The 55,720-nt window shown below is 37.7% G+C and overlaps 1 protein-coding gene across 1 annotated transcript; it reads left to right on the forward strand.

Moving 5' to 3' along the window:
* The first annotated feature begins 12,625 nt into the window (after positions 1-12,625).
* Positions 12,626-52,111, forward strand: DARS1 (aspartyl-tRNA synthetase 1). Its single transcript, XM_084288627.1, has 16 exons — positions 12,626-12,753; positions 13,820-13,877; positions 19,192-19,284; positions 24,266-24,368; positions 32,541-32,643; positions 33,798-33,878; positions 34,315-34,374; positions 42,099-42,210; positions 44,000-44,134; positions 45,300-45,447; positions 46,445-46,591; positions 47,594-47,636; positions 48,284-48,364; positions 49,024-49,135; positions 50,014-50,085; positions 51,496-52,111. The coding sequence occupies exons 1-16, from the start codon at positions 12,676-12,678 to the stop codon at positions 51,585-51,587; spliced, it is 1,518 nt and encodes a 505-aa protein (XP_084144753.1). The 5' UTR covers positions 12,626-12,675; the 3' UTR covers positions 51,588-52,111.
* Positions 52,112-55,720: the final 3,609 nt, after the last annotated feature.

Consider the following 55,720-nt stretch of genomic DNA (forward strand, 5'->3'; position numbering starts at 1 on the left):
ATGTCTGTGGACACATTACAATTAAGAAAGACTCTGTGAGGACACAGAGATCCAAGAGCTCTCTGTAGAAGAGCAGTCCCAGCCCAAATGTTCCAATTCTTCCCTTCACGACTATGACACAGTAATTACACGACTGCAGCCACTTCTATTCCAGTGTACTTTATGTGTATATTGCTCTGAATGTGATTCTGCTTATTTTTTCCTTACCTTTTGCTTATGTCCTACACAAAGGATCAGAACTGTTGAGCTGCATGGTAGCCACTGTTCTGGAACTCTAAAATCAAATGCAGTGGCAAAAGTGAAGTCTTGTCCTTTGGAGCAAAAAGAGAATTGCAGTCCCTGATAGTTTCACGTGCTATGAAATCATTGTATTATTTACAACATGGTTCGAGACTTTCTGGAGAGAAAAGTCCTATACACATGCAGAACAATAGTACTTGCATGAGTCACACGTATACTGCAGTATAAAGTTCTTCAAATATCCTTCCTTCCCAAACACACAAGATGAAACACAACTTAATAGCACTAAAGAAACAACAAAATGTCTTAGCACTACATTAAAAATTCACACTCCCATTTGAAGTCTAAAGGGGAAAACCTAAAGGGAATCTAAAAAGGAAAATAAGGCCCCAAAATTGCTTGTGGCTACGACAAAGCTAAAGAAAAAAGGAGGTGATCCCCTGTAAAAGAGGTAAAGAACTGAAGAATAGCAGCACAAGTTGGTTTGTCATACAGGTATCAGTTTCTGACTCGCTGTTCAGAAGCAGCCTGTGTTACCCTACATGTTTTCAGCCCCTGCATCAATTCAAGATGATACTGGAGTTTGGCGCCCAGCCAGAAAGTGGCAAGTGAAATAACGTTCCAGTGCTCGCACTGTGAACACACAGCTGGCTTCAAAGGGAAATGGACTAATCCTACTTCATTTCCCTTCTTCAGTAGGTGTTTAAAGAGCTTTGGTGCGCTGAAGGAAATCGACCAGAATTCATTAGTTTCCTTCTGATTCAGCTCATTGCTGTTGGAAAGGGAAACAGGTAGGGATTGCAGGATCCTACTCAATTTCCTTTTGAAGTAGACTTTGAGCCAATTCTGCTCTCACTTGTGTACACATGGATCTTCACTAACGATGCCTGTAGTTAAATGCAACAGCTCTCCAATCTGACTAAAACATATAAAGTCAATAAAGGGGAAAGAAAATATTATATTAAAAGAAAAAATATAGCCTTCATTGAGAACTTTTGCCAATTGCTAGAAATGAAGCATTACTGAGAAACAAACCCAGAAAATGAAGAGAGGAATTTCTAGAAAGAGACAAAAGAGAAGAGAGAAGGGGAAAAAACAATAGATAATAGGAAAAAAGCACAATGAAGGAAAAAAAAAAAAAAAAAAAAGAAGAAGAAGAGAATCATTTTATAAATTTATCATATACATTTTTTGCTATTCAGTGGAAAGCTACAGCTAACTAAACCACTAATTCTAATAGCTGAACTAAACCCTAAGCATCATTCTGATCTCCTTTGGAGGTGGTTTAGGAAATAGAGACATGAATTTTAAATCAGTTACTCTAGACAGAAAGTTTCTCTTCCCGTTCATAAACAGATCTTTCCATTTCTGTCTTCAGAGGTCATGTCATGTTTATAGGAGCCATCCCTATGTTACTGGAAGCAGTTGGATTCTAAGCAATTCCAGGCTGCACTCTGTTCAGTTTAATGCCACTGCTTTCTAGACACAAAGCCAGAGCACGAGCCCTTCCAAAGCAAACCTAAAATTAACCACCTAAGCAGAAAATGGCTCGTGGCAAACAAAGCAGAAAGGAAGAAAGCTACAGAATTCATGATAAGAGCATGGCTTGAGATAAATCAAATGGGAACAACATGTATAAATCTTTTAAATCTTTTTTTTTTTTTGTAATTGCAGTGAAGACTAAGAAGTACTGTTGCTGTACTGAGACCTCTTCTAAGTTTGCACTGTGATACTTTAAATGTTGAACTGCCTTATGAAGTTGCTTTTCACTAATGATTATGAATCATAATAAGTTTGAAGCAGCATATTGCAAAGAAAACCTGTCCTGAACATGGAACCAACCAAAAAGCTTTTGAGATAGCAATGCTGTGTCTGAGAAGACACGGGTAATGCTCTCTCTGAGCAAGTCATTTGAAATGTAATTCAGCCTACTCCAGAAGAAGTTATATGACATTTATGAGTTGCAAAGATTGAGAGCTTGGTATAGAAATACTGGGACAACTACAACAATAATAGAGATAACTTGTTCTCTTTGCATGCACAACTTAGTCTCTTCTTCCAAAGACAAAGGTTGAATGTCCCATCCCTCTCTTTAGTTGCAGTGAATGGATATTGTACAGGAAGAAATCAGTCACCATTTGTAGATAACATCACAAACAAATAAATAAACAAAAGCATTTCACAGCTCAAACATCCAAAGTCAAAACTAGCTTGTTAGGCATTTTTCTTTTTTCTTGTTTAGTGTACTACAAATTGGTTTCAAATTACAAGAGAGTCTATGACATAAAAAGACAATTCCAGATCGATCAGCTCACTGAGTACAACTAACTACATTTTCTTAATCCTGTCTTATTTGCTGCATTTATTTCTCTGTTTTGCTACATGGATTACACAAAATGGTTTGCTTGCTTGTTTCATATTCCTTTTGCAAAAACTGCATTCTCCTCCTTCCTGTCTCCTCAGTTTTGCTATCCCTCACACAGAGCCATTTCCTTTTGTTCCTGCTGTGCATGCATAATATATTTCATCTCATATGGTGTCTCTTTAGAATTCAAATTTCCCTCCAATTTGAGATAAATTATTGTGGATAAAACCATTTCCTAAATGTAGCCAAACCTTTAACAGAGATGAGAATTTCTTTTTTAATGTCAGAATCATTTCAGCTTGCAAAATGTTCCAGTAAAACCTCCCCTTCATTCCTAACGTAAAGAGTCATAGATTGCTTTTCTGAAAATAAAAATGAAGTCTAAAATGAGAAGTGTAGTTCAATAACTTAACCAACCACAGAGGCAGAGTTACTATTTACAAATGGGAGTTAGTCTATGCAAGGAGAATTGGGCTCTTGAAGATGTAACAAGAAAAGAAAATGTCTTTTGATTTATATCAGAGTTGCCTCTAAGATTTCAAATAGGAGGCAGTGAAAATCTGAGGAAGAGAGGTTAAATACTGTCGCACGAGGTAGGACATAGCGACAGAGGGACACCTGCCCCCAGTGCCATTCTTTGACAGGTACCAAACGGCCAAATCTGCCTGCAAGCAAGACTTAATGCATCATGGAGAGCGATGCAGGCTGCACGGTGGAGGAACAAAAGGGAAAGCAAAGCAGTTAGGGCCAGGAAACATCCAGTCCTCCCACTGAGCACTGCACACAGTGCATGGGCTTGCCCAGACCACCCTAGACAACAAAGGCATTGCATGGTGTTTCCACTCATGCACCATTAAGCAAAGAACAGGGATCAAGGACACTACGTAACGTTACAGTGACCGTGGTAATAGGTACTCTGGAAGTGCATGATGGTCACTTCAAATTACAGACACCTGCATTCATCAACCATACCACCTAGATCCAACACCTTTCTTACACATCACAAACCAGGAAGAGTTAGGTTTGGTACCTACAAACTTGCTTTCACTCATAGTTTTAACCTATGACTTGTCAATATTACCCCATCTCCTTGAATCTTCAGATATAAAATATGACACGCTACTAACAATTCAACATTCTTAACAGTACAGCCTCCTAAGCAAGAGGTTCAGAATTTTGACATTACATAAATAAGATGTATTTCCCAGTTCCTGGACAAATGTGCTTGCTGTGGTTATTGTGTCCAAAATGAGAAAAAATGAGAGAAAGCCAAGTCACTAAACTGCAAGGGAAAAACGGATGTACTAAAATCTTTTCCTGTTCAATGTTAGATTAAGCAGCTGTCTATTTACCAGGCCTATGTGAAGACTGCAAGCAGAATCCAGCCTATTATCATGCATTAAAAACGGAGTTTTATGCATGAGAATGCCCCCACTTGCTTCATTGTACCAGTTCAAAAAATGTAATCTGAAATTACTGAGGAGAGTGGAGAAATCACTCCACATTAAAAGCTTCCATTATTAGGGCCTAGTGCACCCTCTTAGAACTTACCTGTGAAAACTGCTTTAAATTGCAAATCCCAGCTTTACCTTAAATGACTAGAACAGAAAGTCAAACAATGTTTCAGCAACACCCCATTAAAAAAAAAAACAACACTAGATTTACCTTCATTTATTTGTTTCATATCTATATTTCTGGTTCTTGTTAAGAAGGGCTTGCTGCAACACTTACAAACTACTGACAACACCAGGTGAAGATTCAAGCAGGGAAGCTGTGCCTGTATTACTGACATCCATTGCTTGTTTAAAAAATGTAGTAATGTCCCCAAAGACAACGCTGTGGGCTCTGCACTATCTCAAAATAAAAGAAAGAAAAAGGCTTTCCAGGCTGCAACTGCATGTTGCCAGGCCACGTTGGGTTTCTCATCAACCAAAAGCCCTGGGTCCTTCTCCTCAGGGCTGCTCTCAATCCACCCAGCCTGTGTCTGTGCTTGGGATTGCCCCAGCCCAGATGCAGGGCCTTGCATTTGGCTTTGTTGAACCTCATGAGGTTTGCACAGGCCCAGCTCTCAGCCTGCCGAGGTCCCTCTGGATGCTATCCCTTCCCTCCAGCATGTTGACCACACCTCTTCTCTGAGACTGTGTGTCACTATACAACTATTAGAGGTTGTGTTTAACACTAACCGTTCCAGTTGGCTTCTTTTCCTTCCCAACAGTCTTCATAGCTTCCTTGAGTTGTTTTCTAAGGTCTTCTTTCAGCTAGCCATGTTTATAGCACTGGAAGAGGAAGAAACAAAGCAATTGTAAAGCTTGCTAAGAAATAGTTCACATGCTATTAAAGGTGAGCTTCCTACTTGCAGTTCTATTTGTCCTTTGTGGGTCAAATCTTTCCATTTAAAATCTGAGCACTTGTCAGCACTAAGGTCTCTGAGACAAGCATTTAAAGCTACGTCCTGATCTGTCCTGAGCTTCTGAAAAGCTTACAGCCACGTTCTAACAACCTGCCAAAGGATCCCCCCATAGCAGTTTGGAGTCTGCAGATACAACACAGCTCTCAAGCTGGCTGAGGCACTGCTAGTCACGGCAGTGCAGACAGCAGAGTGGTAGTCTCCAAATACAAAAAACAAACCCTGAGTTTCACATCTTCTCAGAATGATTCACACTGTAGACAAGCCTGCCTTTGCAAACAGCCGTACTGTACGAGCTACTGCCCACTGGCTCTTTCTCTGTTGTTCATCGTGCCACACTTAGTGGAAATCACTAATCCTTATCTATGCTGCCTGCTCTTCAGAGGGTTTTCTGCTCTGTTTCAAGTAAGGTCAGCCAGGCTAGCTTAAACTGAAGAACTTTGCTCAGCTGGATGACCCCATCTGAAATGGACAGGGGCGCATCTACACCAGTAGCTCAGTCTGAGGCATGGTTTCACATTGAATTTTGGTGTAAAGGCAAGCAAGTTACCACAAGAGCAATGTGGTAGCCTGCTTTCTTTAAGAGAAAGTACTCTAAGAGAAAGTGCTTTTTCTGTAAGAGCACTCCACACAGACAGCCTCTACTGGTTGTACTGGTAGAAAAGGCTGCAGGCCCTGCTTGCCATTAAATATTCATTACGGAAAATCTGCAGATTCCCAGATTCTTCATCCACATGATCTCTGGATTTTTTTTTCTTTCTGTATATCAGTCCTCCAAATGATAAAACCCTGCACTCAGTTCTTGAACCTAATGCTCAGCTTTGCTAACTGTTCTTCCTCCAGGAAGGCAGCTGAGGTGTTGCCTTTGTGCTAGCATCTGTGCTATGACCCAAAGAAAAGGGCATCTCAGTCTTTATTAATGAGTCTTATTTTCCAGTCAGATGGCTTCAAGTCCATAGATCATGGAATCTGAAATGTAACTATAAAAATATGAAAAAATAACAGGCAAACCTTGATGATCACAGAGTTAAATCATAGGTAGCAGCCAAGCACAAATTAACAGGAATGTTCTCAACTATCCCAAAAAGATGAGTCTATCAAGGTCTGGAAAACAGTATCTTTAGAACAAAAAAAACCAACACATTTTGAAAACAGGTGAAGTTTTGAGTCATTCTGAATGAAGGAAGTTAAAACAAAACCAATTATCATACAAGATTTATATATTCATTTGTAAAAAGGAGATGAGATGTGACAGGTTAATCGCCCTGTTTATCTGTTTCTCTGCTATTGGCTGTGAATATCCTCCATATCCTCATCAGTGAATCACCTATAAAACCAGCTAAATGTAAAGGGGAAACACCTACGGTAGAATAAAGAACTAACCTAGGAGTTCTGTGTGCACTCCCCACAATCCTCAACACCATGAAGCCTATGAGTGTCTGCAAGTTCTCCTCACCAGACAAGGGGAAGAGGAAGGATAGCAGTGAACAGGAGCTGCAGTTTGCAGAGCATACAGCCCATAGTGGTGCCCCAGAACTGTACTATATGGGTATGAGTTTCAGTTAATCACACAGGTTGCTCAGACCGGCTAATTGGTATCATTTTCTTCCTTCTCCCCCTGGAAGAAACTAACAAAACATTTCCAGAAGTTGGGATTGCCTTACGTGAAAACATAACGGTTTAGGCTTGCAACATGAGGTGCTCAAAATGAAGGCCCAGATCTTACAGAGATGTGATAAACTTGGCACTGTATGCTTGTAGGCTTGAATTCTAGGTATTCAGATCGTTCTGAAAACCTTAATTCAATTCCATAGAAAGTAATTAACTTCAACCTAAAACACTACATTTGTGAACCTGCTCTGATCAAATTTAAGATCTCTACTGTTTCTTCCCGACACGTGTGAACCATCCATAAAGGACCTCCTGTAAGTAACAACCATGAAATTTAAACAATAAAAGCACATTCTCCTTTTTCCCCAACACAAAAATGACTATCCCTCTTTTCTCCAAAACTCAGAAAAAAATTACCTATAACCTGAGAACAAAGATAAGCAAACAGAAAAACCTCCCCGGCAAAATGTTTGCAATTAGAAGAAATTTCGAACAAAGTACATCCTTTAAAACCAAATTTGATGAATATCTTTGTCTAAATCCCCCATCAAAAGTGATTTTTCTTGTGAGGGTGAAAGAAAAGGCTGAAGTCATACCTAATTCAAATCACACCACCCCAGTGAGATGGAATTATCTCAGTTTACAGAAGGAGAGGTTTGATCCTAATGGTGTTTGCCTGAAGCTCTCTGGTAGAGAAAAGCTTGAGCTATAATGACAGAGTGTGCACAATGACACACGTTACCTTTTGGCTAAGTACTATTTTAGCAAGCTTTAGAAGTTTATCATCACTATATGGTAATTATGACTTTTCTCAGACACAAAGAATTATGGTTTTTATCAATGGTTCATGCCAAATCTAAGTCCTTAAAAGAAATCAGCCCAAAGCAGGTGCACAGAGCTGTCAGACCTTGAAATTTGTTTTGAAACCAACCACCTGTTAGTGTAATTGTGTAGCTGTTTTTCCTGGCTTATGGGATTTTAGTTCAGCTGTTGTTCTCATGCTAACACTTATTTCCTCTAAGAATCAGTCTGTCCATGTACTCTAACTTACGAATTTCCATGTGACTGTCTTCACAGTCTGTTTCAATGTATACAGCCAGAATGTCTGTTGCAGCACCCTTAACCAATAACACACTTTGTTTAAAAAATAGCTCATGATTGCTATAGGAAAATGTCTGAGAAACAGTATTTAGCGTCCCCTGTGTCGCATTTAATCACTTCGATGACTTGTCACTGCTTCTTGTTTGTTTTAGACGGCAACAAAGAACATTTACTCTTAATGGATGATCTCAAAGACAGATTTTGTGTTGCTGCCTGACTCACTTTTTGCTGATAACGGAGCATTGTTCCTGACGGTGAAAGTCCCAAGTCAGGATTCCCATTAAAACCTTCTTTTTCTAAAGATTTACAGCTTCACCAGAAGCTGATTCTGGGTTAGAAGTTAGCAAGTGCACTAGAACACTTACTCAAAAATTCTGATAGAAGAAATCTGCCTGTGTGTGAGATAAAAGTGTAAAAAATATTATCAGAAGGACAATGGCTTAATATGCTTTTTGTAAATGAGAAATGGCATTTGAGAAATAACAATGAGCTTGCACTTCAGGGGCCACTTAGAATTGCTGTTCCTTTATTCTCCAGTTTACTGTTTTCAGCACCCTTTGGACGTAAGCCACCCCCGAAAAAGAATTGGACACTTGGGTCAGAACAATAGATGAGCTGTTCATGAAATGTCTCCTGGCACGCTCATTCCCAGTCATCCTGCAGCTCCACACTGCCCTCCAGGGAGGGCTGTCCACAAACTCACAGCATATCCCTCAGTTTCCCTCTGTCAGGAGACTACTCCTTGGGAATATACACAAAGCGAGGAGGAAAAATAGAGCTGACATAAACATAAAAATATTCATAAGATATTTCATGACATAAACCCAGCAAAAGATAAATTATAAAGATTAAATATTCCATGTGTTCTTATTCATGCACAGATAACGGCTATCCAAATGCCTTTTTCAAGCATCACATAAAGGAAACAATAAACAATTTATGGGTAATAGTTCATAAATATATGCAGTGCTGTATATCCAATGGGCATAGATGCTTCATTGTGTAAGACACGATTACTGGGTTTATGCATGATATGAAATGTGAGTTGTTTGCAGCTATTTAAAATCATTTTGGGACACAATAAACCGTTGACAAGATTTATCCTATTTAAATATATTGCCCATCCCCGACTGCAGAGCATGTTGTCTTGTGTTTATCAGAAGGAACACTTTCAAAATGCATTGAGAAACTCAATTGTTTATCATTGTCCCAACTTAAAAGGACTACACCTTTGTATAGAGTTCTGTTAAAAGAAATCCTGCTGCTTATCATAATCACGTACTTCCCCAAAGTTCCTGTTTTTTTAGAAGTCTTATTAATTGCAAATGTTGTTTACTAGAGGAAAACCGTGATTGAACCTCTAAAACAAAGGGAATAGTTGTAACTTTAATCCTTTCAATAAGCCTTTGTTTCCCATTGACTAAAAACTTCCTAAAGGAAGTAGAGCTGCGAAAATCCAGGAAGGAATTAGATTTGCCAAATTCTGTTCCTACTTGGATTTAGATGCAAAGCCTTTGTTATTCATTGTACAAATGTTGGAGTATAAACAGAATGATCAATTAAAAAAAAAATTATGCATTTTTGCCAAGGAATTATAAATAGGAGAGCTTTCTCTATCACAGTGAACTATGAACTTACTTAACTTAGAAAATAAATAACATGTTTATTTTTTAGCTGTTGATTTTTTTTTCGGTATTTTTCCCTTTTTGTTATCTAAGAGGAACTTGGCTAATGGACTGATGAGGTTTACACAAGAACCTAAATATATAAATTAATATGGAAAGGAAAAAATCAAATGTGACCTCTTATTTAAATTAAGTATGCTTTGCAGCATCCAGAAGAAGAGAAATCTTCAAAATCCCTTTCCATGACAACGAGTAATTGCATACTAGAAAGTGTACTATTGTGGCAGTAAAGCTGAATTCCCTGAAGACCTTTCAGAGACTCTACCAATTTGGTTTGTATTTTTTTCCATATGCTCCTTTTAACTCTCCGGGTTTTATCTAGCCAAATATGTAGTCTAGGTAAATATAATCTCACTTATTCCATAAACCAGAAGCCCTTTTAATTTCATACGCTAAAATAACTTAAATGAAATTCCTATCTCCTTCCCATCAACACAGTGTATATATAACCATCCATTTCTTGATCAACAGTAAACTGGAAGATTAAAGAATATTTGAGCAACCATTTTTGTGAAGTGCTACATAAGCATAGACAGTGGAAGGTGCTGTCTACCTCCAACTCTTCATGGCTTCAGTTTAGCGTGATGCGGTACCCAGCCCTTAAGAGAAAGCAGCACTATATTTTAACAGAAATATGTCAAAGGTTAGGCCCTGCTTAGCTGGATCATTGAGCTGGAAAGACTACACTACAAGTGCCAGCAGCCACCAGAAGGCAAAGAAATGCTGTGGTTAACATCACATCCAGCCTCTGTTCACTGCTAGCTCAAACTATCCAGTACAGAGGGTGATCTTCAGCCTACACAGAGACAAATGCCGCTGGATTCCTAGAGAGAGGCATTAGTGACTCTGCTATGGAAACACCTATGTAATGTTTTTAAGTTTTTAAGATGGATATACATGTACATATGACCAGTAGCTTCAGTTTAGGATACTGCAGGTGCTAATGCCTAAGTTTCAAGGATATATCAAATATCGGTATTTATAGTGATGGAGAAGAGAGAAGGAGGAGGAGGAGGAGGAGGAGGAGGAGGAGGAGGAGGAGGAGGAGGAGGAGGAGGAGGAGGATTTCTGCATCTCACCATTGATCCCAACACTTGACAAGCTTCTCTCTCCCTTTAAGACGGAAAAGGCAGCTTTAATTTAAACTACAAACTGTTGACCAGGCCTCAGCTTGGCTGTGCAATTCGCTGTATGCCTGAGGGATAAATTATTTAGCATTAGCACATGGTATGTCATGTCTTGTTACCTAAGTGGACTGTGGCTCCCATCCAGCTGCACCCCCGGGGCCGCAGGATTGGCTGTGGCTGATGTCACCTCCATTTGGAAATCCTCGCCGAGGCCCCCGGGATGCTGCTGGCGGCCGACGGGCTCCCAGCTCCCAGCCCTCCGCCTCCCCCTGGGCCCAGCAGTGGCTTTTTCCTCTCACTTTCCACTCCTCGGCTGGCCGCAGGTACTGCCCCAATTAAGCAGTTGGTGGTAGCGCTGCAGCGAGACAGGAGGTGCAGCAGATGAGCTGCAGCATCCTCACGCAGCGTTTTGTGCTCTTCACAGGAGAGTCGTAACAAGTCCGGTGAGATGGATGTGGCAAAACGCATTTCTGCCGCAGACCCAGATTACTTCAGAATTTTGCGGGATTTAACCAAATATGAAGTAACTGTTGTCAGTGAAACTTTTCTTCAATTGTTTTATTTGTCTGTTTTCAGTCTCTTGTAGAGTTTTGTTCTAAAAACCTGTTTCTGCCACTGCAAGGCAAAGGTATTCCAGACAAATAGCCTGAGAGGATGAATTCTGGAAAATGTTCCTGGTAATTTGGCAATGGAGTAATTAACTAGAGTGCCCCCTGAGCGGCCATATTTCATCTTCAGTTAACACCCCCATTATGTTAAAAGGGGATTTTCCTTCAGAACCGCCTTCAGGTTAGTTGCCCACAGAGGAAATAGTCATTATGCTCTTCTCTACTGGAAGGCTCCCAGCATAAAAACAAGGCTTACAGGGTTGGTTTGTTTTTATTGAATTTTGCAGCAAAGCCAATGAAATGCTGAGAATCACAGAGCGCTCGGTCATGCAGATGGTACTGCCTGCTCAGCGGTGAGGCACCAGATTTGCATCTGCCTGTTAGTTAAGATTCAGCAGCGGCTCTCTTCAGCCTTGTGATCTAGGCGACAGGTAACAGAAAAGACACAACTGGCGTGCTGCAAGAAATCCACGTGGTTTATTACCGTTACATTACTGTTAAATAGAGTACTCAATACCCTACCACCAGAACTTTGTGTCTGGTGGTAAGAAGGTATAAAAACCGTGATTTGTCCTTTCTGTTACTGGATCTTAATAGCTTGAAACAGGATTTCACATGCGAAGAAAGGATTTTGTGAAAGCTGTGTGGTCTTTTGGTGGTGAAGTGCGTAATTCTGTGAGACAGAGGCAGAAGGGGAACTTTGCAAGGGGATTCCCACCAGAAAAGACGAACTAATGCAGAACAAAACGCTGTAAAATAAACAACTGTAGGACAGGAAATGAAGAACTCTAATCGATACCGCAAGAGGGATTAGTTAGTCAAATGTGAGAACTCAAAACTGCAATTTAAATCAGGACAGCTAACTCCCTCTTCTTGTCCTGCATAAAATAAACAAACTGTGGCCACAGGACTCAACAGCTGCTCGCAACTTTGATTTTGGGTATTTGAAAGTTGCCACCTGCAGCAAGGCCCGGCCTCAATACTACCGCATTGATTTAGGCACCCAGCTGGAGGGAAACACCTGGATTTTCTCTAATGCTCATTCTCCCCAAATTACCAGGGCTACTTTTGGGTTTTAGCTAGCTAATAATAAACTGCAGGATTCAGAGGAAGAGAGGAAACTCGGGGCAGGCACTGGTGACTCAATTTTATTTATGAGACACCAAAATCATGCATTGGTTGGCACCAGCCTGCTGGCACCAGGCTGCATGCCACAGCATCTCAGCGCCACGTGTCACCCCCAAGTGACAACGGGCTGGGTCGATGAGGCAGGACAAGCCCTGTGGGGCCAGCAGCAGCCGAAATGGGGCGTTTTGCAGAAAAACGGGGCGTTCTGCAGAAAAATGGGGCGCCCCCACAGGGGCGCTGAGGCGTCGCCCACCCCCTGCCCCTGCTGCCCGCGGGCAGCTCTGAGGCGAGCGGTCCCGCCCTCCGAGCCGCCAAGCTCAAGTCTCGCGAGAGTTTCGCCGGTAGCACGGGCTGGCGGAGATCTCGCGAGAGTTGGCCGTGAGGCACCGTGAGGGGCCGCAGGATGCCGAGCGCCGCCGGCCGCGGGCAGGGCCCGGAGCGCGATCGCCGTCCGGAGAACGGGGAGCAGCCGGCGGCCGATGTGGGTCTCCGCCGGGAGGGAGCGAGGAGGGGACGGGAGGCGCTGTGGCTGCTTTGCCGGAGCTGCTGGGCCCCGAAAGGGGGAAGGGAGAGCGCCCGGCCTAGCGCGGGGCCGGCCTGGGGGGGGGTGTGGGGAGGTGGCAGCGAGGCGGCAGCGTCCCCTGAGGGGTTTTTGGGGTGGGGGGCGCTGAAGGAAGCCCCAGCCCCTGCCCCATCCCGGGCCCTGCCAAGTACCCGGGCCAGCTCAGCGCCAGGCTGCTTCAGCAGGGGCACAGCTGGCTCCTGCCGGCCCGGCTGGAGGCTGGGGCTTGTGCTTGAATGCCTCAGAGCCCTGCTGGAGTGTCGTAGGCCAGGGTTTGTTCGGGAAGGAAAAACGTGGCCGTAACGAGCAGCAGTTCATTTTGTTGTAACATCGTGTCACGCTGGCTTGCTTTGGCCAAGTGTGCATCAGCAGTGAGTTCTCACTACAGGTGGATTCTGTAAAATTTGGTATGTTGGCCACAATTCCTCAAAAGTTGAGAAACCGGGACCCACCCCATCTAAAGTGTTTAGTGTGAGCTCATTCATTTGCTCAGTGTAGTAATATAAAACAAGTTTTATTTCTTGTTTGTAAATGAATGGGCTTAGTTGGGAAACTATGTAGAAGTGTCATCATTTTAAAGAAAAGGCCCCATCCCCATGCCTTACCTAACAGATTTTGTTAGTCCGGCTTGCTTTGGCTGCCATACTGGCATACAGTCTTGTTTTTCTCAGGGGACCTGAATATTGGAAGGAAATAGTTAGCAATGAATCTACTTCTGCGGGAATTAAATATGTTTTCAGGAGTAAACTCTTTGTAGAGGCATTTGTACTAACTTCTGTGTAGCAGAGTGATCCTATCATGTGTGGTGTTGAATTTTTTTCTTTCACAGAGCACAATTATTTTGCTTGTGCATCTGTCAGTCTGAAACACACTTTCTTCACTTCAGTGTTACAGCTAATTGTTCTATATTACCTCAGTTAACTAATGATTTTATTTGTCATTTTGTGTGTAGTTCTTTGATATATATTTCTCACTTCCTTTTTAGGATTATGCCAAGGAAAGATATGGAGTGTCATCAATGATACAATCCCAAGAGAAACCAGGTCAGTTTAAAAACAAAAAATAATAATTGAAAAAGACCAAAGAGGGCAAGTTATGTACTACGTATCTTCAGTACTTGTTTGAAAAATCACTTATCAAACTTTTTCATTCAGATTCTGTTGCTCTTCTTTCCCTTTATCTGAATGTGTTTGGTGCTTGTGAGGCTGCATTTGAAGTGCTGTGTCCAGGTTTGAGCTCTCCAGTGCAAGGAAGACACTCATTTGTGGAGCCAGTTGATGGAGCCCTGACAGCCTGGGCAGGGGAAGGAGCACAGGATCCCTGAGGAGGGGCAGAGGGAAATGGGCTTGTGCAGCGTGGAGGAGAGGCAGCTGAGGGATGATCTTGTCACTATCTAAGATTACTTTATGGGGGGGTATAGAGAAGATAAAGCCAGACTCTTGAAAGTGTGTGGCAATCGGACAGGAGGTCATGGACATACATTGGAACAGAAGAAAATCTGATTGGACAGAAGAAAAGAAAATCGCGATAATAGTTGGATATCAGAGCAAGGTCCAGGGAGATTATGGAATTACAATCTTTGCGCTCGCCTGGACCTTGCCCTGTGCTGCCTGTCAGTTTTTTTACTGTTTGTCACTGCAAGTTTGACTTTCTTGTATTCGATTATTGTTATTTATAATATACCAACTCCTGAGGTGTCGGGTGGTTGGGGTCTTTTTTGAGTAAGTTCTGCTATGTTTTGCTGCAACAGCTCTCTCTGAGTAGGATATATAAATGTTTATAGTTCTTACTGTTGTTCACACTGCTGTGTACTCAGAAATCCTCATTTCGTACTGGTACAGAATTGGGATTCAGGAAGACATTTCAGCTAGAGAACAGTGTCCCAGATCAGCATCCCAAGAAATATTAATCTTCACATTATTCAGCTCATGAAACAGGAATGAGGGAAGGTAACAGACTGGCTACTTGTAACTTTTTCATAGTGGAATGAAAAAAAAAAGTACATTTTCTCTGACTAGGTAACTTTTCTCTCCTCTGGATGGTTGTTTGGGTTGACTTCCCTTAGGAAGGGAAATGCAGAATGTAGGGAAGAGGAGCGGCCACAAAAACAATCATAGTTTGCAAACAACTGAAGGGGAACATTATGCAAAAAAAAAATCGCAGGACAAGAAAGTCACCAGAGATGGTATCAACAGTTGTTATTGAATAAAATATGCATTAGTTGCCAAAGAAACAGGACTAAAGTTGAAATTCTGTCACTATGTTAGCCAGCCTAGCTGCTGGCTGCACTGGTCTTGTGCTCCATTTCAACGTGTTTAATTGTGAACAATATCAACTTGTTTAGCCAGCTTAACAAAGTAAAAGAAGCTGGCTGGGGGTGTGGTGGGTGCTGGAAGGGGCAGCAGCACAGCCATCCAGCCTTGCATGCTGTGCAGCCATAACTCAAAGGGTGTAATGACAAGAAAAAGCCACCTTCTCAGAGGTAGCAGCTGACTAGTTAAACTGCACTGCTGACTGTAGGCTGAAGGATCAAGCTGTTGGAGCTCCTCACCCTGCACTCTCTGCGATGGCGTTTGGCTCAGCAGAGCTTCTGCAGGCTTTGTCCCCTGTGCCAGTTTCACACCCTCTATCAACAGCTCTGTGGGAGCCCCAGCTGCAGGCTTGGATGGCGGATCGAGTCCTGCTGTCTTGGAGGAAGTCTACCCTGCCAGCTGTCTCATACTCAAAAGAAACACTCAAAAATACTCTGGAGAAAAAATATGTTGAGAAGGCAAATGGTAAAAGCTATGGGAAACGATGTGAAAAGGGCAGAGTGCTGTAGGTCGGGTTGTTGTCCCCTCAATCATTTAACAAAAAGTCTCAGCCAATGCATGGACAAGATTTAGTAGGGTTTCCATCAGACATAAAATAAACCCTACATCCACTCCTGCTGTTCTATTCGTTAGAAACTTGCTACCCAGAACACCAAATCGGGTAACAATAAAAAACAAAATGTCTGTAATAAAAGATCTCAAGATCAGCCCAATGCCTTGCTGTAGATTGATGCACTTTAAATTAAAAGAAGTTCCTGCCAGGGAAAGCTCTTATCAAAGGACTCATGGGAGCGTGTAGTCATCATTCAACATCAGTAGCACACATATGCTTTTCTCTGAAGTATTCTGGTCGCATTGACTGTCTTGAAGGAACTACTGCATGGGGCATGGGGTGCCACGAATGCGGGTTTTCCATCTGTTTGTGCAGTATTTAATTTCTTTCTCAAGTCCATGTGGATAGGTGCCATGTCTAAGTCAGAATAATGAGGTCTGGGTGGTGTGTGCAGATTGGCGTACGGTCTGGGAACTGGAGCCAAGAGCACAGGTGTGGGCCGGAGCTCAGTTTGATGCCTGTGGTACGGTTGGTTTTAGGCTCGATGTAGTAGCTGCACTGAGCTGAGGACATTGGCTGGACATGGGAAGCTAAAATGTTTAGATGGATTGGAGCAAATTATTTTCTCCAAGGGAAGAGTTTATTGTCATTTCACTGCACTCGGAGATTCTAGTTCTTCTCCAGGCAAAATAAAAGGTCTTTCACTTGATCACAAAGTTTATGCAGAGATATTCTGCCCTACTCCACTGTATTCACACACCCACACCTGTGCCTTCATACTTGGCCCACCTCAGTCTTTTTTTGTGCTAGTGTTGGCTGCCCTGCCTGTGTGGTGTGCTTACGTCCCATTACTTCATGTCTTTACAGTCCTTCCTGCCAGCTCGAGGCTATGATTACTAGTAAACTCCATTTGCCTTTCCCTTTTTGTCCAGACCTGTTGGTTTCACCTCCCCTCTCTGGAAGCTGCTTTCATCTTAAACTGCTTTTGGCTTTTAGTTTGTTATTATTAAACTTCCACTTTCTTCGTTTTTTCAAATTTATCCAACATTGTAATGATTGCACTTCACAGTGATACCAGAAATACTTATCGCCCTTTCAAAATTCAGTGATGTAAGTTAGACAAACCTAGAAGAAAGGGTATGTAAAAGTGATTTTGACTTATACGACCCATATAGCTTTTTGGATTTTTATTCTCTCCTCCCATGCTTAAAAAATGGTAGAGCTCTGCAAGAAAGATAATCCTTATTTAGTATGTTGAAAAGAAGAGGCTGTGCTATACATGAAGGAAATGAAATAAAAAAAAAAATAGAATCAGGTTCTCCTTAAATATGATTTTAAATAGCAATGAAGGTAAAATAGCATGTACATTGAATGGGTGCTGGCCATGTAAATTCAGACTTAATTAAGGAGTGTTTTGTCTGATCTTTAATCTGTATCCCTTGTCTTCGCTGCAACTGTAGCATAATTTGAAATGTCTTTTATTTTTGCAATATTATCTGTAAGTGTTTATGCAGCAAGAAGAGGCAAGAAAACAAAATGTAAGTATAGCTTGCATTTGCGAAAAAATAGATGGTAGGCTGGAGAGTATGGTGGGAGAACCGCAAAGGTGAGAACAAGAAGCTTCATTTTTATCATGGAAAAGATAGAAATGAACTGAAAGGAATTCCATGTGAAATGATAGGTGAGAATACAGAAGGAAAATAGGAGCTACAATATGTTGGCTGGACAAGAGAAAATGAGTGACAAAGATAAATGATTGCTTATGCTAACAAGCATAGACGTTGCCATGAACTAACAAGCATTGACACCACTGTGAACTACCAGCATTTTAGAAGCAAGATGAAAGAAGACCGGATTTGGGGGCATATAGGGAAACAGTGATGGGAAAGTTGCTGTGTCTACTGTTGAAAAAATCCCTTAATTGTGCCTCTTTTTGGATATTGTTTTGTTACCCTCTTTATGGAAGTTGAAATAGTTTTTAGTAATTATATATATATATATGTATGTATATGTATATATCTATTTTGCACTAAAGGTGTCATTTCATCTTGGTGAAATATGGACCATTATGTATCAAAAAGATTTTAAAGAAATATTTATTTAATGCAGATGGTTCTTGAAACACTAAGGATCCATAAAAAGAGTAACACCTCATTTTGTCTTTATGATTGTGCCTGGAAAATATTTTGGGTTTCTAGTAATACAGTTTTAAGTTGACTGAGGTAATTTTAACTGTAAAACTCTTAAATACCAAACTCTTAGAAGTACTAAAGCTTACAGTTTATGCTGGTTGCTTGTTTCCTATAGTACTGATGAAGTTTGAACAACAGGGGTTGCTGGCAAGCAGTAACATCTTTACTCCCCTTTCTCCCTTCCCTAGTGCAGGTGCACATGCACACACTTACAAATATATTCAAGCCAATTTTGTATCACGTTTCTATATGCACTTTCATTCTGTTCTTATTTTGATGCGTGTCTATGAAGAAAAAAATGTTACCCTGAGCATAAGGGCATACAAAACATTTAAACATTACCACCCCCTTTCATATTTGCAGAGCTCAGAATACCAGTCCAGTGCAGAATAATAGGATTTCAGGGCAAGCTGTGACTAATATTCAGGGACAGAAGGAAGGAGTCCAGAATGGCAGATGGTAAGCTGGGTTAGACAAACTTTGAAAAAGTTTTGTTGGGAAGAGAAGCCTTAGTCTTAGACTAGTTGAAGAGTCTTGGTGAACTTAATGTTTTGCAACATGGGAGAAGTCTGTGATGAGAGAGGGAATTTGTTACGTATTTCCCATGAAAAACATATTTTTGTATAATCAGTAGTTTTAATTGCATACGAGCTATAAAGTCCTGATTTGTTTAGAAATATTTTTCTTTAATTTTTTTTATTACCCAAATTCTACCCTTTATTAACCCTGCATTGAATGTTCCTTTAATTTTTAGTGCACATTTGTTTGTAGATTCATTTTATTTAAAATAATGATTATTTTACAGCAATATTCACCCTGCTAATGTATAGAAAGAGAACAGCAATGTCTCCTTTGAGCCATATGTTCAACATACCAGTGTCCATCTTGTATGGTGGAGCAAGGCAGGGATCCCTTAGTGAGCAGAAATCCAGGCTTGTAAGTCCAGGTTTGCGGTGCGGCAGAGTGAAGTCCTACCAAAATAATGTAGTCATTCTGGGTGTGCCATCCACAAACTACAATAAGTCTTGCTTTTGTTTTAGGGGAGTCTGACCCTGCTGTGTAAGTCAAACGTTAAGCTTGAGCCAATGTAAAAATCCTTGATCAAGTGTTATTCACAGAGAAAGGAAACGGGATCCTGTGTGTTTTCAGTACAAGCTTCTATTATGCTGTAGGTACACAAAATAGTATTTTGGATTTATTGTAAATTTTAACAGTGATAGAAAATGTATCTGGAGTTTAAATGAAAAACGTTTTCCTTCCAAAAAACAATTTTAAAATGTGTTATTTTTCTGTAATGCAGATCGAGTTTTGATTCGAATAAAAGACTTGACAGAGGAGAAGGCTGATGAGGTGGTTTGGGTTCGTGGCAGAATTCATACGAGCAGAGCTAAAGGTGAGATGCCTCCAGGGATCTGATTTTTATTTTCTCATTTTGTTGGTGTAAACTGGACATTTATTTTGGTTTCATGATTTTTCAGTAAAAGGAAGCAAAGCAATTACTATTTGTTAATTATGTCTTGCATATAATAAAACTTTGCCACTTGGTTACTCAGTGTGCACTTCAATTGGCTTACTCTATTTTCCACTCCTCTTCTCCTGAAAGGTGAAGAGGACATTTCATTTTCAGCTGAGCAGAAAATCAGGTATTATTATTACACTGTTGTAAAAGTAATTTTTGTTTTTATCACATTACAAAATACCGTGTGGACAACTGTAAATAATAATTGTAAAAAATTACGGTCATTCTGCTTTGGGGGAGCTCTTTGGGGGCGTTGAGATGAACCAATTTTAAGGCTCTATGGAAAAAAAATACTTTAAATACGTCAGTTGTCAGGCCAGCCATATTTATTCTGCTGCGTATGAATCGTTTTACTGTACCTTTTCTTTGATAGGAAACAAAAACATGTATTAAAATTACAGATTTCTTTCTTTTGGTTGTCTGTATCTAATTATTTCAGTTTGGATGTAAGGCAGAGGAGAATCCTTCTGTGGGTTCTGCATGGTGTGGGCTGTCACAGTTGGCTGTCTGACAGCCATGTTTTTTCACTAGAATCAGAAGTTCTCTCTGGAGATCAGTTTGCCATATGCAAACTTAAACAGGCTTTGGCCTTTTCAGTTGACATCAGATGCTGACAACTGTTGTACTGGTTTCAGTTATGTTTGGCAGCTCTGTAGTGAGATACAAATGCATTGTCTTCCCAAGAGTTGAAAGAAAAGAGCATAAAGAAATGATCTTCATAAATGAAGCTTAGCAGTAGTTGTAGAACTGGGAATAATACAAATAATTAGGGATGAAAATCCAGTGCATACTGTTGTCACAGAGTGTAGATTATTTTCTCTTTTTTTGGGGATTCATTTTCTTTTTTTTTTTTTTTTTTAAAAAAAAAAAAAAAAGGTCCTGTGATGATTGTCTGTAATGCTGTTAAGATAAGGAGCTCAATGTAAATATATATGTATCACATATGTTTTAATGTATATTAGAATCTTACATTTAGGATGACCTGTGTGATTTCCTCAGTAGTTTTGTGGTATGGTATAACATGCAAGTTGTTCTTTGCTAGTTACAGAAATTTTGTAACCCCAAAAGATGTGAAAACCTCAGTCATTACAACTTGGAATTATTCAGGCAGGAGACATGATCTAATTTAAATGTTAGTATTAGTATACAAACATGAGTATCCTCATGGCTTTTTATTTTGTAAGTAGAGGAAAAGTTCGGATTACTGACAGCATTTACTGTATTAAAGACAGATGTCTTACACAGACCCCTAAAACTAAATGGAATTGTTGTTTATTACTTGATGTATTTTATACAAGATAACTAATATGAAACATACATTTACTTCAGTCACAACAACATGTAACATGGCAACATTAACTTCCAGGAAGCTGTTGCTTTTCACCCTTCAACTTTGACCTCAGGAGAGACCGTGTTTCTTCATGAAATAATAATGTCTATTTTCAAAACTCTTAGTGCAACCTGAAGAATAAAAGCAAAGGAATCGATTATGGACACAGAGTGTTCTCAATTTATTGATTGTGCTTCTTGTACCCTTTCTTAGACTGACAAGACAGAACAATTCTGACGTTCAGGGAATGCTCTTAGGGAATACTGTATGGTTGTTTACTTAAGCTTTGGAGGAAAGAACCTTACAACAAAAGCAAATGTTTAAGAATAAAAAGTAATGTTAGCCTTTCCCACACACACTGTGGCGCTATTCCTACCGTTATGGAGAGGAAAATCTTGCAGGAAACAGGAAAATCTTGCACAAAAATAGCTTTATTTTTCTTAGAAGCTTGGATTTGACTTCTAAATAACCAATATAGCCTTTACTTAACCCTGTCTGGTTCTGACCAATAAACCAAATAAATGAATGTGAACAACTGCAAAATCCAGCTGTCTCATACAGCGAGCCACTCATGAAGTCCAATGGAAATTAACTGAAAGATGTGTAAAGAATGGGGTGTTGGGACTTTCTGTGAGTTGCACTAAAATTAAAGTGCTTGAGGCCCTGTGTTTTTTATCATAGATGAAATGTTATTTCTGGCTTTATTTTAAAGCCAGCCTAAGCTACTGATTGTGTTTATCATTGAACAGCAGTTGGGAAATCAGTCTGGGTTCTGCCAGGCAGCTGGGACTTCAGTGGCATGGAAGGCTGGAACTTGTTTTTGTTTTATGGATGCAAAGCTTTTATAAAACATCAAAACAGTATGTCTGAAAATAAGACGACCACGAAGTGCAAGTGGACCAAATTTTATTTTTTAAAAAGTGTTTTTTTCCTATGCTGATAGATGTCTGTAACTAACGGTGTATTAATTTGTATGACAAACAAATTTTCACCGTTTATGCAAAGTTCTTGTTTGCATCCTTTTCTTTCAAAAGGTCTCGTGTCATTTGGTATTTCTAAGAAAGGACATCCATTCCTGTTTGGTTTTCCGTGCTTCATTTTGATGGGATTCTGTGTGATGTATTCTTATTTGTTCAGTGACTAAAAGTTTCTACCATTAAACTATCAAACCTTTTTAACCAAATTTTCTTTTGAAACTCTTCATCTTTTTAGGTCTTCGTGTATAGGATACAATATTGGTTTATTTTATAGAAGCTTAAAATAGTTTATTGTTGTTGAATAATTAAAGTTGGTCTTTTCACTGAAATACCATGTAAAGATTTTGAAACACATGGAGAGCATCCCATAATCCTATTTTTTTTCACACTCTAATGCTTCCTTTTTTCCTGTCTCTTGATCTGGAACGGCATCTAATCGTGAACTAGATTTGGTTATGCCTCATCTGTTTGGTACTTTATCTTGCACGCATTAAGTTCTTTGGGGAAAAGTTGTTTCCTACTACAATTTTTGTAACTCCAATGTTTTAATTATTCCTATCAGTGAGGTTTGTTTCATCACTTATCTTCCATGTGATTAGAAATGATTATATTCTACAAACCATTTTCTTCTCTCATAGAAACAACTACCATTACTCATGACAAGATTTGAGTCCTTTTGAAATGCAAATATCGATCAGACTTACAGTCTTGGGTTTAAATACAACTGCCAAACAAGTTTCCTCATTTGTTTCACTTGCTTTTCCTTAACTTTATACAAGTTGAGTGACATTGTTGCTGTCTTCAGCTGTGTATTTTTGTTTGAACACCTAATATTGTGTTGCAGAATCTCCATCACACTTCCTTAACTTCTTTGTGACTGAGATCACAGAGAAAAATACTGTTTTCAATGAAATACTGTATCAAATACAAGACTAAGTAAGAAATATTGAGATGTTAAAGATGAGAGATAAGCCTAGCTTATCCAAAAAACCCTTAGCACATAATGTCCTACGGAAAAATTGTACTTTAATTAGTTTGTCAACTTGCTGAAACACAGGCATATATATTGCTGAAGGTTGTATTTAATTTATGAAGCCTGTACTTTTCTAATTTAAATCTATGGCTTAACGTTTGCTTGTAGGAAAAATGTAAATCCTTACTATATTAGCTTTCTTAAGATATTGCAGCCTCTGGAATATGGAAATAGTTGTATGCTTTTTTTTTTTTCTCCTGAAAATATGCAGTTAGTTTTATTGCATTTTTTTGAAATCACAATCACAGGATAAAGGTATTTCAAGTAATTGTTATGTTTAATAGCATTTTAGTTGTTTTATGTGTTTGATTTTATTTCTGACATTGTATGTCATGATGTACATCTATCATGATTGTCTAATATCATTTAAATCATCTGCGGCTATGTGTCAAATTGTAATCTACATAATCACAAGTGAAAACCACAACTGTCTTTTTGGTATCACTGTTCACATTGGATATATGTTGTTTTGAATGTTTTCTAGTGTAAGGCAGCAGTAATTGGGAAGTAGCTCTAACAAAGCTAGCTCCTTATTCCCACAGTTTTAATGGAAATGTCATGTTATGAGTCAGAATTTGGAACTGAAAAAGTATTGATGCATTTTGTCATTGTGCAACAGTGAGTATTTGTTGTCAGTATTCTCTCTCTGAAGAAACATTTAAAATCACCATGTTTCCTTAAATATAAGTTAAGTAATGAATATTTATTAGAGATGTGAACAGAAATATGAAATGATTGTAACTGTCACTTGAACAAATTAAAGGAGTTTTGTTGGCTTGGAAATATCCATTTTAAAAGTCAACAAAGTGCATTATATTCTTTGTAAATTACTATTACGTCCTATTAACTTCTTTTTCCCTAAGCTGTTCATGAATAAATTGCTCTTGCAGGAATTTTTATTCGGGTCTTTTAGGTTCTTGTCATTTATCAAAATCAATACTCCTTTTGTTCCCGTTCATTCTGAGTGTGTGGTGTATTATAGAATGAACGTTGTTGGTATAGACCCTTGTGGTGCAAAATCAAGCCCATTTCTCTCAAAGTACATTTTTCAAATGAGCTCTATGCCTTTAATTTTAGAAGTGATGAAGTACATTTTAGAAGAGAAGAACTTACTTTAAAATAATGTATACTTGAAGCAGTTGTGACTGAGGCAACAAGTATGATTTCTTCTTACAGTTGAAGAACACTTGATATTCAAAAAGTTATGAATTGCAGTTTGTTCTGTCTAAATATTACTTATCTTGGAAGGCTTATTGGTACTTTAAGAAAGTGTCTGTTCACAGGTTCTGTAAGTCAGAATTACTTGATTTATCTCAAGTTTGGTGTGTGTACTTGCAGAGCTGAACGTAGTTAGATCTAGCTATTTAGACAGGGAGGGAGAGAGGGAAACTTCCACCTCCCGTCTCCCCCTTAAGAGCTCAGCTTAATATCAAAACAGTAAAGCATTTTTCTCATTCACAAAGCTATCGAGTAACTTGTCCTTAATACACCTGCGTTGTTTTTCTTTGTATTCAGGGAAGCAGTGTTTCTTAGTCCTGCGTCAGCAGCAGTTTAATATCCAGGCTCTTGTGGCTGTGGGACAGCATGCGAGCAAGCAGATGGTAAAGTTTGCTGCCAAGTAAGTAAGCAATTATATCCTGTTGTCAGAGTAAACAATGGTGGGAACCAGGACTCCCAGGGGTTGGGACCATTTTCACACATTAACATCAATGCTTCGTTTGTTTTAAAATGTAGTTATTTAAATTGTCAGTTCACTATTGCATTGAATACATTACACTGACAAAAGATAAAATAGAGAACAGGCTTGAAATTCATTCTGAACTGCTGAAGCAGCATTCTCTCGCCGTAGACAACCTACATTTACTTTCAAGCTGGCTAACAAAAAGTCTGGCAAGCCGAGCTTAGTGGGGCACTTCATTTTGTGTGATGTTTGTGTGTGTCCGCACGTGTTCAGGGTTTTTCTTCTACAAGATTTGCAGTGTGGTAACATTATATAGCTAGAACTGGTGCAAAGAAGCTCCACATTACAAGCGTCTTACTGAGCTGAAATTAAGAGTTGTTTCTATGCCCTGAATTAATCTTATTTACATGCCTGTTTTTTTTGGCCCAAAAAGTTGGGAGGAGGTTGAGTTACTTTTCAAAAATATTCTGGTTTTATTTGCAGTAATATTTAGACTTGCTAATTAAAAAATAAAAATAAAAAAATAAAAAGTTTGAAACAATTTAAATTGAGTTAGCTGGTTTGTTTTATTCTTAATGATATAAAAAAAAAACAAACAAACAATTTTCCCCCTACTTCTTGCTTCAGGATTGTGCTTTCAGGTTGTCCATTACTAAATATGTTCACATGACAATGGTGTTTTTATAATAGAGCTTTTTAGTCATGTATAACTACTTACAAACAGAAATGTGGATCAGTTCAGTGCAGTAGTATGTTTAACATGTGGTACTCCAGTTGCTTCTGTGTAGTTCTTGGCACTACTCTTGTGCCTGGGAAGGGAGCCCCCACTAATTAGCTGCAAGAGTGCCACAGCCTTCAACCTTCAATATGTCAGGGAGAGGAGGGATTCATTATACTATAGACTTGCAGAAGCCAAGTTAAGAAGGTTAGGATAATGCCTCTGCTGATTGAGGTTCAAGGCAACGGGAGAACAGAACCAGCAGTGTTCGTTGTTTGGCGGTGCTTAGAGTTGGCAGTGCCAGTGCGAAGCATGCTGTTTACAGGTGTTCATGAGCCAGAGCGTTCCGTTTCTTCATGAAGTAGTTTTTTCTCTCCAGCACTTAGAAGCTTTGAAAAGAATTGAGTGCACAATCTCTCGGTTCCCCACTTCCTCTCCTTGTAACCCACTAACAGTCTGCTTGTGCTCTCTCAACAAAGTTGCACTACAGAGCAGTGAAACAATTTTATAGTAGTTTTAAATTGTTTTTTTAAAACAATTTTATAGTAGTACTATAGTACTACTATAGTATAGTACTACTATAGTATAGTACTACTATAGTACTCTCCTATCCTCCAGTTTTCTTCAGTATCTGTTTTTTCATTTTTTCTTCATGTTTCTTGGCTCCACGACTGGATGTCTGACATTTGTTTCACGAGTAACAGAGCTCTGTGGTAGGAGCTTGCGAAAAGGAAGTTGGTCCTTACTCTTCTGTGAGCTGACTGCCACTTGTAAGCCTTCCACGACCCTTTGTAGATTTACTGATCTTGTATACTAGGCTATTTTTCTGTTAGGGTAGTGATTTAAAGTAGGTCCTGGAGGTGCAGAGCTACCAAGAGGTGGTATCTGGAAAGAGCAGAGGGCAAAGCTCCTTTATCTTCTGGCAGCAGTGAGCTGTTAAATCAGATGGAACCATATCCTTTAATTTCTTTCCAATTCCCTTTCATCTCCCCACTTTTGTTGATGTGACAGACCTGATTTCCCCTGAGTAGCCAAATTCATGTTTGTACTGTGTTTTGACTTTTCAATCTGTTCCCTTTTATGGTAGTATTCTATGTCTAAATCCTGATACTTCAGACTTCATAGCATGCATATTGTACTCATTTGTGCTTCTGAAATGCCTGTATGCTGACTATAATGTGCTTTGATACAGCTTTCAGTACTACAACCATCCTGGGTTTTGTTTTGCAGAGTTACTTTATTTTTAAACACGATTAGTGCAGTCATCTTAGGATTCCTTCCCACCAACAAACCTATTTCATTAATATCCTCCCATGCTCTCAGCTTTTCCAGTGTTTTATCTTGTTCTACAATTCTGTCTACCGTCATTGCAGCTGCCTCTTTTCCTTCAGAGGCTGCTGTTCCCTGACTTCCAAGTGCACTTGTGGTCACCACGTCAGTAACACCTGAAGCACAGTGACAGTACGTGCCTTGTCTTCAGTCATTTTCCTGCTTGTTTTCATGGGCTGTGGAATAATGCCATTATTATTAGCAGATGAAGCTGGTCTCAGATGTCTAAAAATAACTATATTGTTTCTCTGCCTTTCTTGGTGTCTTTTTCATCATCTCCTCTTGTTTCCTACACATTTATTAAATAAAATAGTTAATAACTTACATTTCAATTTCAATGCAAACTAAACTTTTCTCATTGGCAGTAGGTAAACTTTAGTTTACTTGTGCTGCTTTCTCATTTTGATAGCGGGTCCAAAACTTTCTTTAAAACAGTTTGTGAAATTAGAGGTCATGAATTTTAAGGAGAGGTTAAGATAAAGGTTGGTTAAATCGTGAGCAATTTCTGTACAAATTTTCATAAATAATAAACAAACCAGTTCCTCTTTTAGATATTGGCACATGGGAACAAAACTTTCATAACCTTCTGTGGTCTAGAAACCACAGAATGTAATATGAATATACGTATAGTAACATAATATTCGTATACTGATCCTCTCCATGATCCAATGTGAGTTATGTTTATTGAAAGATACTTTTCACACTGATTTATCTCAGTTTTAAAAGAGATTTCTGTGAGGTTAACTGTAAAAAGTTTCTCAAAAAATACAGAGCTGGCAGTGTAGTGTCAGTAAGGGTTGGCAGCTATGGAGTTCCCTATAAGGTCCTTCATCAAAGAAAACCTCTGCACATTCCTGCAAGGAATTACAGAGGCAGTTGTCTCTTTCAGACAGCAAAGGTGCCCAGTGGTGAAATTAGTAATTTATCAACCTGCTTTTTTTTTTTTTTCCAGAACGTACTGGGTGTGATCACTTTTGGTTTTCTTTTTTTTTTTTTTTTTAAACCAGCACTGGGCTTTACCCCACTACTGGCATTAATCCACAAATAGCAGTGATATGATGTAGCAGCTGAGGGAGGTGGTTACCAGATCCTAATTTAGCTGCTGAAACAGTTTGCCCTCTCTCAGAAAGTACATGGCTCTCTGTGGCAGGCTAGAGAACGAAAATCTAGAAAAGAGAGAAAACATAAGAAAAAATAAAAATGTGATGGGTAAACTTCTAGGATTAAACTTAGATTGTAGAAAAGTATACTTAACTTGATTGGTTACATGAATTGGTAATACCAGGGAAAATTGAAATCACAGTCATTACTTCTGCTGTTGGCACAGCAATTGGAATGGTAAACTGGTGACTAGATTACTGCCACGGGATATATAGTAACTAGGGCTTATTTGGAGTAATCACTCTGATACTCTTCCATTTGAATTTGTCCCTTTGTGAACTTTAGGTCAGATTTTGTATATGTTCAGGATTAATATTGAAAAATGTATGTCATTAGGACATAGAGATCATCATAGATAACCAACTTAACAGGAGTTCATGCAGGTCTCCTCCCTACTATGCTAGAAGATCTTGTGAGTTTTGAAAAAGAAGAATAAAATAGTTGTCAGTCAGGTGATTTCTGGATGATTTTGTATTCTTGTTGTCTTTATTTCTCAATATATGTCAAATTAAAAAAGGTTGCTGATGAAGCTGCAAGATGAAGTCATGCAGTCAGGTAAATCTGCTTTCCTTTGAGGCTGAAGAAACCTGTCTAGTTTATCCAAGAGTAGGTAAAATTTAAATTAATCCCAGTCTGATGGTACCTGTGCATGCTTTCAACTACCAAGTGAACTTTTTAAGTATTTTTTTTATATCCAGCTTTCTCTGATATTGACATAAATGACAACTAATTATTGTTTTATAAAAATTATTTAATGTTTTAAGATTTAATAAAGTATAAATATTGTGACTTGTGCAGTCTGCTTGCATAAGTCTTAAAAAAGAAAATGTCTGAAGTATAGATGCTTTCACTAATTAAAACATCTTATAGTTAAAGTAAATAAATAATCAAGTTTCTTCTAATTTTTTAGACTTTTGATCAAGAAAGTACTATGATTCAAGTAGAGGGGCCCACATGGGGTTCAGCTTGCAACATGAAGCTGTTGATGAAAGGTGTTGTCATACAGACTGCAATAATGCAATCCTGTGGTTAGAAGAGAAAGTCTTGGCTAACAGGCACACAGATAATTAAAAGCTACATAAGGCATCTAATGGACATTTTAATAATTAGTCTTGATTTTTGGGAAGAAACATTACAATAAAAGTTTGATATACAGAGGAAGTTTTTAGCTTTGGGCTTTGAGTCTGTCACTAAAATAATTTTATTCAGGGTTAAGCAACATAAGGGTATCATCCGTCTTCTTCATGCATACCAATTTATTTTCTGGTCCTTTGCAATTTTAGTTAGAGATAGAAATGTTGTTGTCTTTAATGGAAATGGTGATAGCTTTGGTGTTTTTCTGCTCTTTGTTCACTTTGGTTTGGCTTGATTGTTTTTTGTTACTCATGGGAATTCTATCAAAAAGTTACTGAGATGGTTTAGGACTGATGTTGTGGGGAACACTTTGAAGATTTTGCTATAGTTACCACCATTTAACTAAAGCATCTTTTTTTTTGTTCTAATTTGAACTGATATTACCATTTCAGTAACATCCTCGGAATTAACTGTTAGGATGAAAGCAGCATCTTCTAGGTTTCTGTAGTTTACATTTGATGAACTACATTAGGAACTTTAGGCTTCACCAGCACTAGATTTTGCTGAATTCAGTTCAAATAGAACTCAAAGCATGAGCTTTTACTTTACTACCCGATCAGATATGTAGTCTGAATGAGGAAAAGTATGTTTTATAATTATCAGATGAACATTTAGAGTAGATTATGAATATTTGTAGATGTAAAGATGTTTATATGCAGTAGAAAACTTGGTGGTACGTATGTATGTCCAGGCAATTACATGCATATTTGGATGCAGGTATTTACATAGGTAGGAACTGAGTTCAAAGGCATCATGAAGTTCCAAAAAAATTAGGGACTAAGGGATGTCACAGTTTTTAAAGTGTGTTCCAGACCAAGAAATACATCGTTTCAATTGTAGTTCTAGTTCAGAGAGAGAGGGGAAAAAAGTGAAAGCGCACTTAATCACAACTGCAAAGTTTTGGAGTTGTTCTGCAAGTTTGCAAAGTGATATTACAGTTGCAATGATGTAAAAGTCAGTTTCTTCCTGTATTTTTAAACTGTTAGACTTTCGTGTGTTGTGAATTCTGGGCACATTCTGAGCATAGCTCTGTAATGACTTCTTTAATACCAGTTTGCCGCCATGGGATCTGTGATTTGAGTCATAAAACACATTTAACTATTATTTTCTTTTTTTGCAACATGTAGAATTTGCTTTGATGCACTAAAAGCATTCTCATTAGCAATTATTTGTGGGAGGGGTTTTATTCAGCAGACTAGAAAATTATAATTTCAATTAATACACTGCTGTTGGTGTCATTAGTAGTATTTTTCTGGGCATTTGACAAAATGTTGATGTGAAAAAGGAAGCAGGAGAATTAGAAGAGAACTGTTTTGGGGCGGGGGGAGAAAGTTAGCAGAAGAGTACAAGTTATTTTCTTTTAAACTTTCACTTATTGGAAAAGTAGGTGGAATTTGTAGTTATACCTAGTACTGTTTTACCATGAGGCATTCTCTGTGCATTTCTTATCTTCGTGTTGTCTTTTGCATTCAAAGTGATGTATTCCTGCCTTAGTCTTTTTCAGTAGTTTTAAACAACACCATTTGTAAGAGAGCAAACTCTTTGTAAGCGCTTACTGTCATTGCTATGTGCTGAATTTGTTGTCTCATCTTCAATATTTGAGATGAATGGACACTCAACCTTTACTTAATGAATTCTGATTTAAAGCCTACTGTTGGCCTTTGCTTTTTACAAATTCAGTCATTTGTTTGTTATACTGATTTTGGCAACTGTAGCTCTTTCAAAATATAAATAAAACAAAAAAGCACACTATTCAGGAATATTAAATAGGAAATGGAATTACCTAATGGTTAGGCATATAAAGCACCGTGGTCTGTGTAACTTTTAGAGCAGCTGCCAATGAGTTCTATCACCTGAAAGTATTGCCATCAAAGAAATAGTTGAATGCTGAAATGCTAAAATGCTGATTTTTTTTTAGCCACTTCTGATTGATTTCTAATGATGCTGTTAAGTTTTGAGAATTTTAGTGCTTGAATTGCCCACTGTTACTTCAACTTCAATAGATTTTTAAAAACTTTGATCACTTTTATTCAAAAAATCGGTTGGATAACTTATTTTTTTAATTAAAAACTTAATAATTTTAATAACTTCAAATAACTTAGATTTTGAACTTAACTTCATAACATAAAATAGTTTGTAGACCAAAGATCCATCTAGCTTCTCCTAGGGCTTGTGTGGATGCTTCCGGAATAGTAGAGAGCAGGACAAGCGAGTAGTCATACTCTGCAACACGTACTGTTTTGCATCTCCGTTGCTTCTGGGTCAAAGCACTTGGGCTTTGTCAGAGAAGAAGGCCAAGTTCCCCTCATCAACTAAAAAGAGAAACTTCTTTGTTTAGCTGGGTAATTCATGTGAGAGGATGACTGGTTCCAAACATACATATTTCTAAAAAGAGAACTTTTAATCCTAATGAGTTTCTCATGTGGCTTTACTGTAGCTGTACAAAAAGACTGTCTGTCTAGAATATCTAGATTTTGTTCACCTCTCTTAGGCTGACTCTGGGCAGTGCTAGATAAACTGATGCAGATGCAAGTGATTAGGACTGTAGTTACCATCAGCAGTAGCTTGTATCTGCTTGCACTGTGTCCTCTCCTTTAACTGGGCAGGGGTTATTGCCCCTCAGTCTTGTACAGTAAAATATTTCTTGTTAACCCAACCTTTTGCCATTTAGTTAAGTTAGAGGATTTATTGTTTTGGGGATTTCTGGTGTGTGGGGAGGAGTCTTGCTAACTAGTGAGCTGATGTTGTAAACCTGAAGATTGCTAATTGATGTTTGATTTCCCAAAGTCAGTAGTGGCCCACTTGTCTAACGACATCCTTGCTCAACTGATTTGAAGTCAAATTATGGGTCTACTACCTGCTTGCTTTCTGAGGGCTTATGTGGTCAAGTGATGAGTTAAAGCGCTTTCCAATCATCTCAAAAGTGCTTGAGAAGTGAAAGATAAAGTTAATGGTAACAGTTATTTTTCAAAAAGAGGATAAGTATTTTCAGATATTTTGCTTTTTGTACTCAGGCTGCCAAAGACACAAAGTAAAGATGTATTTCCAGTAGGGATGAAATTACATGTAGAAAGTAATTGGCTTAAAGTCCAATATTTAAGTACCTAAATGAAAACCATTCGTAGGAATTGTTTTTCATCTGTCGCTCTTGAGGCTTTTGTTACTGATTGCTTAGCACACATACTTTCCATCATATCGTTGGAAGATTTTCAAGATAGTATATAGTGTTTTAGTATACTATTAGTGACTGTTAATGGAGAGCAATTAAGATGTCCTCTGTCTTAAAGAAATGGCGTACAAGCATCTTGCATCTTTCAGTAACAAGTCATCTAGTTTAAACAAGCTCAATCAGTTTGATTTTCCCTTCCAGATCTAGGACTTCCTTTCAGTCTGTTGTTCTGCTGCTCAAGACCCATCTTTCAGATAATTGCATCAACTGACACATGCAAGAGTGTATGTGGCCTAGAAAAAGAACTATGCAACTTGTCACTTAATGTATACACACACAAAGAATGAGCAATCACTGAGCTTAATTATAATTCTTTCCCTCCCAAGTCTTCCATCCCAGTTTGAGTTTGTTGTGGCTGGGAATACTTTAGTGACATCCTTTATTATTAAGCGATTATATATAATAAAGAACTATCTAAATCCTTAACTGTTTTGTTGTTCCAGCAGTTCATACAGCACATGAACATCCTAGTGCAAAGTATACTGAATCTGGTGCAGTGTGCAATGAAATTTAGTAAGCCTACTATCTTTATTGACAGCATCAACAAAGAGAGCATTGTGGATGTAGAAGGCGTTGTGAGGAAAGCACATCAGAAAATTGGAGGTTGTACTCAGCAAGACGTTGAGCTGCATGTTCAAAGGGTAATTTTTTGAGAAAACTGAGCGCTGGTTAATTGTTTGAGAAATTATCTGTCCTATCTAGTCTGTCTTTTTACATTTATAAACCTTGTAAGTAAGCGGTCCAATACCAGAGAAATAATACTGCTTTAAACTACGAACTTTGATATATAATACATAAACATTAAACATCCCTGTTTTTAAAAGATTTGATGTTTACCTGCCACTTGAAGTACGCTAGCAAGTAAAATAGAGAATCTCACTGGAACAATTTGGCTAAGAGTGCTTGTCATTTTGTTTTGATTCTTAACTGCAGCATGTACTGTAATGCAAGACAGAAGTTTCTTCTATATCAGGGAGTTACAATCTTCCCCTTAGTGAAATGGAGTGGAATACATAACTCTCAGCTGAAGTAAAGTACTGGCTTAACAATAGGGGAGCTCTTGAAATCTAAATTTTCCATAGCTTGTGCCATAGGGCTGGAGGAAGCGTAGCTTTATAGTTTATTTAAATAGAATGTGTATTTAAACCTTTATGCAGTATATTCTTCATCTAAAGGTGTTCAGCCAATATACAAACTGTATGTTTACAGAACTACTGAAACACAGTCACTTCAACAGTAGAGTACAATAGCTATTATAGTTGTAGTAGTAAGGTAAATTTAAGTTAACAGCATTATGGAAATCATGCACATATGACTAGCCTGTATGTCAAGGTGCCTTTCTCTGACTGTGCTTTTTCAGTCAAATGAATTACCAGTCTGAAATGGCTCTTTCAGCTCCAGTTAGGTGGTAAGTAAAACAGTACTTTAACAACAGAGAGAATGAGAAGATCTGGCTGCAAGCTGAACCTAAAACTGTGAAATCTTGTAGTTCCAGACCTGACATTAGTGCCAGTAGGCTTGTCCTGTAGGCAGTGTGTACTTGTTCAACTCAGTGTTTTTTTTACTCCCTGGGAAAAAAAATAAACATCTTTCCAAAGTAAAATCAGATTTAAGCACTTTGAGTATTATTGTGAGAATCCACCCATGTATCTTGGCTATATGAATAAAATCACAGTCTTCCAGCTAACAGCCTATGCAAACACTGTTTCATGTTTATGCCAAAAATATCCTTTTGTAAATCACACCTCCTTTTGTGAGCTGAAGTTCATGTTATTTTTGTTCTTCTCACTTTCAGATCTATGTGATCAGTTTAGCTGAACCCCGACTCCCCTTACAGCTGGATGATGCTGTTCGTCCAGAAGTGGAAGGCGAAGAGGTGAAAACTTTGCATCTTCAAATATGTTTTCCTATATCTGTAATTGAAGAAAGGCATGAAAGCCTGGCAGTTCCTTCGTGCAGTGCTTTTGGGGTTTTGTTAGGCTTGCATTTTACTTCCCTTATATTTTTCCAGAACTATGTTAGAAATTTCTATAGCTTTCTTCTCTACTGAACTGCAGTAGAAAAACAAAACCAGAGGGCTTGAAGTCTTGCGTTTGTGTTGTTGATCCTCTTAGCTGGTTTCTGCCTGTGACCACTGGGAAGTTATACCTTAAGCCTTGCTACACTGGCAGTTTATTGTATGATCTTCAGACTGATCTGGAAGTTCTGAATTCAGAAGTAACCCTGTTTTTTTTTTAACCAAAAGATGTTTTTCTCTACTAATCTTTTTTAGGTGTTAATATTCATTATGTATTTTTTGCACAACTGTTTAGGATGGAAGAGCTACTGTAAACCAAGACACAAGACTGGACAACAGAGTCATTGATCTGAGGGTAAGCAATATGCTTTGTTATGTGCTTACCTGCAAGCATTGATTGTCCACACCGCTCATATCCATGAAGCAATAAAGCAGTGGATTTGATGGAAATGTTTTGTTGGCCAGAGGGAAAACTAAACAATTTTTTACTAAACTAAACATGTTTTTCAATTTGTGAGTGACATTGTGAGAACTCAGTTTCATCTACATGTGGACATGCAAACAACAGAAAAAAAAAAAAAAAAAAAAGCAACTTTCCTGACATTCATGAGAGAATCACTTACTAGTCGTTTAAAGGTGAACATTTAGAATTTGGCATGTGGCCATCTACAGCTGTTTTTTTTTTATTTCCAGAAGTCAAAGGTGACTGAATAAAGACAATTTGGAGACAACATTTCTTCTCAAGTATAGTACCAGAAAGTGTAGTAAGAGCTCTGTTTTGAAATACAGGATGGAAATTTTGAACTTAACATATAGCTGAGGTGCTGTAATGCATTTCTTGCAAGTGAAATTGTAGCAGGCTGTCACGCCAGTCTCATTGTTTGTTTCTTCTACCCATTTTTTTTTTTCTATCTGGAATACTTTTCTTTGCAGCTTTCTGGTAGTTAATATACTTCCCAAATACTTACTGTTTCTGATCAGCAATAAAAAAAAATTGCAGAACTGTTCTTTAAAAAATAAAAATAGCAACACTAAACACATAATTAACTAACTGCAGCCCTGTTGACGTGACTTTTTCTGGTCACGTTTCTTTTTCTCATACTTGGCTCTCCATGATACAATTTTAATTAGCTTTTCATTGAATGATGAGTGTGCTTAGCTTGTTTTTATGGTGTTTCTAGTACTGTCTTCAAAATTAGGATTATGGTAGCTTCTCAGTAAACCAATCCATGGGCCTGGGAAATAAAAAAGTCATTTATTTATTGGAAAATGTAGAAAAGTTCTGGGACTGAGGTGCTTAAAGCATTTGAACATATGATCTCTATTTCAGCAACTAAAACTACTTGTGCAAATTGTTTTATTTGGATCAATGCTAATGGCTTTTCACCTGACCTTATCATGTGTGATACTTAGCAACTTCGATTTGTAATTACTTTTCAGGATATTTAGTATCTCATTATATTAGTTTTTTTGTCTTTGTTTTAAGTCTTTCACAGAAAGAATCCTGTACTAGTGAGAAATATTTAAAGGATTGTCACATTATGGTGATGGTAAGGCAGTTTTCTAAATTGAAGGTAGAACTCTGGGATCTTAAAAAGTAAAGTTTCACTTGAGCTTCTGATGATGCAGAAAAATGCTGAACAACACGCCAGAGAAACTTAAGAAAACTCTTTAAATGAATGAAATACCTGTATGATAAACTGAAAAGAGCTTTGAACCCTGAAAAGAAGAGAGAATTAATACAAATGGATATAACATGAAAATAATAGCTGAAAATAATGGCATGAAAACTATGTCAGGTGAGAGCATCTGTGGAGTAAAACCTGAGAAGGTATCTAGTAATGGAAAAAGAAGGAAGACTGTAATGCCAGAGTAAATACAAGAGATGAAACAAAGAGATGGGCTAAAATTCTTCCATCCCTAGACATAGCCAGTAGTTCAGCAGGACTCTCCAAATACTTCTGATGTATCTGCCAATAAATAAGTTGTCACCAGTCTACTTGGAGGGTGCAACTTCTGACCTAAGTGGATCCTTCTTTCTTTTCTAAATTATATGACTGTAGACGATTCTGATGCTTGGGGGACATGGCTTAGTGGGTGCTGTTGGTAGTAGGATGATGTTTGGACCAGATTATCATGAAGGTCTCTTCTAACCTTAATGATTCTATGATTATGGTACAGCCTAACCATTGTCAGTATCCCATTTATTCAGCAATTACTGTTTGGCCCCTCATTTTGAGGTCTGAACCTTAACTCTGTCTTCTGTAGAAGCCATTTTTCTCCATATTTCCAACAGCTACTGGATAAAGATGCTAAACAGCTGTTTCTTTTCATGCTAAAAGGGAATTCAGATTAAGTTTTTACTAAACTAATAGAAGGGTGAAATATCAAATTTCAGAGCCTTATATATGTCTTGTTCTCTGCTTGTTCCTGTGGCTGGCTGTAACCTGGCCACAGCTTCCCCTTGATTAGGGTTAGTTATCTATTCTGCCTTCCTTCTACGTGTAGAAAAAGTTCCCGTGTCTGCCTGTGTCACATTTTTGTGTCTTCTGTTGCTTACTTCATTCTTTGTTTCAGAACAAAGGTTATTTTGGGTAGGCTCATGCCTAATCATATGTTTGCTTTCTCTGTTCTGCAGGAGCTATGCTTGTGCAAAAGAGGATTCTAAGTAGTTATGTGTTTTTTTTTTTTTTTTTTTTTTTTTTTTTAAAGGGGAGAGCTGATAAAGCAGAAAAAGTGTTTAATGCAGAAAGGGAAAATCCCAGTGAGAACAGATGTACTAATATATATGTGCACATTCAAAGTACTGTATGCACACAAGCAAGGAAAAGAAGGCAGTTTATCCTTCAAAATAACTTTAAAAGAAAAAAAAATTCCTGACAAGTAGTAATTGATTTTCAGTGATTTGGTTTCATAGACTGAAGCTGTAGTACAAGTGGGACTTCAGAGAGCCCCCGGTGTTTCAAATGTACTGCGTAAGTTACATTCTAAGGAGGATTAGGCATGATGTATTAAAAGCTCACAGGGGTATCTGAAATCATTGTTAGCTACTTTGTTCCTCCATACCTCTTCTTTCTGGTACAACCAAATCATGGGCGCCAGGGAAGAAATGTTAACAGAACAGTTCTGATGGAGATGCTGTGATGATCTGTGCTTGCAGGTGCGGGAGGAAGTCCAACCACAGATGTGCCATCTAGTTCTGGTTTCCTTAGCGCCCCAATTTTTTTAGGAAGAAGGAGGTCATTGAATATAAAAAATAAAGATACTGATTTAACAAACTGAAGATTTAAACTAAATGCATGTACCTTGGCTAGACATGGACTAAAAAAATCCTTAGCATGGAACTAAAATTACATTTGTCCATTTAATACAATCTTTAAAGTAGTTTAGTAGTGATTTATCTAATCTTAAGTAGTGATTAACGGTGAGTTCTTTGGGTGGGATGAAATCATGATGAAGTGGAGCTGTAAAACTTGCATAAATGAAAGGAGCTGGTTTTCAGGAAAAAAAAAAAAAAAAAAAAAACAACAACAAACAACAACTTTCCAAGGAATGATGACTTAGGTAGAATCTTCCTGATGAGTTAACTCATAAAATACAGATCCCATAATTATAGAGTTAGAAAAACTGAGGGTCTAGTGTCAAGAGAGATGGTGTGAATGAAGAGGAGTCCTTGTACAGATCAGATATCCTTTAACTTAGCCACAGGTGACTGTGAGGAAACTGCTGCTGACCTAAGTATCCGTTTTTCATGATATCTTAATGGAGTTCAAGTATTTGATTCTGTATACATTTCCTTTATAGCTCCTTCTTGGAACAAGTAAAAAAAAGTAAACTAGAGTACTGATGGTATTTTTAAATCTCTACTTTCTGCTGTGCTAAAGTTTGACTGCAGTATTCAGTGACTTATCATATATGTAAGAACACCTACAGAAATTGTTAAACAGACATTTCGTGAAGATTAGTGGTAAGCAAAAAGCAATAAAGACAAGGCATCAAGTGAAACACTGTTTTTTGGATTTTGCTTCCTAGTATGTCTTGCTCTGAATTAAAAACCAATTCAGGTTCATTGGGTTTTAACAATGTCCTGACTGATGTCCTTGCTCTGGCTTATTTTTTGATGTCCAGCAGGGTTTTTATCTTAATGGTATCTGTCTGCATTTGGCTTGAATTATATGCATTTAGTGGTCCTGATGCTATAATTATGTCTGCTAATGCACAGCTCACTGAGACCAAAGCGTAGTCCTTTTAGAGTCAATATTATCTTGTTTAAACTGCTCAGGGTAGTGCATAACCATTAAACCTGTATGTTTAGTAGTTTATGGATGTCAGACTGTTATGTGATAGTGCTGTTCATTGATCTTAATGTAGTTTGGTTTTTCAAAATACTTGATTACTTTAAGCTTGATTTCATTGTGTTGAATTCAATTTACTCATTGCAAAAGCTGTAGTTTTCCTGACTGACTTAAAGCTATAATGAACAACCTGATATACAGCTTGTTTTATTGTGTGTAGTGATTTGGCTGTGATGACATAACACACTCCCAGTCTCTTAGGCAAACTTCACGTTCATATCTTTCTGTTGTACTATAAACTGATACTGAATGTGAATGAAACAATTGATTTCAACCACTTAGGATTTACCTTAAGTAACAATCTTTTAATCCTGGTTTCCTAGCAAAAACTTGATTCCTCACATATAAGATAAAGGATTTGGGAAATTATTTACCTTATTTAAAATAATGTATGTTATTTGAAACAATAGTTGACATTATTTTCCCTTTTTGTTTAGCCCATAGTATGTATTAGTGATTGTGATAGAAGATAGGTAGCTACAGCAGGCAAACAAAAATGTAAAAAGTGCAGAACAAATTCCGTGGCTGATGTGCGTAAAACAAAATTCACAGCTTTGCACATCTATGCCTCAGTCACACCTCTTAGAGATACAATCATGTAAGGTGTTAACTGCCCTCGATTCTTCTGAAACATACTCATCTCTGACTTACATAACTGCAATTATTTTAATGTTGCAGATTGTGTTAAATAGAATTTGATAATTGTTTTTATAGTTGTACAGTGTTAAGCTACTCTGTTCTAATATCATTTCCCTTTATAGCATTTAAATACTAAACACAGTGAAGTTATGATGAAAACTTGTATTTCAGCACTCATAGAATCATTAAGGTTGGAAGAGACCTCCAAGATCATCTGGTCCAACTGTAAGCTATTGTTAGCTAAACATCTTTTCTGCTTTGATTATTAGAAATAACAAATTTTCTTGTGAAATAAATTCTGCTGACCAAGTTTAGACATCAACACTGTTAACAGCAACAACATTTAAGTGGCATAAGTTTGTTTCAGTTTCTGCTTCACACTTGAAGGATCATTTACTGTCTTTGTCATTGTCTCAGACAAGAATTTCCCGGTATATAAGGGGAAGAGTTTATATTAGAGTAAACACCACAGGAAAAGAATGCCATAGTGAAATGTTGTTTGAGACAAAGGTAAAAATCGATTCGCTTTGACAGCTGTCTCTGCCTTCAGATTGTTATGTTTGCAGCTAAGTGTGGTATCTCAAATGGGAACTGTTACCTACCAGTATAACCAGACCTCATAACACACATACCAGTGTCTCAGTTAAAGACAACAGCATGAATTATTTTCTTCAGATAAATTTAGTCTCTTTTTGTCCCAAACATTCCAGTGCAGAGGACATAATTGGATCCGAAAAAATTGCTTTGTGTAGACACATATTTAAAATCTTTGGAAAGTTGTAGTTTGAGGTCATCCATTTGACTCCACTGCGTGTTGATAGATGCACTTCTTTAGGAGTTTATCTCAACTGTCTTCTTGGCCTCTTTAATTCTTGCAAGGAGACTGACTGCAGGATCATATACTCAACAGTTACCCTTCTGGCAGTCTCTGAATGAATGAGCACTGAAGCTCAGTTACCTTTGGTAGTAAGAAGAGTGGTCTTGTCAGATGTAATTTGAGGTGTGGAGAATTGCTGCTTGTTCTTTTCTTGGTCTATAGTTAAAGCAAAAGCTTCAGTGTGTCCAGACCAATGAATTTGGCTGTTTTCATAAGCATTATTTTTTAAGATAGTTTATCATTACAGATGGGATTGGGAAGACAGTGTCTTTGCTCTGCATCCTCACTAAGGCAAAGGGTTGTTACTACCTGGCAAAGTATTATTAGTAGAGGTATGCTAGTTATTTACCAGCTGTGTTTTTGTGCACACCTCTAGGCTTCAGAGCAAGTAATTGTTCTCAGATTGGGCTTAGCACATCACCATTTCTCTTTTTCCTGAGAGTGTATACCTTAGTACTATTCCTACCTGCTCTGGCATGGAGCTGGTGCTGGTTCATAAGAAGGATAGAGGAGTCGTCGTTACTGTCCTACCTTAAGTAATTGTTGCACGTTTTGTTTCTTATTTTTTTTTTTAAAGTTTGTGTACTTTATCAAAAACTGTATTGGTAAACCCAAATGTGACTGTTTGGGTTGTAATTTCTTGTAAAATCTCTTTCAGCTTCTAAATAGGAGATAGTTAACTAGATATATGCATATGTAAAATGTGTATTTATTATATCCCTTTGAATCATTTGGGTGCTTTGATATAACGCTACCACAAATTACACACCCAGCTTGGGCTACCTTTCTGGTCCTAGCATATGTCTGACTCTGGGAGACCTGTGGAAAAAAGGTGAAAAAGTTTGAGGGTGCTTTTGTAACTGTTGCTCAAAACCTCATTTCCTTCATTTTGAAAGCAGTAAGAGTAGTGGCTGTGGTTAATGCTATCAGACAGCGAGAGCTGCTAGCAATTATTGACTAGGCTCAGCCCCTTACACTCCTGAGATACCAGTCTGCTAAAATTGCAGATAACTCCAAATTACTACAAATATGCAGTATTATTACAGTTTTCTTTCAGTTTTTCAGTTAGGTGCTATCTTCATCTCCCAGAGATGATAAATGTAGATTTATTTCAACATATCCACTAACTGACTGTCTAAATTTGGGTGCTTATGTATTTTGTTTTGACTGCGTTCTTTTGTTTTGTGGTTTGGTAGGAGTCATGTGAAAAAGCCCACAAGGCTCTCCTTACCCTAACTGACAAGTAGGGTACCTTGCAGAAAGGAGAAGTAAACAGTGCTGTGACGCAGGTTGTCGTAAAGAAATGTTTTCTAAGTTGTTTGCAGGAATTCGTTAGGTTCTGTCTACGTTTGTAGGTTGCTAACTGCCAGTTCTTAAATGCTGCAAGCACAAAATCAGATACGGGTTCAGTGCTGACGTGTTGCAGTGCTTTGAGCATTTGCTAAGGGATTTTTTTCTTCACACTAAAACCCAAGAGTGTTCAAAGAACGTTTAGTGTAGATATTTGTTAACCAGATAAGTGGCTTACCTGTGTCATGTGCATAAACAAGCAGAAGCTGATCAGTTCAGGTTTTCAGCTAAATGTACTTCTGAAGTAAACTTGGAAAGGACAGAAAAACTGCAGTTCATGTGATCAGGTGCTACGTGGACTGTTAAATGCTGTTGGGGGTTCAGACCTTCTTTTGAGGATGTTTTTGTGCCTGTGTCATATGTGGTTAGCACGTGACTGGTTTTACGTGACAAACATGTATTCTGTAGTCTTTAGTAGGCACAAACATTTTGACCTTATGTAAGTAAGGGCTTTGCTCTTATCATGCATGGTATATGGCTGCAACTGTTCTAGCTAAGTGTGCTGAAAGCTTTTTAATAGGTTTAGTGTTTTTATTCAATTTTTTACTATAAAACCTTTATTTGCAGAAGCATAACTTATAAATCAGTGTTTAAATGTTGAATTGACCATAATGCCTCCTTTATAACAGAATATGCTGTAAACTGAAATGAGGAGTTTCTGTTGTTTCCATCCCTATTTCTTCTTGTGTATTAAATAATTACTAAACTGCACTTTTCTCTGTTTAAGCAAATACAACAGCCTACCGTTCCTAAGAGAATAAATGTAGTTTATATTGTTCTGACAGCTGTACAGAAAAAGCAACAGAGTTGGGAAAATTAAACTAACTTAGGATTCTTTATTTTATCTTCTCTTTATAGACCTCCACCAGTCAGGCAGTTTTCTGCCTTCAGTCTGGTATTTGTCAGCTTTTCAGAGAAACTCTCATTCGCAAAGGATTTGTGGAAATTCAGACTCCCAAAATCATTTCAGGTATTGTATATTTGATCCAGGAGCTATAGATCTGCTTCCTTTATATTTGCTCAGTGTACCTATCTGCTAAAAATTTGGTAACTACTTTATTAACAAAAAAAATAAAATTGTATTTCTCATTTAGATAACAAACAAACAAATTTAGACAACCTAACAAACAAAGGAAGTATGGAAGTTGTTCTTCATTCTTCTCTTGTCTTTGGATGCTAAAAGATTGATAAGACAAATTCTGTATATACCTGACTTAGGTATTTGGCAGTACCTTTAAAGTTTTAATTTGTTTAAATATGGATGCCTGATCATATACATTGGTCTTCAGATCAGTGTTCTTAGTGTTGAGTCTAAAATTCCATTCCCAGTATTGAAATAAAAAATTCTAAATTAGCCTAAAAGCAGCTTGCATCATAAAGAAGCTACAACAAACACACCATGGTATAACATGATGCCACTGTATAAAGTGTGTCACTTCTGTACCGATGAACAGATGGCTGGATGGAGGATTGGTAGTATCATTTTCCTGTTAGTATGGTCCAAAGGTTTTAGCCTGACTAAAAGTCTGGCTGTGTTGATTTTGCTTCTGATTCTGTTGCTGATCTGTTATATTGTCAAAATCCATGATTTACAGGTGGATGTTTTTTCTTCAATCTTATTGGTGTGCTTTTAGATGTTATTGATGTCACTAAGACATGTAAAACATTACTGGAGGGTAGAATGTTTGTATTATTCTCATTGTATGTGCTCATTGTATGCATTCCTTTTGCCTACTGAGTTTTACACCTCTGTATTTATATTTTTGAAGACAGCTCTTGATTGAGATGAAACCAGGACTTTTTAAGAAAATTCATTCAAGCAACTATTCTTACAATATGGAAAGTATCATTGAAAATAGGATAACTTTTCCTACAGAGACAGATGAATATCATGAAATGTTAAAGACTCCCAAGCAGCCAGTTTATTTACCTAGGACCTTTGAGGAAGTGTGCTATTCTTACTGTGCAATGTACCATTGAAAGCAAGCAAGCAAGCATGCATCCTATTGTTTGAATGAGATAATGTTTTTAAAAAATAACTAAGTTAAATCAATGCAGTCCTTACTAAACTTTGAAGCTACATATCATAGTTGTTTTAAGATTTGATATTTAAAAGGTTACCTGTATTCAAAAATAACAAGTCACTGAAACTATTTCAGTGGGAGTAGTGGTGATGAAAGAAGAAGATTAATTATAGTGGAAAGGCTAGTAATAATAGTAATTAGCACTTTGTTTAGTGTTATCTTAACATAAGAATCTTCAAAGACTATTAAGTAATGTTAAATTTAGTTTGGGCTCTGAGATATATTAGTGCCTTCAGACAACTCAGACATTTGCCCAGTCCTCTGTTAGAAAGGACGGTCCTGGCAAAACAGGATGTGCCTCAGATCTCGGCCTTTGCAGTTAACTGTCTTTGAAGCTTGCATCGCTGATAAAGATTGGTTTCTACAGAAATGTTGGGCTGCAAGTAGATGTGGTGTGGTATGAGCATACGTTCTCTGCAGTCCTCACTAAAAGGTGAGGGTGAGGGACAGCTGGGAATAGTAACATATTAAACTCTCTCAACTCAATTTGCAGATTTGCAAGACAATGTCTGACAGTCCTGAGCTGCAAAGCTTCCCTTAGCATTAAGAAAGCCTATCTTTTTCCTCTTAACATGCTTTGTACAAAAATCTGCTTATCTTTAAATGTATGGCTATCAGTTTACCTATATTTTTTTTTTACATTTTTATTTTAATGATTAAGCATTTGCTTTTCAGCTGCCAGTGAAGGAGGAGCCAATGTGTTTACTGTATCATACTTCAAAAGCAGTGCCTACCTGGCTCAGTCCCCCCAGCTGTACAAGCAGATGTGTATATGTGCTGACTTTGAAAAAGTTTTCTGTGTTGGGCCAGGTAAGAAACATAAGAAATGCATTGGCTTATCTATATTATAATGTTTGCAGTGATGGCTTTTAGCAGTTACAAGTAAGATATCACATAACTTGAAAGCCTTGAATGCTTTCACTTAATATGGTTTCACACACCAAACAGAAATTTCAGTTGGGGTGACAAATGAGAATAAAGTCGACGGGGAGGTTGCTGGAAGTATAACTAAGAAGCTGAAATACAGATGGAATTGTCTTCTCCAGTGTCTGCTGTTCTCTGGGGAGAAAGAATAGAGTTGCACTGGAAGCTAATAGTATGATGGAGAACTTGGAAGAACACTGCAATTACTGAAGCCATAGTTGGCTATTAAGCATGCTTTAGTTGCCCAGTAGCAAGCAGCTAAAATAGGCAAGCTAAGTTTTATGTACTTCAGATTGCATATTAACAAGTACTTATCCCTTGCTCTTGTATATGTACCAAACAGCGTTACTTAGAAAATGTGTACTTGTAACTGGGCTGTCAGTAAATAATCCAAATTTAGTATTTTCTTGTCTCATACTCTGTCTTTCTCATAAGCTGATAGGACGTTGCCTATCAGGTGGCAATAAAGCATCTTTTGCTAAGACCTCAAAGACAGGTTTAAAGATATGTAAAGTGAAAATGCTGGAAAACAAATCAATAACAGCATGTAAAACTTAAAAAAAAAAAAAAAAAAAAAGCAAGTAATTCAGAAGACCTTAAATGTCTCATTAATTACTAACACGGGTCGTGTTTTTTGGGAAGGCATGTTTATATATCAGACTCATATACCTGAAAAAAAAAAATCAGAACATTCACACATACAAGTATGTTTCCTGTGAAAAAGGTAGTTTTTAAATCTGAGAATTGTGTGTGCCTGAAGGCTCGTCTGTTTTTCCCACTTCTGTCTGTTAGTGTGACAAGAGGTACTACCTCTCTGCAAGTCTTGTCTGTCTTGCATCCTTTGACCACCACAGCTACAATAATGCTGTCACTGTTGTTAGAAATGATGCTTTGAGGCAGCTAGTTTTCTTCTTGTTTCTCAGTAAAAATTGTTGTGTCTGGAGACAGCATTGTCTGTGGTCCAATTACTGATGTGTTTGATTGTCTGTGTTATTTTTTCAAAACAGAATTACAATTTCAGGTCAGTTAGAATTTCTGTTTAATTTTACAGTTTTTAGAGCTGAGGACTCCAATACACACAGACACCTGACCGAGTTTGTTGGTCTGGATATTGAAATGGCTTTTAACTATCACTATCATGAAGTGGTAGATGAGATTGCAGATACCATGGTGCAGATATTCAAGGGACTTCAGGAGAGGTAATGAGAACATTTTCCATTTCATGAGCAACTTCATATGTTTGAAATCTCTTGCACTGTGGTATCAAATGGGTAAGCATTTTGTCCTCAGCCTGTCAGAGAATCAATCACTAGTAACCTGATTTACAACAAGAGAACTTCAAACACTGTTGTCTTGCTCTTAACCATTTCTTTGTACCCGACTTCAAAAGTTTGCTAAAACCATAGGCCAGTACATTGTCTGTTTTTAGCCAAACTTGAATTTCCTACAGTATGCCAGTTTGTGCCACAAAAACTTGCTGTTCATTGCTGAATGGGCTTTCTAATACAAATGATCTATCATTAATGTAAAATATGCTTCCTGTTGTTCCACCACAGGTAGACTGATTGTTCTGTTTTGAAATTAAGATCAATATTAACTGTTTAAGGTGGCTTTCCTGAATAAAATTTATTGTAACAGCCCGCGTCTCTGCCATGACAGCAACAAAAACTAGTTTCCATTATTCATAGTCTAACTCATTAAAAAGCCAGGCCAGAAGTTTAGGAAGTGGTTTTCATTTGCTTACAAGTTAGACTATTTTGCCAGAAGAAATGCAAATCTTTTCATCAGTCTAGAAAGAAATTTCTCTTTTATATTTGAAATAGGGTATTACTTAAATCAAAGGAGATCTCTGCTAAAGATTACAAATGAAAGGGTTGGTTTCTAGATGTATTAACTGTGAAAATTTGACCTAGTCAATTATTTCTTACAAAAGGAGTAAAACAGAAGTAATAGTAAAATATTAACACATATATCATTGGATTGCATGTGAAACGTTTGTGAAACATTATGTGAAACATTTCATTGGGATTATACAGAATTTCTCCAGGAAGATGCTTTAAAAAAGTTTTTTATGTTGCAAGAGGGACCTCTTGTGGCAGACTTGTATTATTCTTGTATGGTCAATGAAAAATCATTATTAGATACGCTTCATAATTATTTTGTATTTTGCGTCTATTCTTGTTTTCTTCTGTGTAGATTCCAAACTGAAATTCAGACTGTGAACAAACAGTTCCCATGTGAGCCATTTAAGTTCTTGGAGCCAACTCTGAGACTGGAATATCGTGAAGGTGTGGCCATGCTTAGGGAGGCTGGTGTTGAGATGGGTGATGAAGATGACCTGAGGTACTTTGGCAATACCCAAATGTGCCAGTCGAAGTTAAGGTTTAAATCCTGTACTGTGCAACTGAGCCCTCAAGAAGGAACTGCAAAGTTTGAGAGGAATAAACAGCACTTATATCCAGATCACTTGACAAATAAAGGAATGGATATGGAAGTAGTCCTTTCTCTTACTGTAGGCTATACATATAAACTCTAAAATTTAAAAAACTAAAAGTTACAACATGAAGTGAGAGGAACTTGAACCTTCTAAGGTTAGAAGAAGCGCTTTTTTATATAACAATTGCAGTCCTTCATGTGAATTGATGTATGTATTTGGATAGGGTTAAACAAAAAGATTCTTCAGTCTTAAGGTCTGTCTTTTCAGTAATGCCTTCCCATTTCCTTTTTCCACCCCTGAGGAAAATGGTTAAGCAGTTGATTGCATTCCCATTGATTGGCTTGAAAGATGGTTTTAATTAACTGATTATATATAGATATTTCTGAAGATGCTTACTATGATAAAACATTTCTGTTCTTTCCAATAATATATCCGGAACCATTAGGATAATATGTGATATTACAATTAAAGGAACTTTGTGTCAAAGACATTTCAGTTGTAAGACCTTGCTATAGCAAAATAATTTCCTCGCTAGCTGCTTAGAGCATTTCTCACTGTGTCTGAAAAGAAATCACTGCACAAGATATATGCCCATATAAAACAGATTACACAAGTATTCAGTAATATGAATACAGTGACTAGAAAGTAGCTATAATAAGAACAAGAATATTGTTAGGTATCAGTTAATTTAAGGGACTCCTAGGACCCATACGAAGTACTTAGGAACAGAAATAAATGTACTTGATTTCTGAAATTTGTTTGTACAATCCAAAACACACAGAAACAAAGAATACATTTTCTGAAGGACAGACTGCAGCAAACCTGTAGCTTAGTCTTTTTAGCTTTATGAAGTATATAATCAGTAAAAGTTTAAATCACTTAATGATAATGATGATAATCTTTTTCAGCACACCTAATGAAAAGCTCCTGGGACGCCTGGTAAAGGAAAAGGTAATGATCATTTTAGAATAAATATGTTTGTCATTGAATCTGAAGCCTGATATAATGGAATCACTGGGTACATATAAATGGCTACTTCGTGTAACTTAATTTCTTACACACTGATTAAGAAAACAGTATCAACATGCAGAAGTTGTGAAGGATTTGTGATTAGCATAGCATTTCCTAATTGTCTGACTGCATTACCATTTTGTTTTTGCCATTTTAATCTACCAACAGCTTTGTCTTTATTAATAATATATTCCAAACCATTTTCAATATTTTACTATTTATGTTGAACATACCAAACAGGATAGTACTTCTGAAAAAACGTTTATTAGGATAATTAAAAACCAGCAGAACGGATTCTAAGTTCTTCAGGAAGAAAAATGAGATCTTGGGCAGGGGTGCTATTACTTTGGCAAGATGTTTTGCTGCTAAAAATTCTTAAGTTCGTGATAGAAGAAGTATTGGGAAATGGATAAATAATATACTACTTTTATTGATAACTCATTTTTGAAGATAATACTGTCAAACTTATGCAAAGTTAATGGGATTTTTTTTTTAAGATTTCAAAGATTCACTGATTGTGTGTAGTATTAAATTGTTCTTCACTTTGTTTTCACTTTTGCTAACTTCTGAAAATCATCATCTTTCAGTATGACACAGACTTCTATATACTTGACAAATACCCTCTTGCTGTGAGGCCTTTTTACACAATGCCAGACCCAGTAAACCCTGTAAGTAAAGTTCTTTGTTGATGTCTGTGGGGGTTTCTTGAAGTTGAAATTACACTGTATAGGGATAACTTGACAGAATAGATAAAGTATTTTTATATGATCTGCTGTTGTAATTGAAATTCTGATAACAAGAGTAGGTCAGTTGTATGTGGCCCACAAAGTGTTTACAGTTGCCCTTCACCAGTGAAAACATACCAGAAAGAAATACGTATATATAGCTGAAATTGGAGGAGCTTTACTGAAGAGATCTCCACAGCCACTAGAAGAGATCTCCAGTTCCTCCATCACTAAAAAGAGACAGAAACATTCTTTGAGGGCAACAGACACTTCAACAGAAATCCACTTTTTTGCATTGATAAAAAATTCCCCAGTTTATTCCAGAATACGGAGTAAATATCTTTACAGCGTCTTTTGCTTGGATTACTGCCTGCAAATGCAATGTCTTTTTCAAAGTGTGTGTGGAGGAACTTTTGTTCTTTTAAATAGACTCAAAACTAACGAGGGGAGAAAATACACTCTAATTCCAGGGCAGACCCACATACATTGCACTGTTACTACATAGCTTTAGATATCTAAGTGAAGTTACTGAGAGGTGTGTATTTGCCACCTAAGAATGAAGCAACTTTAGATGGGAAATAAACTAATCTTTGTCTTTCCAGAAAAACTCTAACTCTTATGATATGTTCATGAGGGGAGAAGAGATTTTGTCTGGAGCTCAGAGAATTCATGATCCTCAGCTGCTGACAGAAAGAGCCCAGCATCACGGCATTGGTAACAAGATAAACAACTTAAAGCTCAGTTTAAAAGATTATAAATTGTGATTGGATTAGCTTTGTTTAGAGGAAGAATTTGGGACAGAATTTAATATGTGGTGGTAATGCTAAAATCACAACACTGTTTCATGCATAATGTTGATCCATCTAATTGTTCAACCATTTTAATCTAGAGTGGTGGTATTAAGAAACTAATTAGTTTCCCAGCAACACCTTGATGAAAAGGAATTGTTTCCAAGGGCTTTAGAGAGGACGTAACACAGGAAATACCTTCAATAGAAGGAGGGTAGGCAAACAAGTCTCATTCTGTACTCTCACAGACTTCTTGTGGAGTACTCCAGCAGAGTGGTTGGTTGTCCCTTTTTTATATCTTGAACTGAGAGCAAATAAGCAATAAGTGATGAAATTTAAGGACAAAGCTGACTAATAGTAAAAGGGTAGAAGAGTAAATTTGGTAGAGATCGGGAATGTAAAGTGTAGATTGAAATTATGCTTTCAGTGCATAGTGAAGTGAAATGTCAAGAAGATACTAGCAAAAAAGGAGTATCTCTCACTGTAGCATGAGAGGAAAACAGTTATTAAATCATTACTTTCTCATTGCAGTTTATTCAGGAATTCACTAGTTTCCATAAATTATGACAAGCTTAGCTCTTACTCAGTTCCCTGATTTAAATTATTAACAGTAATAGAATAAAATTGCTACGGGCATAACTTGTAGACATTGCTGGGTAATTTATTTGCACTTTGAGTGAAACCACACTGCTAGTTTTTAAGTCACCTTGGTAGATTTTTTTTTTGTTTGCAGTCCCCTAGTCACTGACATGTTTCTCACCTGTTTAATGAACCCCAAGCCAAATGCACCTTTTTCTTGCCTAGATCTGGAGAAAATAAAGGCATATATCGATTCCTTTCGGTTTGGTGCACCTCCACATGCTGGTGGTGGTATAGGTAAGTATGTTTATTTTATTATATTCTGTGTTAGCCTGACCTTAACTTAAGCTGTTTATTCTCTGTCAGGGTTCAATATAAAATTCATGGTAGTAGTCTTGTTAGCAAAATGTGTGGAAATGTTTATCCTGAGGAATTTAAGGAGAGAAAGTAAACAGTAAGATGTAATGGCAAAAAAATAATGGCAGAGTGTGCCAAATTTAAAAGGTAGGTGATCACAAGAGAAAATACACTGATTTATTAGCCTAGCAGGTCATCTTTGAATTTTACCAAAGAGAAAAATGTAAGGAGGCAAGAAAATACTGCATTATGTATGGATATATCACAGTCTACTAATACCAGAAGCCACTGGTATCTTAATGCATTTGATGAAGCTGTTGTGCAGTGAAAAGAAGCAAGTGATTGCTTCTGTCTTTATTCACTGCAATTTGACTGAATGTTACTGATTAACTTCGGCTGATGCTAATAGTTTCTGCAAAGGTATTGATGTCTACAGCCTTCCTGTCTTGGGTGTGAGCATTGTACATACTAAAATGAACAAAGAGTTTTTTCATATCTTAATGATAACAATTTTCACTTATAGACACTGCTTTCATTAGTAGAATGAAATCTCTTTATGCATGTGGAAATAAGATACTTTGTTAGGTCCTGAGCAATATGCACAGTGAGTTCTTTGATTCAGTCTTTCTGCATTTCCCTCACTGTGGTAAGGTACGCTTAATATATTCCTGGCACGTTAAGAGAACAACCTCCTAAGTATGCCTTTAGTAAATGCGTTGAAATGCAATATGCTTTTGGGACAGCTGTTTTGAAATACTTAAAAGATGTTAGCATCAGTGATCATCAGAATTTATAGACAATCCCCAATCATTTAGGCCAGTCACAACTGATATCGAGGAAGCTGAAGCTGTGTCTTTTCTGCAGTGTAAATGCTCCTCATCACACATCCCAGAGGCCAGGCCCAAGTATCTGCCAAACCAAAGATGCTGTGAGAATGATCACTGTTCTCTAGTTGTTTTAGCTGGAAACTTTAACAGAGGGGGAGCAGTGTGTGAATACGAGTAGGCATCTGGGTTTCTTGTCAGTGTGGCTGGGGTGCGTATCTAGCCCCATGGATGTGGACATCTTTACACGTTTTTCAGTATGCACAAACCTCTAAGGTTTTGGGAAGAAAGAACACAATGATCAGTGAAGTATTTATTATCATAAAGATATCAGCAAATAGATACGTGGGTACATATTGCTGAATCTGTATTCCTGCACTGTAGAGTGTTTGGAATGAAATTCCCCAAGCAGGTTTTTACTGTAGTTGCCTATGGCAGTTAATGTCTCTGAAGTGTTTGGAACCAGCGCTTCAGATTGGTACCAAAGACTTACTATACTGATGTGTGTTCTTTTCATTTGTTGCAGGGCTAGAAAGAGTAACTATGTTGTACCTAGGGCTGCATAATGTTCGTCAGACCTCCATGTTCCCACGGGATCCCAAACGACTGACACCCTAATGAGAGCTTCTGAAAATTTGAGGTGATTTGCCCTGAGAATATGATTGTGAGCATATCTGTTGCTACTGATGAACCTGTATTGATCTAAGCATTATAATATGCAATAAAAGAAGATCATCTCATTTGCTAAAGTGCCACAATAATTTTTTTTACCCTTTGGTATTTATTTAAAAAAAATATTTTAACAGATCAAGACTTTGTATTGGCAACTGCACATTTTTAATGAAAATGTGATACTTTGAGCTAGTGTTCTAGTGTCACATTAAATTGTATCAAGTTTCTAAACATTTAAATAAATTATGCAATAAAAAAATCTGCATTTTTAACTCATGTCAGCAAGATTTAATGTTTTGGAGTACAGAAGTGGCTCAAAGCTGAAATAGCTGGATGTTTGCAATTCAAAAAGCAGGAGGAAACCAGCCAATTGTTAATTTACATGAGTATTAGGTAGAGAAGGCAGGTGAGAAGTGGAACATTCTTAACAAAAAATCTTAATTGCAATAAATCTCTCAAAATAAATTAGATACGATATCTGCCTTTCTCGTTTTTGCTTTATATCCTCACAAGATAATCATGAATCGTTAATGTTTTACTGAAACAAGCAAAAAAACCTGATGTAATAACTGTCTAAAGTTTAAATTTATTTTTTGTCTTTTTTTTTTTTTTTTGGAAGTTGTATAGAAGTCATGCCCATTCTTTATTTTGTTACTGTTTGAGACTGGATAGGAGGTTATATACATTCATGGGATGCATGAGGAATATATAATATTCTCAGAAAATGAATGGGTGGTGAATTTGAGAACAGGCCAAGTGTTTGCATGCCTCTATGACAACTAAGTAAATCAATGAGGATTTCATATATCTATTGCCAATGAAACAAAAGGAAATAATGTAAGCAAACCTGTCTTATTTTTTTCCATCTATAAATGCCACAAACTGTTTGAAAGTTGTACATCTAGAGAAATTGGGTGTTTCTCTAAGTCAGAGTACTTCTAAAATTCTAGACATCAAACGAATCACCTCCTTGAATCTCCTCGTTTTGCAGTGGCATGTAAACCTACTTCTCTTCCTCCTCCCAACCCCAAAGATATGCCCTGCATTTTGTGAGGAACCACTTGGAACTTCCTTTTATGTACTTTATCAAATTTGTTTTTCAAATTTAAAGCATTTAAGCATCGACGCCAAAAAACAAAGGATTCCATTCCATGCCTGGGCCCTACAATACAGTTAGTCTGATTTTCATACATATCTGTGACTCCTGACTTAATTTTTCCTTAACATTTTCCATGCTAAAGAGTTTTCCGTAGGAGGTGTAGTTCAGACAGTCTGTGTTACTGTTGCTACCTTGATTTTTAAATGTCAGAGAAGTCATATATCGGTTATGCTACAGAAAGGTCATTGAGGCTGTGTATAAGTTGTGTAGAATTTCACAAAAGGGCAAATCATCTTTTGCAGCTGCCATTGAACAAGACTTAATTTTCATGTTTTGTGACAAGTTCTCCATTATGAAACAATCATTTTAGGAATACTAAAGGTCAGTTTGGTAAAGTACTGGAAATGTAAAAGTTAAACTTTGTTTAGAAGTCACACCATTCAAAGAATAACACATTTTACAGCTTTGCTTGTAAGTGTTGTGCAATTAATTTACTATGGAATCTTCCCCAAATCATTTACTTTCATTTAAAATGTTACAGTGTACCCAGTTGTACTTTACAAAGCTAAGTGGCTTATAAGTACAGCTTATCTTCACAGACTTATTACTGATGAATCCAAGTTTCAAAACAGTTGTTTATTCAGCTAAGCCAACTGGAATTAATTTAATTACTTTATTTAATCCAGAGTTGGTAATGTATTCCAGATTGGAAGCACTTCCTCCTAATACTAAGCAAAATTACTGGCTTACATTTCATGCCAACAAAAAAAAATGTTCTGAAGATTAAGTTCGTTGCTCTAGATGCAGCAGCAAGTTTTGTACAAATGCTTCTGTAACAACTGTGCTTATCCCAGTTCTGTTAAGAGTTATTCAAGCTCATGTTTTAGTTTGATTTATTCACAGTAGCTGCAAAAGAACTCGAATTTGGCTGGAGGCCCTGATTCCTTTGTATGCAGAATTTTTTAATGCAATTTTTCATAGCTAACTGAGAATAATTATGATCATAAATCAAAATGCAAAAATGCATTTGTCCTGGATGTCATTTAAACAGGATACATCAGTGCTGCACAGTGTTAGAATTTGGTTAAAACTCTCCAAATCGTAATTCAGAACTATGTCGTGTTTTGATATGTAGCAGTTGTGGTTTGATAGTTCTGGAAAACCTGTGTAGTCATTTATTTGCACTATTTCTGGCTGTATGTTAGCATTTTACCCAGTCCCAGTTGCTGCTGCTTTTCCACCAGTTAAGATAATTTTTTTTCATTCATGATGTACAGATGAAGATAATAATAATTATGGTACAACTTTTTAAATACTTAGGAATAAAAATGATAATAGTAAGGGATAGCCAGGGAGTCTTTGGTTATCAGCTAACACCAGAAAGCCTTAGTTTACTACTGCAGTTTAACTACAATATTTTCCTGTGAAAACCCATCTGTGTCTGAATCTGCCCACCAGGAGTGAGGACTCAGGCTAGTTTTCTGGAAGTCAAGTGCAGGACTGATTGCCACTGGCTGTGCATTGCTGTTGTGGGGTAACCCCAGGAGGCAGCGAAGCACCACGCAGACTCCCTTCTGTGTGAAAGCAAACTACGGCCTGCGCTCTGCTGCCAACGGGATGGAGAAAAATGCACAGGCAGATCAGTTGGCCACCTTTTGGCTCCGTTTCATGCAGGAGTTCCAGCATGTCTGGTATGGCAGTGGTTAACAGGGGCATGACTTCATTCAGGCCATCATAGTCCAGTGATAACTTCCAGCCTCCATCAGACTCTTGCACTGGCCATACAGGACTGATGAGCGAGTCAAGGATGCGACTCAGGGAGCCTTGGAGGTGTGATGCTGGTGCACCATCGTGGGGGCCATTGGTACCCGCTTTGGTTCTTGACACACAGCAACCCCGCAGCAGAAGGATCCTTCTCAAGGCTGGATGAGGTAGGCAGCTGATTATTCTTGTTTGCATCTATAGCAGCTATACCAAAGGCACATTCATACCCCTTTGGATCCTTGAACTACCCTTTTGGGATAGTGCCAAGGATATGTGGGGCCTCCAAACTGACCACAATAGGATGCTTTTGCCACTTGTTTCCCATCCAGCTCACCTCAGTTTCCAACACAGACAACAGCTGTGATCCCATTGTCACTCCAGAAATCCAGCCTCTTGCCCAGGCTATGTTTCAAGGCCTGTTAGAGGTGTAAACCTATTAAAAACTGGCACAGTCCTTCCGTAGTGCTAGGTGTGGAGTTGGAACCCACATGGACAGGCATCCATCGCATCAGTATCCAAAAGAGGAGAGGTGTCCTTGGCCCATCTGCTGTTTCTGGGGAATCGCTTGACAGCAACCGGAGCAGTAATCTGCTTGGACGTGCCTACTTTAGCCACTGTTTTTTCCCTCTAAGTGCTGATCTCCATTTTTTATTTATGTACTTACAAAATAGGCATTGATTTGGTTCCACCCATGATTACAAAAGTTGCTAAGCTTGTTCTTTTACAGTTTCCTATTAGTGAAGGAACTTCATTGTGAAGGAAAATCACTGAACTCACTGAAGCACAGCTTACAGTGAAAAGATAAAATAATAAATTATGTGTGCAATACAGAATCTGTTGCCTGCTTTGTATTTATACTTCAGAGAGTCTGTCTATAGACATGAGGAAAGTACTGTTAATGACCTAGAGATTAAGAGCAAGCAAAAATGATGAACAAGTATCTGTTTTAATCTACCTCTAATTTCACCTTTTCGCTTCAGCCTTTTCCTTTTATTGATGATTTTTATTTTAGTGGTATTCCCCAAATCCATAACTGTCTGTAACAGAGAAGCTCTAAACATATTTGTTCCACTAGACACCAAGGGCCTTTTCTGAGATGATGCTCATCATCTGTAAGAAGTTCAAAGAGTTCCCTTACTTTAATCTTATTAGCTGACTCAAAATCTTGCATCACTGTGATGATTTATAGATGCTTTCAAGTTGCTTTAAAAATAAA

Source organism: Netta rufina (assembly GCF_964035555.1).
Source record: "Netta rufina genome assembly, chromosome: 6".
NCBI lineage: Eukaryota > Metazoa > Chordata > Aves > Anseriformes > Anatidae > Netta > Netta rufina.

What these genes read in the sequence shown, in the direction of transcription:
- DARS1 (XM_084288627.1), top strand. Translation starts at nt 12,676, where the DNA reads ATGCCGAGCGCCGCCGGCCGCGGGCAGGGCCCGGAGCGCGATCGCCGT. An exon ending in GGGAGCAGCCGGCGGCCGAT is followed by an intron (nt 12,754 to 13,819) that starts GTGGGTCTCCGC and finishes CTTCCTTTTTAG; the next exon opens with GATTATGCCAAGGAAAGATA. An exon ending in ACAATCCCAAGAGAAACCAG is followed by an intron (nt 13,878 to 19,191) that starts GTCAGTTTAAAA and finishes TCTGTAATGCAG; the next exon opens with ATCGAGTTTTGATTCGAATA.